At 40.3% G+C, this 71,582-nt stretch overlaps 4 protein-coding genes across 9 annotated transcripts in view; 1 reads left to right on the forward strand and 3 right to left on the reverse strand.

The window, feature by feature from the left end:
- Window positions 1-3,740: 3,740 nt before the first annotated feature.
- xpo1b (exportin 1 (CRM1 homolog, yeast) b) lies at window positions 3,741-32,791 on the forward strand. 3 transcript variants are annotated; one of them, XM_056394869.1, is made up of 25 exons: window positions 3,741-4,118; window positions 5,754-5,885; window positions 6,174-6,275; window positions 10,281-10,353; window positions 11,819-11,880; window positions 13,563-13,607; window positions 16,883-17,064; window positions 18,683-18,731; window positions 18,842-18,961; window positions 19,067-19,195; window positions 19,284-19,442; window positions 19,566-19,763; window positions 20,981-21,119; window positions 21,939-22,120; window positions 22,819-22,975; window positions 23,108-23,271; window positions 23,406-23,540; window positions 24,316-24,508; window positions 26,643-26,749; window positions 27,259-27,453; window positions 29,074-29,242; window positions 29,579-29,713; window positions 29,827-29,986; window positions 30,073-30,169; window positions 31,292-32,791. In XM_056394869.1, exons 2-25 carry the CDS (start codon window positions 5,760-5,762, stop codon window positions 31,436-31,438), a joined length of 3,225 nt encoding a protein of 1,074 aa, XP_056250844.1. In that variant the 5' UTR covers window positions 3,741-4,118; window positions 5,754-5,759; the 3' UTR covers window positions 31,439-32,791. The 3 variants fall into 3 exon arrangements, with proteins under 3 accessions (XP_056250844.1, XP_056250845.1, XP_056250846.1); XM_056394870.1 differs by having other exon boundaries at window positions 24,316-24,499; XM_056394871.1 differs by lacking the exon at window positions 3,741-4,118 and adding an exon at window positions 11,312-11,360 and having other exon boundaries at window positions 5,847-5,885.
- Window positions 32,792-35,033: 2,242 nt separating this feature from the next.
- On the reverse strand, window positions 35,034-46,642 carry sanbr (SANT and BTB domain regulator of CSR). 3 transcript variants are annotated; one of them, XM_056394872.1, is made up of 21 exons: window positions 45,874-46,642; window positions 44,793-44,944; window positions 44,474-44,645; window positions 44,082-44,178; window positions 43,616-43,854; window positions 43,348-43,406; window positions 42,768-42,928; window positions 41,955-42,041; window positions 41,745-41,855; window positions 41,383-41,506; window positions 41,009-41,161; window positions 40,108-40,250; window positions 39,866-39,962; window positions 39,705-39,737; window positions 39,447-39,546; window positions 37,674-37,759; window positions 37,159-37,187; window positions 36,932-37,005; window positions 36,647-36,735; window positions 35,996-36,078; window positions 35,034-35,881 (listed from the first exon to the last, which is right to left on the reverse strand). In XM_056394872.1, exons 2-21 carry the CDS (start codon window positions 44,940-44,942, stop codon window positions 35,845-35,847), a joined length of 2,124 nt encoding a protein of 707 aa, XP_056250847.1. In that variant the 5' UTR covers window positions 44,943-44,944; window positions 45,874-46,642; the 3' UTR covers window positions 35,034-35,844. The 3 variants fall into 3 exon arrangements, with proteins under 3 accessions (XP_056250847.1, XP_056250848.1, XP_056250849.1); XM_056394873.1 differs by lacking the exon at window positions 39,705-39,737; XM_056394874.1 differs by lacking the exon at window positions 45,874-46,642 and having other exon boundaries at window positions 44,777-44,915.
- A 217-nt stretch (window positions 46,643-46,859) lies between these two features.
- On the reverse strand, window positions 46,860-50,840 carry pex13 (peroxisomal biogenesis factor 13). Its single transcript, XM_056394525.1, has 4 exons — window positions 50,668-50,840; window positions 49,078-49,784; window positions 48,466-48,588; window positions 46,860-47,787 (listed from the first exon to the last, which is right to left on the reverse strand). Exons 1-4 carry the CDS (start codon window positions 50,739-50,741, stop codon window positions 47,420-47,422), a joined length of 1,272 nt encoding a protein of 423 aa, XP_056250500.1. The 5' UTR covers window positions 50,742-50,840; the 3' UTR covers window positions 46,860-47,419.
- An 11,969-nt stretch (window positions 50,841-62,809) lies between these two features.
- The window catches only part of rel (v-rel avian reticuloendotheliosis viral oncogene homolog), a 15,610-nt gene continuing 6,837 nt past the window's right edge, over window positions 62,810-71,582 (reverse strand). For both annotated transcript variants that reach the window (XM_056396242.1, XM_056396241.1), the window contains 6 exons: window positions 66,997-67,137; window positions 66,122-66,226; window positions 65,687-65,905; window positions 65,478-65,543; window positions 65,314-65,388; window positions 62,810-65,205 (listed from right to left, as the gene is read on the reverse strand). In XM_056396242.1, coding sequence (XP_056252217.1) covers window positions 64,289-65,205; window positions 65,314-65,388; window positions 65,478-65,543; window positions 65,687-65,905; window positions 66,122-66,226; window positions 66,997-67,137 — 1,523 coding nt within the window. In that variant the 3' untranslated portion in view covers window positions 62,810-64,288. The remainder of the gene's footprint in view (window positions 65,206-65,313; window positions 65,389-65,477; window positions 65,544-65,686; window positions 65,906-66,121; window positions 66,227-66,996; window positions 67,138-71,582) is intronic.

Here is a 71,582-nt window from a genome sequence, read left to right on the forward strand (position 1 = left end):
AAATAAATGACTGACTTTAAAAATTTAAATTTCAATATATCATTTAAACTGAAAACTGTTGGAGTTTAGTAGCCTGTTAGCAGAAGGACTTGGAGTAGCGGTTTGTTCTCCTAAGGGGAAGCTCACTATAGTAACAAACAGGTGACATGGAGCCAGTTGTGGTCCAATCAAAGGAAATATACAATACTTCAGGTAAAACAGGAGCACATATACAAATATGTCCATAATTTTCCAAAAGCTCATTTCTGTTTTTGTTGTTTAATAAACTGAGTGACTTGGGAAGAGGATTCAGCTCTAAGAGGAAAGGTGAAAATTTAGGAGTTTATTTAGCAAATTTTTGTTCGTGAATAAAGAATTTAGCTTAATCAGATATTCAAGAGCGCCATTATATGGATTATCATAGTAAGCCTAACAAGTAATATCTTTAAGGTTAAAGAGTAGGAAGAGTTAGCAGCCTCAAAAAGGTGAGACTCTAGATCTTTCCAAAACTTTTGGGATATTTCACAATAAAGAAAAATAGGTGAGAAACTGTTCCTATATCATGTTAACCATGGTCAAATCTACACACACTCAATAGGTCATTAATAGGTCAGTTTTGTGTGTCTCAGTACAAAAAGTAGTTCAAAGTGAATTCTGTGATATTGTAGATCTGCAGATGTAAAGTCACAAGTATTATGAGTATTATACGAGTTAAAGACAGAAACACGTTTACATTACGAACTCTATCACCTCGCAGATAAGAACTGTAAACTTTGGGTGTCATTCTTGGACATGCAGCGCATATTTCTCATCATTGTTGAGATTGATGATTTTGCTTTGCTTTTACAGCTTTGAAATTTGTTTCATTTACATAAAAACTCAACTATTGTGTTTTACAAGTTAAATTTGTTTAGATTCCATTTTGGCTGGTTTATATCTGAGTTTGTATATTTAAATGTATTATCTTGTAGCTTTCAGAGACATGATGTTCCATTAAATAAATACATGCCTGTCGTTTCCCCAGCAGAGGGCGCCCCATGATCACATATCAGGTGCAGTGATTTCAAACACCCTCTGTTGCAGCAGATGGCGCTGTTATTTGTTTATATAATGTCCTGACAGAAGCATGGACTGGACTGGCAGGATTATCAAAAAGCTGAATTCATTCTGGGTTCATAAATATTATTTCCTGCACTGACTATCTCCACGTTTAAGCACATGAAATGATTTATATTACTTTGAGACATAAATATGATGACAGCTTGACTTTTGCTGTCACATTGTGATTATTGTGTAATATCCCTGAAACCATTCACCAGTTTTCATTTCTCCTTTTCCTGTTATAAGCTTACATGCCAAGGCTAAGCGTTCGGGCAATGGGACAAGAGCAGTGTGAGCCAGCACAACAAATTACAAGTTTTTTTAGTTGATTGCCACATAGAGGTCAGCCCCCTAGTGTGGTGCAATGATAATATATGTAAATGGGCTACCATGCCCCGACCAGACGGAACAAGATTTAACCAGCCTACGCCTGGCTGACTTTGCTTACCTCCAAACTTCACACATGTCTATCAATAAATTCCAGCACTGCACCAGGAGAGACAGAAGCTCAGTTGTGTTGACAGTGCGAGCCTGAAGGCACTTGACTTTTTGTGAGCACAATTACTCTCTGAATGAAATTACAAGACTTTCTACTACAATTTATTTAATGATATCAGACTGGTGTAAACTTTATGGTGTGGCCTATGTTGAGTGAAAGGCATTAGGGAACACTTTTGAAAATATTTTGAAAATCACTTTTCATTAATTGTATGAGTTAAGCCACCTTCTAAATCACTATTACTACAATGCCATTGACTATGCCTGATGCATGTTCAAGTAAATGACTGTGGTCGTGGGTCCACACACACTTACTTGCAGGTTTATGTTTATTTGCACTCATAATATATGGACTAAAAGGGTAGGTACTAAAAATATACTTATCTAGTGGATTACTTATTTTTTTAATTGCATTTTTATTTATCTGCAAATCTTATATCACAGCTGTGAGCACACAGTCCATGGAAATAATAAACCACAACAGTCTAAGTAGCGGTTATGGGACAGAGAGTGTTATATGGACCTATATGAACATTCAATCTAAACAATGTGTGTTTTTGGTTGAACTTCAGACATTGCGTTTTCCAAGACTTACTGTATTCCTAAAAAGTAGGCTGACCTGTTTCGTTTCTTCCTAGGGTGAAGGATTCTAGGAATGTGACAGCATGGAGGGCAAAGCAAATGGCATTCATGAATCAACACATAGATAATGGGCTTTGAAAATCTTGTTTGTTAATAACAAAAGCTCGGACAGAGGCCAACTGTCTGGGGTGTGAGGCTGATCCAAGGACAATGACACCAACAGTGCAAATATACAATAGGTTAGATGACAGATAACTTTCATTTAAGATGGAAAGTCGTATGCTCAAAAAATTATTTTCTATTCAATGAATCTGTTCAAAGTATGATCTTATATTACAATCAGAAATCCACTTACCATGTAATCCATTATGACATGCAAGAACTGACTTATTATAATGCCCCTCTTATAATGACCAATGTACAACTCTGAAATAACACAACTAAGATAATACCAGCTTTTGTTGCTGTTACACGTTTTTAACTGATGCATCTAAAACATGGCATTTGTTTCCCAAACCACAGACAACATGCAATTCAAAAAAAAGAAATGAGATACTGTGCACAAGCAGCTTTTCAGCAGCAAAACTACTTCAAATGACATAAATGACCTGGACATGTTTCTGAGGGTCGCAGGGACATAAAGAAATGAGTGGTAGACAGTGTTGCTGGGTAAGGACTCAAACGCCCTTCGAAAAATCCTCCCTGAATGACTTTACTGGGTTGTGTACTGTCTCCACTACACACCAAATCCAGTATTTTTCCATCAAGTAGCGCGCTGGACCACGTGACCACAGAGAAGAAGAAAAAAACGCTGTCATGTTTGCATCCTCAATTGACAGCAGTGCACACTGTATTTGGCTCTCAATTAGCAAAATGTAGACAGTGACGATACATTTCTTGTCTCTGCTGCTGCTGACACTGTTTATTTAAAACATCCACCGTTCACTTTGATAATGTTGCCCATTCGGGAAACAATTTCTCCTCCAGGTCGTTTTTCTAACCCCGTGCGTTCATGATCATGTAACCACTCCCACTCGTGGCTGGTGGAAAATTACCAGCTTACAAGCAACAGGCAAATGAATGGTACTTGCGGTTTATCACATCATTCTACCTACAAGTGTACCTGCAAGAGACGGCCACTGTCCGTTCAGGATATATAAAACGTTTAAAAGTAGCACAACCTTCACAGGCTCTAAGTGGATAAAATCATTAAAAGGCATTAGTTTTGCACCTCCTGTTCTACGCGCGTGCAGCAGTGCTATATAACATTTGCAAGAATGGCGGTAATGTATAACTTAACCCTCTGGTATAGCAATAAAACAGTGGTCGCTAAGTTATTCGCTAGTCTGATAAGCGGAGTCATGAAGAAGTCCATTCTGCATGGGAGTCTGCCCTCTTTTTCTCTTCGGGCGGAGTAGTCGCGTGGGCGCTTGAGCGAATTGAACTAAACTGACACCTCGATCATCCAATAGGACACCAACTAGGAAGTGTCCGCCAAAGCCGCAGCCAATCACAGCGCCGTGTGGGCGTAACGCCAGTCCAAACTTTACGCGGCGCCATCGGCTGAAAACTAAACCGAGATGGAATCTCCCAGTCTGAACCGGTTTCAACCGGTTGCGAGTTAGTTGCTTGAGAGAGGAGAGGAGGCGCAGGCACACAACCTCCATACCGCCCCGCTGGAAAATTATTAGAGTAACGAATTAATTAGTGAATCAAGGTTTACTTTGTTTCGTAAAATGTATCGGAGTAACATATTGCTGGCTTTGCCGTGATAGTAGTTTTGGAATCCACATCAGTGGTTCTTACCAGCCAGACATCACTCACTACTGGAGCTGGAGATAGTCAACGCTGCAGAAATAGGAAATCTTTTCTAATCAACAGTGATACTGAAGTGCTCACTGTACCTTGTAGTTTCTTTGGCAAACGCCACTCTTTACAGTCAGAGCCTTGGACTTTAGGTAGGTAACTGGGGTGAAGTGCAAACCTGCCATGCTGTGATTAACGTTTCTTGGCTTTACCTGTACAGTGGAAACAAATGCATTGTGGTGTGGATATTAAGTTGTATTAGCATATAGTTTACGTTACCTGTCATAGTGTTCCTGAAAAGACAAGCTAATTCAGAATGCAGTAGCATCAGTGGGATAACCTAATAGCCACCGACTGCCCGCTAGCTAGCATTTATCACTTTATAAGGATTAGCTAACGTTGGCTGTCGGGGAAAGTGCTGTAACTTAACCTAACTAAATGCATAACTAACACAGGCTGCGTCTTGTAAGGTTACGTGTGTCACTGCAGATGAATAAGTAACCAAACGCTGTATGATTAAATCCGTGCCTCTCCCACCACAGCAGCATCACTCGTGTGCGTGATGTGAGCGGATGTCAAGTTGATGTTGCTAGGTGCCTAGCGGTTGCCAGTGTTAACTTTATCTGTGTGCGGTGTAGTGTAAAGCGTCTAAAATGCTATGTTAATCATTTGGACAAACCGTTGCCAGTCTTTCTGGAGAGTAGCCGCAACACAAAGCGCCAACTTCCCTAAACAGTGTTGTTAAATGATACAGTGAGTAAAATTTTAAGCGCCCCTCGTCCCTGGTATCCTTGGTGGGAGTGGTTGTAGTCAGCAGTCAAGGACCACATGTGAACTGTTTGTGCGACACACTGCTAACGGATAGCTAGAAATGTAGCGTAAACGCTAGCTAATGTTAGCATTATGTGTGAAGTACGCTAGTGCCGCATAAACGCTTTTTACATTAGCCTGATCACAGATAATGCTAGTGACTGTCAATATAGCTACAAGCTGCATACATTAGTGAGACTTTTAACCACGGGTGCCTGCTACTTGTGTTGCAGTCACTGTTAGGAGCGTGAACTCCGTCACTTACAGATGTAAACAACGTGACGTCGCTTTGTATATCTGGCACGTGGCTCGGTTAAACTCCTTAATATGGTCGTGGGCAGAAGTGCATGATCAGTAGAACATAGTAGGTATCATGGGCGGCTCGTTTCCAGGTTGATTCTGTTGTTAAGTTGTTTGTTTAACCCAACGACGGGGGATTTAATCGACTTTGGTTTTATGAATGGTGTACTCAACTGTTTACAGATCAATATAAACCTATTTTTTGCAATATAGTGTGGTGTCAGTCTGGTAGAAACCCCCCTATCGCCAAAAAGCTAAGGTTACCTAGGGTTTTGGGAAGTTTTTACAATAAGAGTCTAGTGTTAGAAGTCACTGGGTGAGATTATTAACTTAATTTGTCTTTGCCGCCTGAGCCCCTACTTGCAGATCCTGACTCCTGGGGTAGATCATTGCACTGTGTCAAAAGTTTTCAGCCAAATTGGAGTTCTTCAAAATCAGTCCAACAGAATAATGGAAAAAAAAAAACTTTTCTTTTCTCTGTGTAGTTTCTGAGCAGTGACAGGCTTGTGACACCATGAGTTTAACTTCTTGAAATGATGGCTCACTGGTGGGTCTAGGGGGTGTTTGTTACATGGTCAGCTGTTTGGAATTGTTTCTAAACACACAGTTCACATGACTTTGCCTGTTGAATGTGTTCTGTGCACTCTTGACCCCTCCCTCTGCTGTCCTTGTTGCAGAGCTCTATGCCAGCAGTTATGACAATGTTAGCAGACCATGCAGCACAGCAGCTGCTGGACTTCAACCAGAAACTGGATATCAACCTGCTGGATAATGTGGTGAACTGTCTATATCATGGGGTGGGACCACAGGTATGTTTTAAAGCATAAACAAATGCTTTATAAGCCATTTTTGCCATTAACATTTTTGACAAGGTATGTTTTCCAGTGCTACAAGTTCTCTATAACCCATACCTAACCAAAAATGTAAAAGCTGTAAACCATAAAATGTATCTGTCCAGGATTGACAAATTCACATGGTGGTTATAGCACAGATATGTCTAGAAATTACAGTTACCACAATTTTCTAAAATACAGTTGCACGTTTCTTCATGGCACCTCAGTGTTGAATCTAAATTGTCATTCACAATTCTATTGCAGCAAAGAATGGCGCAAGAAGTGTTGACACACTTAAAAGAGCACCCGGATGCCTGGACAAGAGTGGACACCATCCTTGAGTTCTCCCAGAACATGAACACTAAAGTAAGCTAGCACCAGTCCAGAAAACATCGGTGGAAAGACATGTACTGGTGCTTTGAGGAAGAAGTCTTTGAAAAACAAAACAAAAACAAAACAGACCAAAAAAAACCTTTACAGTAGGTCACAGTGGTTTGCTTACAGCATGCTTTTCATATAAAATATACAATAAGCTGAATCTTTTTTATTGAAAGTAACTTGATGTACTGTAAGTGCACATTGTGGGTGCAGAGGTTGGCTCCCAGCAGAAGTTGGCTATGTAGTCCTGGCAGCATTTGCTCTATGCCCTAACTCTTGAGCTATGCAGGACCTCTGCCCTTCTGATAAAACAAATTCTGTTGGATCTGTACCTACCAGACAAACAATGGACTTTGCCTGTCAACTCCTGGCGGTAATATAATCTAAATACCATATAAGCCCTTTAAGATTCTGCCCTATTGGTTCTGGATGTGAATGAGCTCCTGCTATTTCACTCATCTGTCTCAATCATACTAATCTTATCAGCTGAATTGATGTTAGTACTAGTTTGATGTCTTAGCATGTAGTCAGAACATAAGTACATTTCTGAGTCATAAATAAGATAAAATAATTGTTCAGAATTGTTGCTGCTGCTTCGCTTGTAATTATTCAACAAATGGACAAATACATTTTTTTATGTTTAAACACACACCTGTGCAATGTACATACTTTACTGCACATAAATTAGATTAGACTCAAAGGACTACTCCAACATGTGTTTATATGAATAAACAGGGCTGTAGCTTAAAAACAATGACATCAAGTAGGAACATAAAGTAGGTTACCCAAGTCCCCTAACTATTTAGATATATGGGGGTATTTGCATGGCCTGGTGTCAGTTGCATGTGCAGGCTGGGATTGTAGCTCTTCTTTGATTAAGATTTGGTGCATCAGTTTTGCAAGAGATAGTGAGCTAATAAGCACAATCACAGTAAACAGCTTGCATACAGAGCTGCCTATTGATAAATCATTAACATCCATTGCTCATTCCGTCTGTTATTTGAAGTTGTCAGATTAGGGTCCTGCCCCCTACAGCATGCCCATTGATAACTGTACATTGTGCCCCTCCTGTGCTGTGATACAGCTGATAAAGCAAACTGTGAACCCAGTGGTTCAGTCTTCAGAAGCAACCAGATTCACTATTGCATCAAACAAAATTGACTGTGATATTTAAAGTAATAAGGCCTAATCCATTGTCCATGGAAAATGAATATATGAGTATGAAGTAATTAAAGAGCCACGCAGCCACGACTTCCTCAAAGTAATGGTGATATTTGTCTTTTTCTGTTTTGCTTGCCTGTAAGATTGCTTTTAACACTGACGTTCATTACTAATGTCTCAGTTGATGTATCAACCGTATTTTTTTTCTAGTTTTTAAATTTGTAATTTGCCAAAAAATTGGGGCATTAGAGGAAAAGAGGAAACAAAAGGTAAACACCTCTTGAATTCTGCATTTATCTTGTTTCATTACTTTAAAAAGTGCATAATTTCAAAGCACTTTGAATATTTGGCTTTTTTCTTAGTAACTACAGTAATTATAATATTTGAAAAAAATGTAATGAATTCAAGCTGTGACTATTTGATATTAATCACAATGTTCCATTATGTTTATGGCTTGTAATAGGAAGAAAAGGGGTGTGTCATCCTGTGCATCATGACACAGCTAGGCTTTGACGGCAGGCCTCCACAAGGTCTACCCTTTTTAAATTCCCTTTGACTGAATTCTGTTCATCCGTTTCTATTGCATCTGTTTCATTGGACAGAGGGAGGGTGTAGGCTGCAGTCAGTAGGATCCATTGTAGAGAGAAAATCTATTTGGTGACTTAATTTCACCTGTAGGGATCATGGCTCTGTTCCCGCCCCACCCTCCTCTCCTTTTACAGCGCATCCTCTTCCTCCTCTCCCCTTCGTCTCTCTCAGTTCTTCAGCCAAGACCGTTTTTAATGATGTGCTTTTGCCAGCTAAAAAGTTGCAAAGCATCTAGCAGGTTTCCTGCTGATAATTTCTCCTGCCTTACCTCTTGTGGTGGTTTGTGCAAAGTGTGTGGCAGTTAAAGGTGAAACTAAACATGCCCCCAAATGTGTGCAGCACTCCAAGTGACACCTGTCAGTGGTGTACAGTCAGTGTACCTGTAAGGAGATTGCACCTTTAATCTTCCAGCATCCATTGTCTGTTGCACATTGTTAATCCTGCTTGAATAACATCCTAACTACATGCCATTCATTATTTTTTTAGACTCATTGTACTCTTGAATTGATGATCCCTACAGTTGAAACAGTCAGTTGAAATAACATTAGATCAAAAACTAACTTGTAATTAAAATGTTTTTTTTTAATTGTTTTTCTTCATGCTTCACTATTAAGCAATCAGAGATTAATACAGGGCATAACCTGTGGTTGGTCTTGCTGTTCCTTATGACACACCAGTTAAAGGGATCTGATTTAGACTTACCTTAGACTAATGTGTATATTAATGTTAGGAAAATCGACTCACATGGTTTAGGGTTGGGTAGCAATCCTGGTTTCCCGGTTTCCTGGTTTGGATTCTGGTTGTCGATTCTGGTTTTTGTTACGTGCTCGTTCAGATTCTATGCATGCTATTTGAGTAATCAAAGACACCAAATTATGAAGTCAAAAACCACCTTGATTTTGAGCAGAGCATATTTTGGGCTGCCATAAAAAAGGAAGGAAAAACATGATAAATATTGATATTATGAAAATATGCCCATTTTATAATTGGCTGTATTTAATTTGGACACTAGCATTAGATTCTGGGGCATCACAACTACAACTGGGGATGATGAAAATGCTGTGTTCTTGGTGGGTGTTCAGACCAAAAACAGCACTGTGTTTAAAAAATGCAAAGCTGCATCAATGGTTGAGGGTGTGTTGCTTCAGGTAAAGGTAAAGTACAATCCAGGAAGTCCAGTTTGAGTAATAGATCTGTGAATCTGAAAGCTGCACAGTGCTTCATGATATTTAGAGGGAAGATTTGTCACATTGACAATCATTTTATTTTTCGTAGCCATGATCTTTAGAAACAAAATGTTCATTACGCAGCATAATCTACAAGGAATGTGTATTTGCACATATTTGATTGACCGGATAATGTCAGGTTGCATTGCAGTTAAAGTTGAACCAGGTTCATCTTTTTTGTGGGATGACACTGCACTGGCACCCTAGATGCATCAATAAAATAGTTCCATTCAAATGAATGCATGGGGTGCATTTTTTCACACACCCAACTTTTTGATGTAAAGCCTTCTGAACGCAGCCTTAAAGCCATGCTGAAATACTTTGGCACAATTCACAGATCTTCTACCCTGCATTTACTTATTTGAGTTCTGATTACATTTCACTGTATCACTACTGCCTGTTTTGAAAACTTCAGTCTGTCTGTTTTAAGCACTTTACCTGTGTCTGAGCAACTGGTGAGGTAGATTGAAGTACAGAAGGTTCATACTTTGCTTGCAGGAGTTGTTGAGCAAAATCAGAGAGCAGGTTTCTTAACAAATTCCCAGTTCTTATATACTGGCACCGGTCTCAATTCAAAACCAGTTATTGATGCCCAACCCTACAAAGGTTCTGTAGTCTCTGTAAAAGAACATTTAACTTAGACCTTGTTATGTCTTCAAGACTATTACAGTCAACCTCGGAGCAATCAGAGCCAAAGCTGCTTAATGAATTGTTGTATTTTTCTGCTGTGTTTTGCTGTCTGGTGTGATGCTGGGAGAAACAGCAGGACTTCTGCAGTGTTCCAGCTTAATGCTGCTTGCATAGATATAAAAAAACAAACTACAAGTGAATGTTCTGCACACCACAAAATCTGCATGAAAGATGTGGTTCAGTCCAATCCAATTTTTTAGAAATGCAAGTTATTACAGGCTGGTCCACTTCATACTGTTTTTGGTTTGTATAAAAATTACACAATGTTTGTTATTGACTGTTATCCTAAAGCTTTATGCTAATGCTCCTCCCTCCTTGCGTGTTACAGTACTATGCTCTTCAGATTCTGGAAACGGTTATCAAAACAAGATGGAAGATTCTTCCCAGGAATCAGTGTGAAGGTAAAACTTTACTTTGTGGTATAATACACAGAATAGTTGGATTCTGTCAGTGTTAGTGCCTTTTTAAATGTCGTGACGTGCTGTTGCCAAGTTGAGGAGTATTCCCCGTTAAGCATGCTGGTGTGTTTTCTGCTCGACTGGCTTGCACTGGCCGCTGCAAAATGGTTGGATTCTGCACTGTAGCAGTTGTTTCAGAGAGAGGGGCATATTTAAAGAAGTAGGGAAACTTAAGTTGGAGTTATTAGTCCACTTGCTTACATTGCCTTAAAATATTAAAGCCCCCTTTTGTTGTTTTTTTATGCGACAGTGTCCTTCTGAATAATCTCATGGCATATGTTTTTGTTTGTAATAAAATAAGATATTCCCAGTGTTGCTTTAAGCCCATTAAGCCCCCATATGGCAGAGAGGGATGGGTTACTGGCAGCATTAATGTCTACTGCAATGTTTTTCTTGACACTATCTTTAACAGTCAGAACTTTTCACACTCAACACATGGGACTTTAATTACTTTGTTAGACCAGACCTTCCAGACCTTCGTTAATCATTATATGAACATTATGTAAAGTTGTTTACAATATAAATTCTACTTTTTTTTAGACCTTGGATAATTGGTAAAAGCATCAGGGTGTTGCAGGTGAATTTTCAGACATTGATTGTTGCCTAATTGCCAATTGTACTTCAGCTCATCTCAACATTTTAAAACTAAATTTATTGTCCCTTATTACCACCTACTGCTGAAGGCATTTTTGATTATAGATTTTTTTCTAAATCTGAAAACAGAGTGGGATAAAAAAAAAAATTGTCTAAAAGGATTTTGGTTTGAGCAAAAAAAAATGATTATGAAATAAATTTAACAATCATGTGCAAATCAGTTGATTCTGCCTCCCTCTATTCTTTTATAATTTTGCTCAAAATTCATTTTTCCATTGACCTAAGACTTCCCTACTTCTGACCGTAGATGCCTGAATTTTGTTCAAGTGGCAAACCCAGTGCAGGGCGACCGGCAAGTATGTCTTTTCCCCCCTTGTGCCAGAGTATTGCCTTGTTTTCGGCTCCGCTCACTACACCCCAGCACATCATTTTCAGACTTGAGTTCAGCTACAGTCTAGAAACAAATGCGAGGGAGCTGAAAACACAGTTTTTTAAAAAGATGCTCTGCTCACACTGACGATCTTGACTGTCTGTGAAAACACCTGGTGACATGTAGCTTCCACTGAACTGACCAAAATCTTTGCCCAGTAGAGGTTCAGTGGCAGTTGCAGCCCATATCCATGTATTTACAAACTGGCTTTGCAAGAGTAAGCAAATGGAGGACCACACCTTCAGCTAGTTAAGAGCCAGCAGACAATGTTAGGGTAACAGAGAAACATGCTCCAGGCAGCTCGACATGTCAGGATATGTTTAGATTTACACGTTATCTGTGCATGCTAACTGTGTTCTTCTGATATCTTTGTGTATTTGCCAGGTATAAAAAAGTATGTTGTTGGTCTCATTATCAAGACTTCATCAGATGCATCAAATGTGGAGGTAAGTTAACTTGGAATGTAATTTAAGTTACATTTTGGGGTACTTGAATGGGTGCATTAGTAAAGACTTAAATAATTCTGATGAAACATTGTGTTTCTTTTCTAAAATTGGACCGACAAAAAATAGCATATCTGTTTCAATGTCACTAAAATGAATTGGACCAACTTGTTTCTGTGTTCATGTTACATCAGGTAAACAGTCAGTTCTCCTAGCCTGTGTCAAGATAGCAATTAGTAATGCTGGTAACCACAGTGCTGTGTAATTCAGACAAATGATGGTGACTCCAGCAGCAGTCTCCTCAGCCAACTCGATCACTCAAACAATCAGAGGCTAGAATTGTTAAAAAGATACCCAGAGTCGAATCAGCTCCAGGGAAAATACAAACTGTGGCAGGGTTTAAAATGTAACGAATCACATTTTTTTTGGCGATATGTATCGCTGATGTATTAGCAGCCCACCTGAAAAAATGCATCACTCACAGAAGAGAGGCAGCAAGTAAACAAACACAGGTGTCCAGAGTGATTCAGCACTGAAATTAAATAAATTGAAATTCAGATGTGTTGGTGATCACAGCAGGTGTGTGTGTGTGTGTGTGTGTCTGTGTCTGTCTGTGTGTGTGTGTCTGTGTGTGTGTGTGTGTCTGTGTCTGTCTGTCTGTCTGTGTGTGTGTATGTTAGTTACAATGAAGCTATATTTTCCCTTTAGTACCTAATATTAGCTGAAAGCAAATATAACAACTAAAAGCATTTGTAATTGATTGACAGTAAAAAAAACAAAATAAAAGCAAAACTAAATAACAAAAAATGAATATAATTTCCAGAAATAAAACATAAAATGAAATTTTAAATGTATCATGAAAACTAAAGTACAATTGAAATCAGAAATGAGATACACAGTGGCCTCTGTTTGTTACCAGTTAAATGTCATGAGGCAAACATTTTGGTTAGCTGGGGATAAGAGTCAGATCTGGTGAAGGGAACATTTAAAAATGACAGCGTGCTAGTGCCAGCTAAATGAAAATGCTCTATCTCTACTGATTAACCACCACTTGGCTGTTAGTCTTTAACTTCATGCTGAGAAAGCAGCTTTGCAGACATGTTTCTGGTGTATGCGTCTTTCTCAAGCATGTAACTACACATTAAACCATAACTGCACAGACTTTTCCAGGGTTATTGACTGTAGATTTTTGACAGCTGACCAGGTTCAAGCTGAAATTTAACATTCATGTGCAAAGATTCTATAAATGGTTTGTTATTCAAAAGAGCTTCATCTATTCAGAAATAATGTCATTCAGCTTGAAAAACCATCATTTCCTGCAGCGAGATAGAAAGTATTAGATTAACTTAATCATTTACTTTACTGAAGGCTATAATTTTAGGATAAATTGGATTTATTTTCAAATTTAATTTACCAGTCTTAAAGCTTCTCTTGCAAACACAAAAAGTAACACCATGGATCTGAATATTTAACTTTCAATTAAGTTGAAGTCCTTTTTGATCATACCACCTGTAATTGTCTTAGTGTTTGATTTTTTTTTAACCTGAGTTTGTTATTTATGTTATATTACATGTCAGTATGGTTTGTCGTGTTCCAAATTAATGAGGAAATGACAGGAGACTTGTGTTGTGACACTGTGACGGTGTCACTTACATTCATTTATCTCCTTTATTTCTACTGTTTAGAAAGAAAAGGTCTACATTGGGAAGCTGAACATGATCCTTGTTCAGGTAAGTTGTCAACACAAATGACAAGTCAAAAAATCTCTGAACAAATTAACTGTTTTCAAAACTAGAACCTTATATCAGCTGTTTTTATTGCTCAACCCCCTGTTGCTATTAACCTTTTAGGCTGTGGAAAGTGTAAACTCTGACATCTGAGACTTGAGAATAACAAACTTTTTAAGTCTCGTTATTAGGCAAAGGACTTAATATGTACCACTATAGTTTCAGGCAGGTTTTCAGCTGTATTTCGACTTTTAGAGTGAAGTTCAAAATTAAAGTGTTTTTGCTTTTTGTATGGACACTTCAAATCAGTTTGTTTTATTTTATTTTTAATTTTTTTTAATTGATCAGGAGTGTTTATATGATGCCAAACCATTATTGTGCTCTGTTCAAACACTGCAGTGTTTTTCTAACACCAGAGTGTTGCATGTGAGTGAGTTGTGGAGAGGCACAGAGAAGTGGCAGTGACAGACAGAGAATATGTCGTACAGGGAACTCAGCTACAGCTGCTCATCCTGCTCATGCTACACAATTGACAGCCCCCAACACTGGAAGACTGCTGACCACACTATTTGATAGGGCGCACTGTATACAAGAACAAATTGCATTAAACAAAACACACCTTATGGCCAGGTGGTTCCTGCTAGAAATTCCCATGTCCAGGTGTTTGGCTTTTTTGAAAAACAGTCTCTAAATCTAGCGACAAATGAGCTAAAATGTCAACACTGCAGCTGTAAACGCCTAGATAGATAGAAACAGTTTGTGCCAGTTCATTTGAAAGAGCAACAGCCAATGAGAAAACAACCAATGGTGTAACTTCATGTAACGTCATGTGGCATTCGGGTGACCAATGGTGTAACTGGATCACTCAACTCTATCACTCACCCAGTCAGTCACGGACATTTGAGTTCACAGGACTGGCCCTGCTGCTGAGGTCCAGCCAAACATGAGCTGCCAGAAGGAGGAGGTCAAATAAACTGCCTCCCCGTTGGGAGAGAGAACCACAGGAGATAACAGATCTGAACTTCTCAGAATAAAGACGTAGAACACGTCACGGGTCTCGGTGAAGCCTTAAGCCAGTGAAGCAAAGTTGTGGTGGTTCCCAACTGTTGCAGCTGGAGCGGAGCAACTGCAGTGCCTGACTCTGAAAACAGCAGCCGCCTTGCTCCTGCGAGGTTTTAGTGTCATGTCATGGTGATGTTCTGCAAATTTCTCACCAGTATGCATTGTTTAAAGTCCAGTATGGATTATGTTAAGTCAATGCAGCAGAGCGCTGTATGAGGATGGACTGCGAGAGAGAGGAGGGAGGGAAAAGGTTAAAAAAAATAGAGAGAGGACAAGAAGGGGAAGGTAGGACAGAGGGCAGAGTGATTATGGACGTATTTAGGCTCCAGTTCGGCTTTAAGATCCTCTTTTGAAACATCCACCTTTTTAACTGTATTGTTCCTCAGAAAATAAATCCAGCTATGCAGCCGTTCACCGTTTTATCTTTGTACAGGTGCTTCTCTTTAATACTTTTATCACTACAAATCAGTCCACACAAGCAGCCTGCATTTAATATTCCCTCACTCAAAACAGAGTTAATTGTATATTCTCATACTCTTTCTGTCCAGATCTCTGCCTCTCTCCATTAGTCACTACTACACACAAACAAACACACACACACACACACACACACACACCAACATGCAGATGGCTGGCTAAATACCACATGCCCCTCTGTGAGTGTGTGTCTGCTCAAGTTTTTTTTTTTATTCACATGCCTGTGGCTCATACATTTTAGTTGTATCTATTCAGTAAATACTACTAAACAGCCATTTACTTTGTGAATGATAGTTGATGCTTAAAAGAATAAAGATATTTTTGTTTTCTAAACATTTGACCTTTTTTTCTGTTTTTACCCATTTATTAATGAAAGTGGGAAAGCAATTAAATCAATTAATTATTATAGTAGATGAAGCTCTCTGTCTCAAAATTACAGGTGTAAATGTAAACGAAGAACACCAACACTTATATCTTATATCTTTGTATTAGCAGTTGTGAATGTCATTGTGTTGTGTGGATTATTGACTATAGAAATAGTGAGGAAAGGGGATTAACAGGTAACCACATTCACAACCTCTAAATGTTAGACGGTTAAGCACATCTGAATGTGAAACGCAGCACTAGATTCATATAAAAAGAGAAAGATATGTAAACTGTCGTTATGTAAACAGCGTTTCAGGATAATTGTGTGGCTTCGGGCACCAAGCTGCAGCCTCGTTGCTCCATACAGCTTTTGTAGTGATACTTTTTTACCTGAAGATGTCGCTCTTAATTAGTCTATCTGGCTGTAAAACTGCCAGCGTTTTAAGTTCCTGATTTCTTATTAAAATTGCGTATTCAACCTGTTCCCAGTCAAAGCAGCCAATGTGTAAAAAGTGCGGCTGTTGACTCATGATTGAAAAGAGGATCATCTTGAGGGAGATCAAGCAGCAGGAGAAGCAGCGTATGGAAACACTAGGATATAAGACCTCCAGTCATCACTGATGTAGCAGCAAAGTGGTTATCAACAATGACGCACAATATAAGTACTCAACAACCTATTATATAACAAACAGTGTCAGTGATAATTGTAGCCTTACTCCAGGAAAGTGCTGAATCCTGCTCAGCTGTAGAAATGAGCTGTTCTCTGCCCAGTGCTGTCTGATCAACAAATTCATCCAGACCACTTCAGGACTGTTGTGAGACGTTGAGACACATCGTGTGTGTGTGTGTGTGTGTGTGTGTGTGTGTGTGTGTGTGTGTGTGTGTGTGTGTGTGTGTGTGTGTGTGTGTATTTGTGTATTTGTGTATTTGTGTATTTGTGTGAGGGAGAGAGCTATTGGCTCACAGGTTACACGAGTGTCTTGGCATTAATGTCAGTGAGAGTGAGTCACTGCTTGCGTCAGCTGAGCTAACATTGTTTTGGCCTTGAGGGACCAGAGCTCCAGATTCCACACTCATCCTCAGGAGGCTGTGTTTAAAATGTTTGTGTCTATGTGTATTTGTACTAGTGCGACTTTTGTGCTAGTACTACCACTAATGTCATACACACACTTTGTGCTTCTGTTTATTTACTGCTCTATGCTGGTAGTAAGTTCTTCTACTAAACAGGGGCACACGCTCGACTGGAGATTGACAGAAGTTGTTATTTTTAGTCACAGATTCATCCCCTCAGTTTTTAATTTTCAGAACTCAGCAGAAAAATGTCACTGAACCATGTAACACTGATACATGTGTGTGTTCCCCTGTGTGTGCAGATCCTGAAGCAGGAGTGGCCCAAACACTGGCCCACCTTCATCAGTGACATTGTGGGGGCAAGTCGTACCAGTGAGAGCCTTTGTCAAAACAACATGGTCATTCTGAAGCTGCTCAGTGAGGAGGTCTTTGACTTCTCCAGTGGCCAGATGACCCAAGTCAAAGCCAAGCACCTAAAAGACAGGTCAGCATGCTACGACTTATTGTACTAAAGCCTAGGAAGCAAAGTCACCGTCATTTTAGCAAGGAATTAGTTTTGTTAATTATGTTGGAAAACCTATAAATCGCTTTTATCACTATCCCAATCAACAATGAAAACCTACAGGGTGTGTAATATCTCTTTAAAGTCAGATTTCTAAATATTTTACTTGATTACAGTATTTGTAAAACGTGTCATTGAGACAACAGAGTGTGACCAAATTTAAAGAGTCTACCTTCTTCCAGCTGTTTCAGAGCATCACAAAACTGATCTCTGTGTGTGGCTTTTGTAAATACGAGTTGCCTTTGCCATGCACTGAACATTTGCCTCTTGCAATTGATAGCTTTATGACCACAAAACTACATTTGACAATCAATCAGTATTACTATAAGTAATGTTTAATCAGTTTGCAATTTCAATGTTGCCTTAATTACCAGCATGCAAGCACAGTATAAATGAGTTCTTCAGGTGGTCAGCTGGTCTGCACAGCACAGGAAACTTTGATATTTACAGTTTGAGACAGGATGCCAAAGATGAATAAGCTTTATTTGCTTCATATCCAAGGACAAATGACTCCTGTCACAACTGCACAATTGACTGTTGTTATTTTTCATTACACCATCCTTTTACTCGGGTGTGTCCACAGATTATTTTTGCTCCTTTCTAATTCAGATGTTCCTAGAGATCAGAAGCAGAATCAGGTTTATTCCCAAGTAGGTTTTCACATATGAGCAGTTTGCCTTGTTTTGGTTCATAACAATGGTTAACATAGTAGGAAGAAAAATAGAAAGAAAGATAAAGCAAAAGCCGGGACTGCAGGTCAGGTAGCTTAAATATAAATAGAATTGATTTTTTTCAGTAAAATATTTACAATAGAAATGTGAAAGAATATTTATAAAAATAATACACATACATTATGTACAAGATGTTGATTGGGGTTAAAGTCTTGTGACTGAGGGGAAAAGCTCACAACTTAACTTTAATTGATTTTCAGTGCATGTTTAAGGATATTAATGAGCCGGAAAAGACTCTTCACCTACATTTGATGGCAGATCTCTGCAGACTGTAGTGTAATCTGTCTCTGGTCTCAATGCAGCCATGCACTCCAGCACAAGTGAAACATCCTCACACCTTCAAACCACTAAATTTAACTAAATGTTTTATGCATTGTTGCCTTCAGCTCTTGTGTGTCACAAAAGCTTTCAAGTTAGACCTGCAGTTTTCACTTACCCGTGAAGACTTTCCTCTGTTTTAATATAGAAGTGGCTTCTAACAGGAAATATTATTTATTACACTACTAATAAATAAAACTAAAAGATCAGCGGTAATTCCTCATGTAAACTGTCAGCTAATTAATGAATGATTGTTTAGATGGTAAACCAGTGAGAAAAGTGATCAAAAGAAATGCATCATGATCTGTTGGACTCAGCTCAGCAGATGACAGCCATTCATATTAAATATCAAGATGAAGTTAGTTTAAACCTTTACGTTTTAATGTCAGGAGGATCTATTGACAGAGAGATCGTCTCTTTCAAAGGAAGATTGTCTGTCAGATGTTAATGTTCTTTAGAAGTTGTTTAACATGTTCCTTTGTCTCTCTCAGCATGTGCAATGAATTCTCCCAGATATTCCAGCTGTGCCAGTTTGTTATGGTATGAACCTTCATCTCTTACTTTTTAACATTGTTTTACAATATTTTAATTCCTGCTAAAGTCCAGTGCTTAGTCTTCATCTGTTTTTCATCCCATTGGTTGCACCTTAGGAAAATTCCCAGAATGCTCCCCTGGTCCACGCCACTTTGGAGACCCTCCTACGTTTTCTCAACTGGATTCCTCTGGGCTACATCTTTGAAACCAAACTGATCAGCACATTAGTGTATAAGGTGTGAACACACCGACACACACAATATCATATAGCAATTATTTGCAAAAGAGACACAAATTTTTTAATGGTTTTTAACTTGTTTCAACATTTCAATTGTTTTCAGTTCTTGAACGTGCCCATGTTTCGCAACGTGACACTGAAGTGCTTGACAGAGATTGCCGGTGTCAGCGTCAGTCAGTATGAGGAGCAGTTTGTCACACTCTTCACACTGACCATGTGTCAGCTCAAACAGGTGAGCTAAATAACAGATAAAACGACACTGACATTTCCCTCTGTCTCAGACGCTGAGAAGAGTTTTAATCTGAACCACGTCTGTTTAGATGCTGCCTCTGAACACCAACATCCGGCTGGCGTATGCCAACGGGAAAGATGACGAGCAGAACTTCATCCAGAACCTCAGTCTGTTCCTCTGTACCTTCCTGAAGGAGCACGGGCAGCTAATTGAGAAGCGGCTCAACCTCAGAGAAACGTTAATGGAGGTAAGAGAGAACACTGTCAGCCACAGGAAAAAATGGGAATATAAAACTATAAAAATAATCTATTAAACCAAAACCGTCTCATGTGAACAACAACATTCATGGTCTTATTGTTCCCTCTTTCAGGCCCTCCACTACATGCTGCTGGTGTCGGAGGTGGAGGAGACTGAGATCTTTAAAATTTGTCTGGAGTATTGGAACCACTTGGCTGCTGAGCTCTACAGAGAGAGTCCCTTCTCCACATCCACGTCCCCTCTGCTCTCCGGCAACCAGCACTTTGATGTGCCACCACGCAGACAGCTCTATCTGCCTGTGCTCTCCAAGGTACTGCAGACAGCCACACACACTGCTTTACTAAAGAATTAACTCATATATAGCTTTGATTGTCCTCTTTTTCCACATGGTGGCATTATACACATATGACAAATTAATGTTTTTTTTTTTTTTATTTAGCTCCCCATTAGCTTTTGCAGCAGCTATTCTTTCTGTACAGTTTTGATGACAATACAAACATACATTCACTTCATCACAACACAGTACTCATCTCAACACAACAATACACATAACACAACACATAATAATGCACATGACAATAAAAACTGACTCAATTTAAATAACAAACACAAAGAAAAGGAACAAGCTCCGACTGAATCTATCATTATCTAACAGATAATGATAGATTCATATTCATATCATCATTCATATCATCCTACTAAATTGTATGCTCATGGAACTATAACAAACATATGCTCATTAATTACAAACATTTCTTTTTAGGTAATGTTCCTTTAGTGTTTTTTTTTTTTTTTCAACCATGCATATGATTGTGTTGTATAATATGATTTGGGAGTGAATTCCATTCCTGCGCTGTGCTGTATGTTATTTTTCACCGAATAGATGTGGTTTTAGATTTTGACAAAGTAAATCAACAACAATACAGTAACATGCCTTGTTCAATAATTATGTTTACTTGTACTAAAGGATAGTTTTTCATAAAAAATAAATGGAGTCCTTGTTGTTGTGACATTCCTAATGAAAACCATGAATGAATGCAGCAATTCATGCAGTTTGCTGACATTTATTCTCAAACCACAAGAAAGGAGCTACACTTGCTGTATTTGTTGGGACGTCAGCATCGTGGCCATCGGCTAACAAATTCAGTGGTTCCAGTCTATGGACCCTGCAGAGTCTTGATTATCAGTCATACTAGAATCAGTTGGCGCTGGTCACACAACAGGTGGCTGCTGAACTGCTGCCAAAAGAGTTGCAAGTTACAATGTCGCTGAAAATCAGCAGCCAGTGAAGCTAAATGACAACAGATTTTTTTCCCTCTTTGATAATATTTTACATTGCACAACATAGTGTGTGAATACAGCCCTGAGACAAACACTTGAATGTATATGATCCTTTGACATTCATGCCCACACATACTACACTGCGACATGTTTGAAATGTGTGCGTGCGTGTGCACAAGTGTCAGATAAGTGAGGCAGTTCTTCATCGCGTGTACGTGCTGACATGTTTTTTATCTCTGGTGACAGGTGCGTCTGCTGATGGTAAGTCGGATGGCCAAGCCCGAGGAGGTACTGGTGGTGGAGAATGACCAGGGGGAGGTGGTCAGAGAGTTCATGAAGGACACAGATTCCATCAACCTCTACAAGAACATGAGGGAAACTCTTGGTACGGCTCAGTAATGAGAGCATCAAAGTTCACACTCACTGTCATTATCTTTAATGTACTTTTTCTTGCTTTTAAATATGCAGTATTTAATTGATCATAGCCATATGATTTTTGCACAGCTTTAATTTATGCATCCATCCAATAACTTCCTCTTTGAGATGCAGCTGCATAAATACTCACTGGTCACATCAGCCCTCCAAAAGACAAAGTGAATTTTACCCAGGACTGCTGCAATATTCAAATACTGTAGGATAATCAGCACAGTGGCTCAGTGGTTAGTACTGCCGGCTAGCTGGGACCTTTGGATGTTTTTCCCCATGTCTGGTTTTCTTCCACAGTCCAAAGACGTCCAGGTTAGACTGATTGCAAACTCCTGCTGGGTTAGACTGCGGGAGTTTGCCTTGTTATCCAGAAGACGATAAGCTGTTTTAAAAAAAAAAAAAAAGTATGGGGGTAGGGAAAGTTGTGGCTTTTATACTTGTGCTCTGTCTCCTATTGGCTGCTTGTAACATTGACAAAATGTAAAAATGTAATAGTAGTGATTAGGGCTAAACAATACGCAGTACGACCAAGTGCAATATTCAAATAACAGGAGCTGCTGCTTTTAAAAGTGTGTCACAACAGACCAAAAATTAAGCATTGTGGTGCTACAGAGATGCCCCTGAGCTACAATTCATATTCTCCAGATGTAAAGGAACATGTTTGTTTGGTACATTCCCCAACAAAAATCACATCAGCACAATTTAAGTGCAATTGAAGTTTTTTGTTTCCCAGCCATCGAACACTGACTGATGCTGAAACTGCTCTGTCATCCTGTAGTGTACCTCACTCACTTGGACTACGCAGACACAGAACGCATAATGACAGAGAAGCTTCACAACCAGGTGAACGGTACTGAATGGTCCTGGAAGAACCTCAACACATTGTGCTGGGCCATTGGATCCATCAGCGGAGCAATGCACGAGGAGGACGAGAAGAGGTTCCTGGTCACTGTCATCAAGGTATAAAAAAGCACGGAGCACTTCACTTTTGTTATTATGATTATGGATTTGAGTCTGATGTAGTTTAGTGTGATTCACTGGATGTAGGCTGTAGCTATACACCTGCCACTGGGAGCATATTTCAGGCAGCAAACCCCTCCCTTTCCGCTTCCCATGCCTGTTACCCTTTTTCAAAATCCTCCTCTCTAAGTAAAACAACAACAACCTCCGAGCCAGCAACCTACACGCTGAGAATGACAAGTTTTGATGGTAGATTTGGTTCGCAAAATCACACAGTCGAAATGCGTGTTTCCTGTTTTCTGAGCCATTTTCTTTGCAGGGAATTAGCCTTATACTGACTGTGCACTGGCCTCCCCACATGCAAATGTTCCACCAAAATATGTTCCTCTCCGACACTATTTTACAGGTACACTGTCGCGGCATCCTTTGCTCATCTCCGCCCATACGATTGTGACTGGTTTAAAGAAATGCAAAAAAGGCAAAGTGTTTTGTCTCAAATAGCAGAATGATAATTGTTGTAGCCGGACCATTCTCCCACACTGACATAGCTCTGTGGAAATAGGTCTGGATATGCGAGATATTAAATCCACAACAGTAAAATGTGCAAAAAGTGAATGGGGTCTGAATAATTTCTGAAAACTGAATACTGTGTGTAAGTTGTTTGTTTTTGAAGCTGAATAACCTTCTGACTGTCTCAGGATCTGCTGGGTCTGTGTGAGCAGAAGAGAGGGAAGGACAACAAGGCCATCATAGCCTCCAACATCATGTATATTGTTGGCCAATATCCACGTTTTCTCAGAGCCCACTGGAAGTTCCTCAAAACTGTGGTCAACAAGCTCTTCGAGTTCATGCACGGTGAGAAATTCTTTTCTTTAAACCTCCATGCACAAAACTTAGATGCTGACATGAATCAGTTTGAAATGGCAGAATCTATAAATATGATATTTTGAAACCTTTATATCATCCTCCATGTCTCTTCTCCATCAGAGACCCATGATGGAGTTCAGGATATGGCCTGTGACACATTCATTAAGATCGCCCAGAAGTGCCGGCGCCACTTCATCCAGGTGCAGGTGGGGGAGGTGATGCCCTTCATCGATGAGATCCTCAACAACATTAACACCATCATCTGTGACCTCCAACCACAACAGGTCAGCACAGTGACACACATGGTCATTTTCCTCATGTAGAGTTTATCATGCTTAGTCTGAGCACGAAAAAGAACTTTCTCACACTTGCCTGTTCTTAGGTTTGCAGGCTGACATGTTTTCTTGTTTGTGTCCAGGTGCACACGTTCTATGAGGCAGTAGGTTATATGATTGGAGCCCAGACAGATCAGGCTGTTCAGGAGCACCTCATAGAGAAATACATGCTGCTGCCTAATCAAGTGTGGGACAGCATCATCCAGCAGGCCACCAAGGTAAGAGACAAGTCCACTATTACCAAAAATGTTCTGATACCATACTCTCCTTCACAAAAAAGATTCTGATACCTGACCTTGTGTACCGGCTGATACCGAGTACTGATGATGATGTGATATGATTGTGTGTCATCACTCAGAATTAAAGCCTTGCATACTGCACACGTTCCGTTTTTACTGGTGGGACTTTCATGTTGCCAAATTGTTGACATGTTGCTAACAGCTGTCGATACACTATGTACACGAAATCAATTCTTCTTCGCCAATCTAAAACAGTAGTTACCAGTGGCTGCACAGAGCAACTTCCTGTGTAAGCAACTGTTTTAGAGCAGCGAAGAAGGATTGGTGCCTAGACTTGCATACTCGCTGATACCCGATAATAGGGTTGTGCAGATGGACGAAGATCTCTGTGATCACCAATAGCTCAAGCCTTTGCCAATGTCAAGACAATATTTGGCTTGTTTTCCCATTGATGTATTAACTTACTATCATTGTTTGAAGTATTAAATTAATATTAAAGTTAATAATTTAAAGGTTTAAATGATCAACTATTGGCAATTTCACAGCGTGATGATAGGACAATCTGACTATAGATAAGATCGTTCAACCCGACCCAGCCATATCTTAGGCATTTCTGATACTAGTATCGGTATTGGGACAAGTGTAACTATTAACCAATTACCAGTCTCTATGTCTATGACCGACAAATAAGAACAGTGTGTTAATCTGTAATCTGCTCCATCTCTCCACCTGCTGTTCATCCCTCCACCTTCAGAATGTGGACATCTTGAAGGACCCAGAGACTGTGAAACAGCTGGGCAGCATCCTGAAGACCAATGTGAGAGCCTGTAAGGCTGTGGGACACCCCTTCGTCATCCAGCTTGGAAGGATCTACCTGGACATGCTCAACGTCTACAAGTGCCTCAGTGAGAACATCTCTGCTGCCATTCAGACCAATGGTAAGGGAGGTGTGTGTTTGTGATACATACAGCTGATTTATAACGTGTCTTGATTTCATTGGTATTGACACTGTAATGTCACATGAGGTCATTGAGTTCACAGAAGTCACGTGAGAGTCTTTACAGACATATTATTTAAGGTGTGAATATGTAACCAGCTGGGAGCGGATGTCAGGAGATTGTTGAGGGTCTGTGAGTGTGATATCCTGTCACACACCAGGGCAGGGAGGTGTTAGCAGCTCTGTATCTGCAGACAAATGGAGGCTCAGTCTATATGGTCTATATCTTTAATCCATTTGTTGTGTCTCTGAATAGAATATCAGTGTTTTTGTCCTCAAAACACTAGTTATCGAGTCCTAACCTGACATGTTTGCTCTCCTGTGTTACACTGTGTACTCATGGAGGACTTGCATACATGTACATGTACGGATGTGCAGTGCATAAACTGTCGCTTCATTGTTTTGCTGTGCGGTCCTTCATCTCAGTGTTTTGCCAGGTTGGAAAATTCCCAAATGCTTTCAGTGCCATGTGTTTTCTAGTCTGTGTGGAAAGAGTTCATTTGGAAATGAAAGATCCAAACCATCAATTTGTGCTTTTATTTTGTTTGGACGTACAGTTGCAATAGATTTCTGTTCTATTAGATCTTTTACTTATGTACTTGTGCAGTAGCTTTTTAATATTTTGTCGTTATGGTTTATGGGCTACCCAGACTAACTAGCCTTTTTTTTCTTGCATGTGTTTTTGGTGACTCATCTCAGAGTGGAGAGAGAGGAGTGCAGTATGAGGTGTGTCAGTAATGATCAAATATCAAGGATATTTTCACTTTCTGTTTTAGAGCAGTTGAAGTGAAAAAAATCCTGTTCAAAAGTTTAACCAAACCTTTTTGAGGATTATGTGTTGGTCAGTTTGACTTTGTATCTGTTTGTAAAATAAGACAAAAGAGCACATGACCTTTTAAAAGAAAAGAAATAAGTCGTTTGTGACTGAAACCAGGATCACTGTGCCTAATAAAGCAGCCTTACCCATAGGGATGGAAATGGTGTTGTAATGGTGATTATCTGTCGGGATCATCTGTTGGAAATGTCAATTTTTGGCTGTCCTGTTCATTGAGCTGTAACATTGCTGGCAACAGGGTCAATATTGCAACCAGTGATATGGTATCCTAATAGAAATGGTGGTTTAACAAAGTTTCACAGATATATCATCTCACTGTATATTTTGTTTTGCTGAAACTAGGGATGCCCCGATTGATCGGCTGCCGATCATCATCTGCCGATTTTCATTAAAAATACACGACTGGTAGATCAGAATTAATGCTCCTAGTCACAGATTACCTGTGGTTAATACTCTGGTGTCTGCAGCTGAGAGAAGCGCTGTGTAGTGTAGTCCCGCCAAAACAAAAAATGTCGGCCTGGTGGAACTTTTACGAAGTGTGTGAGACTGATGCAATGTACGCCATCTGCAATGCATGCCAAAAATGATCGGTATTGGCCGTGGATCGGCCTTACTCACTCATAGATTATCGATATCGGGGGGGGGGGGGATTTGCTTGCGGCATCCCTAACCGAAACATAATTTTATTGTGGAGCAGTTTGGTATTCAGAACTATGATGTAAAACAAACCAGAGGGAATACAGAGTCTTTATGTTCTGAACTAATCAACCTTTTATGCACAAGCCCAGAAGTATTGTATCCAAGATCAGAAGGTTACTGTTCCTCAGCTCTTTTGATTACAGCCATAACCCTGGTCTCCTTTGAAAGTTTAGTCTTAAAATTTGACAACCAAAAATGAGTTACAGGCACAAACATGGTGTTAAGTGTTAGTCTTGCTCTTTTTTTGCATAATAAGAGAATGTAAGGCATGTAGAAGGACCTTTTGTTTGGAGCCACAACCACAAGTCTGAACCAACTCTTTTGTCAGCAGCTGTTTCCAGTGATACCAAAATGCTTTGTATAGATAAAACCAGGACACTTAGTAGTAGTAGTAGTATACTTTCACTGCTGATGTGCATATCATGAGAGTATGTAGTCCACCTTTAGTTTTCACACACCTTCATCAAACTCAGTCAGGATTGTTGGACAAAAGTCTGGGTAGATTTTCCTCACACAGTGTGTTTGATACGTGTCTCCCCTTTGTCCACAGGTGAGATGGTGACAAAACAGCCTTTGATCCGGAGTATGAGGACAGTGAAACGAGAGACGCTGAAACTGATCTCGGGCTGGGTCAGCCGATCAAACGACCCACAGATGGTGAGAATTGTGGAAGCACGTCACTACAACCTGATATTTCTGAAGCTGTCATGAGGAACAGATCTGTGGTGATGAACAGTCCACTCTGAATTCACAAAAAAGAAAAAAAAATCATGCATAACAATGTACTTAGTAAAAAATGGATGTGGCAAAAAGCGGTGATATATTTTTACCCCAGTGTGTCCTCAGGTGATACTGCACTGTGACAATCAATGAAACGGCTGACAGTAGAAAAAAAGTAGAGCTAATCCACTTGGTATTTTTAGATCAAGCACAAAAGTTTTCTTGTGTCAGACTCGGCCGTTTCTGCCCTCAGCTGTGTTTTTATCTGCATAACAATTAATGTTCATTTTCAGTGTAATATTCATGGTTTCTCAGTGTACTCCCGGACTGTTAGTCTCATGCACCTTAGTTACGTACCTAGTAGAAGTCTTAAATTCTGCTGCTGCTTATTTTCTTCCACTGCGCTTCGTGTTTTGATCCTTGCTCACCGTTCTCTTTTCTTCCAGGTCGGAGAGAACTTTGTTCCACCGCTGCTGGACGCCGTCCTCATCGACTACCAGCGCAACGTCCCCGCTGCCCGAGAACCCGAGGTCCTCAGCACCATGGCAACCATTGTCAACAAGCTGGGGGGACACATCACCAGTGAGATACCCCAGATCTTTGACGCCGTCTTCGAGTGCACCCTAAACATGATCAACAAGGTGAGACGTAGTGATTGACTGAACACTATATCATTCCACAGTGCTGTACTGGACTGAATTTGGTTGATATTACAGGACAAGAACAGGGCCTTTCATGTTCTAACACATTATATTTTATCAGTGCATATATCCTGTACATATTTAGTCTCATTAGTCTTATTTGTAAAGGTCAAATTAAAGGTCAGTTACTGCATACACTTTATTTCATGGATGACTGCAGCTCAGTCGTCCTCGCTTGGAGGGTTTCCCTGCAGCCTTTTCTAGTTGTGGTGTTCTATAAAGAAACCAGCTGATCAGACCTGATCATAGGATCTCTGATGATTTTATAGCTATTTTTTTTATACATATTTATATCTTGAATTAACTACACATGGGAAAAATAGGTTGTAGGTGAGTTTATTTGCACGGAAGTGTATCAAGTATCTTATTAATGAATGAAAGGTTGGATATCAGCCTATCTCTGGTCGGAGCCTTACTGTGTAGGTTGGGTTTTAGAAGGATTAAGAGTTTTACAACAGCTGTTTTGCAGGCATCCAGGAAGATGCCAGTTTGAAGACATGTATTTATAATATTCAGGACATGACTTGAAACACTGTCAAATACCAGCTGCAGCTACAGGGTCAATGCATGAGGTGGAGGAGTTACACAGTTACAGTCCTGCAAAGCTCAGATATAGTAATACAGGTGAATCTTCCCATGATAACATCATCAGTAATACTGGCTCTGATTGGAGTTCTTCATATTTTGATGCAGAGAAATGCAGGGGGTGGAGGCAGTGTTGCATGGCTGGTCAATAGTAGAGAATAATATTCTATAATTTCTCTCTAATCTTGAAAAATATAAATTTCTTGCTGGACATTCTGCTTTGTTATAAGCAGTCGTGGCTTCTTTCTGTGTATTACAGTGAACTGTGAGTCAAAATTTCTTCTAACCTCATAAACACTGTTACTGTTTAACCACAGGGAGATTCTGTCAGTCGAGCTCATCTTAACCTTTAGTGGAGCAACAGTGACAAGGTTTTGTTGAAATTTTAATCATATTATTTAAAGAGCAGATGATCTCATATTATTAGAGTAGTTCGCTTTAGCCTCGACTTCTAGGAATCACCTTTGAGCTAAAAGGTTTGGTTGGTGTCAAAAAACACAGTGATGGTCAAAAATAGATACTATTCTACTCATCAAACATCACTGTTTAAGCCTGTTGTTATTACCGGGTCTGTGTGTTACCATGATGATGAGAAGCTTCATTTACATGTTGGGTGAGTTCACAGCTGTCCGGTAAATTTAAAAACTCTGTAGCTTTGCAGTCGGTGTTTTTACTCATATGAATATTCAGGTCTTCATTCAGGATCAGATCCAGTGACACCAAGTGAGATCAAGGTCACCTCACGTGGACAGCAACAGTTACCACCTAATATATTACAGATAATAAGTTGTTAGCAAAAACCATTAATCAAAAGTTTCTTATCATCAACCAACAACTCGACAACAATGTCAACAACTCTGCAAGTCCTGAGTTTTTGCCGATTCTCAGATGAATTTGGAAATTGCAAATTTTTCCAATTATTCCGACACCATGTGAATGCAACATTAAACGTCTTCTGTTGTGTGTTTCTACCAGAACTTTGAGGAGTATCCAGAGCACAGGACTCACTTCTTCTACCTGCTCCAAGCTGTAAACTCTCACTGCTTCCCTGCATTCCTTGCCATCCCCCCGGCCCAGTTCAAACTGGTGCTGGACTCCATCATCTGGGCCTTCAAACACACCATGAGGAACGTGGCTGACACTGGTAAGACTGCTGAGACACACACACATACACTTTACTACATTTACTAAATGATGTAAACACCTGGGTGCTGTGTTTATCTTGTCATGAGGACAGAGTGTCACAGGTGAGGATAATCTTCAAACAGAAAAACTGTGGGAGCCAGGTCACGTGTTTGAAAGGCAGAATTGTGACACTGCAGGTGCAAGGTGATACTTCACCTCAGCGATGTTCAGAAGCTCTCGCTCATATTTACGTGTCACATCTGGCCCCACAGTAACATCCAGGTACAATGTTCCTCTGAAAAGGAAATGTGAGGAATGTTGAGCTGAAGTTGTGTCCATGTCTCTGCTCCTCCAGGTCTGCAGATCCTCTACACCATGCTGCAGAACGTGGCCCAGGAAGAAGCAGCCGCTCAAAGTTTCTACCAGACGTATTTCTGTGACATCCTGCAACACATCTTCTCTGTGGTCACGGACACGTCACACACTGCTGGTGAGTTTTACGGAAGACACGTGGGGACCCCCCGGACCACAGATATAAACATGTTAGATGACAGAATGGAAGTTTGTGTAGTAAGTGTGTGTGTGTTGGTGTGTGTCCCGCAGGCCTGACCATGCACGCGTCCATCCTGGCCTACATGTTCAACTTGGTTGAGGAGGGGAAGATCACCACAGGGCTGAACCCTGCCAGCCCCACCAACAACCAGGTGTTCATCCAGGAGTACGTGGCCAACCTGCTCAAGACCGCCTTCCCTCATCTACAAGAGTGAGTGTGAACACACACACATGGTCTCTGCTGTAGTAAAAGACACATTTGTTTACCGTCACTGTGGTTGTGTGTGTCTTATTTAGTGCTCAGGTGAAGGTGTTTGTGACCGGGCTGTTCAGCTTAAACCAGGACATTCCTGCCTTCAAGGAGCACCTTAGGGACTTCCTCGTCCAGATAAAGGTAAGGTCGTTGGAGTACAAGTTGTGCACAATGTTCTATGCATTGCTAAGTCTCTTTGGATAACATCAGCTACTGTAGGAACAGAGGAAACACATTTGGTTTCTTGGCAGCCACTGAGGCGCATAAACACAGCCCAGTAGCTCCTTTCTAGAGTGAATCATACCCAGAAATCAGCTGTTATTCATTAATTTAATGTATTTCAGTTGTCTGTCCATGTCCCTTTGTTTGCTAATAAGCTGGACTACACAGAACAAGGCGCTTCATACCTCTGCTGCAGCCTTTGTCTCTTCTCACAGAGGTTATCAGTGACTACATAGTTGGCTGCTTAGCTGTTGTTTCCAGAAATAACTACTTTTCCTGCATGGCCAGTTTGCCCTTCTAAGTATATGGAAGGTTTGTGGCTACTGTGCCAGTTTATTGTTGGAATAAAACTGAGTATGAGAGTGACACAGAGAGGTGCTATGTCACCGAAGGACATCGTCCACTGATGGGTCCAGTTTTCAGCTGTCAGGCTCAATGGAGGCTTGGTTTTTGTGGTAATTTACCAAACGATAATCTGAAAATAAAAGATCTTTTGAGGTGTAATCAGGATTAGAGCTAAAACACTTCAAAAAATCAACAGATTGTAAACAGATTTGATAATTAGTTAATTGTTCAGCATTTTTCCACAATAAATGACTTCATTTGCTGCTTTTTTTCCCTGTGTTCTAAATCATTTTAAATGTCCCATATAGTCTAAAGGCAGATGTCCATGTGTTGTTTGATTATAGATCAGGTCAAGGTTCTATATTAATACGGTGAAAGTATCAGAGCCTCAGTCCACAGAGAAATGCACACAGCCTGTATTCACAAACTGAGCCTTAAAACCAGCCGTCAGGACTTCTGTAACTTTGTGATGTCACAACAAAGCACCCATGCCCACCTGGACCCACCATCTAACCTAGCTCTGACGTCAACAGATTCAGCTTTGTGGAGTTTATATTTCTGACATGTTTCTTAGACTAAGAGACTAATCAGTTGACTATAAAATTAGTTGACATATGAATTGATAATGGAAACCGTCAGTCGGATAAGTCCCTGCAGCTGACCCTCATGTCTCCTTGTTTTCTGTTGCTCTCTCAGGAGTTTGCAGGTGAGGACACCTCAGACCTGTTCCTGGAGGAGAGGGAGGCGTCGCTCCGTCAGGCCCAGGAGGAGAAACACAAGATCCAGATGTCAGTCCCCGGTATCCTGAACCCTCACGAGATCCCAGAGGAGATGTGTGACTGAGCACGAGCTCAACCAAACTGTACAGTACTGCAGACAGCAAACAAACAAAAAAACAAACAAACAAACAAACCCTAACCACAGCAAACACAACAAAACCCAAGAGAGGCACTTGAGTGCGGTGGGAGGCCGCTCACCCTCGGCAGAGCGGGCCGTCCCACTGGATGTTTGTTGACCAAAACAATGCCAATAATCTGTACATGATTACCGCGTCACCCTGTGGCCCTTTTTACATAATCTGCGTTTTCTATGGGGACTTTTGTGTAATATCTTTCCAGAAGCGTTAATCTAAACTCACGTTTTGTTGGTCTCTGTCCCATCCCAAGACCTGCATGATGAGGTTGTAACGATTAGAACAGGTTAACCATCTTGTTTTTGTTCTGTTCCCTCCACCTCCACGTTCTCTTTTCCCCAGTCCCTCTTTTTTTCCCCCATATATTTGTTTATATATAAATATATTATATTTACAGTCTGAGCAGGGTTTTTGTGACAACAGCATATGTGTCAAGTCGGCATAGAGGCTTCTAGACCTGTGGTGAGACAGACGGAGGTGGTCTTTTAGAGGCGCACGCATCGCTTATTTGGTGCCCCACAGCATTGTGGGAGAATGTGAATCTAACGGATAATGAATGAAGGCTGAGAGATGCTGCTTCATGTATCAGCATCTGTTGCTCATGAGTTCTGCTTCACCTAAAAAAAAAAAAAAAAAAAAATGCCAGCAGGTTTTTTTTAGTTTTTTTTTTTTTTAGGGAAAGCAAAACTGAATATGTGCATATCATCCCAATTGTATAGCATCTTTACTACCATGGGAACATTTTTTTTCCTTTTATTCTATTGTTTCTTTTTGTTGTGGGTGTGTGCGCGTGTGTGCTGTCGCATAGTCGACATCAGCGTTTTGTTTTCCTCTAAGAGGATTGTTGCTCATTTGTGAGCCTTCATTAATGGGATGTTTTAAGGAAGTGGCGGAGGTATTTATGGGCTCTTGGTTGGTTGCATCTTTATAACAACTCCTGTTTAACTCAGATGGCTTTCAAGATTTTGAATTGTACTAATTTAGATTGTTTACCATGCAGTAGTGCTTCAAGTCACTACCTTTAGAGCAAAATGAAAAATAAAACTGGGTTTACATTTAATTTTGTATTTTTACATTTTTCATTTGTACCTGTTTGAGTTCTGTCCAAATAAACAAAAGGCTTTTTGTCCACAGAGCAAATGAATTGCCAACGAGTTTAATTAGGAAAAGAATGTATAAATCCAAATAAGTACCCAATCTCTAATGGCAAATTTCCCTTCTCAAGGTGTTACATTTGTTGTGAACTTTTTGAACTGATTAAAGTTGAGAATTTTATAACCCTGCCTTTGCTCAGTTTTCTTTATTTCACAACAGGGACCCATTTCTATAGATATTTGTCATCACTGATAGAGACATAAAGGCAAATACAAAGGCAAAAGTTAAACAGAAATGGGGGAAAATAATCCTGAATGTTTGGACTTCTTAATTAAGCTGAGACTGCTTCTGCGGTCTCAACAGTTTGGACCAGATGAACATGTTGACAGTTCTTGTCCTGGGATGTGGAAAAATAACTATATTTTCATTATTTATCCACATTGACTGAGAGTAAACCTGTAGGAAAAGCTTCCTCTGATAGACATCAGTAAAATTACCAGTAGTTCTTACCACAGTAAAAAATCAGAAAACTGAATTTAAAGATCTTAGTAACTTTATTGTTCCATCTTCTGTGCAACTCTATAAAGTTTAAAATACTACGGTAGAAGAATTTTGCCTTATCTCAAGCTTAAAAAAATTAACTTCACTAAACCAAGTAAACTAAACTGTTTCTCCACCCGTCTTCTCTTTAGGCAGAGTGGGAAATTAATCCCCTAATAAAAACATGAGCGTGCCTTGTTTTCTTCCTGGAGTAAAGGGTCCAGCAGGCCTGGAGTAGAACCAGGGACCCGCTGCTGCTGTTCAGGGCTCATCATGCTCATATGGTACACGCCCCAACCACTAGGCCATCGGGACGCTCCAGAAGGTGTCTTGTTAAAACAATTTGCCAACTTCAGTTATGAGAAGTTTTTGGTTTTAATCAAGACGTTGGCACATCAGTGTAACGAGAAGTTATCGAGGAAATGTCCCAGTGGCTCAGCTGCTAGACGGTTCGTCCCAACTGCAGCGTCCTGGGTTCAAGTCTGACTCTGCTGCATGTCATCCCCTCTCTCTCCCTGACTTTCCTCTCTCTTCCTCTGGCTATCAAATAAAAGGCAAAAAATACCCCAAAATCTAACTAAAAAAAACTTAAAGCAGTTTAAACCATTACATTTGTAGTAATAACAAAAAGGTTGAAACATGAACAAGGATCTGTACAGTAGTGGCTGCAGAATGACAAATCCAGATCAGACTCACCTGAACTTTTCTGACCTGGGCTCAAACACGCCTCTCTTCCCTCATCCACATAAATCCTAAAAGGAAAGGTAGATGATGATGGCGATGATGACGGATGTCATCTGTCACACGCAGTATTCCTGTGGCATCCGGCCATTGCTGCTCAGACATCTTTGGCCAAGGTTGGTGCTGTGTAAATTGACCCTGCCACTAATCCCTGTTAACTTACTGGTATTACATTAAAGGTTATGATGATGCTTCGCCACTGAAAGTTGAAACACTGATCTGACGCAATCCCAACAACCTGTCAGCTGTGATGCAACCACAGAGGAAACTGGTGCACTTAAACAGCGGCAGATCGTCATGATCAGACTTTAAATTCTACGTTAAACTGTTCATTTTTCTTTACTATGGTTGATTTTGTTTGAAGTCATGAATGTCAGGTGTGGGTTTTCAGTTAGCTCTGGCTCTAGAGGCCTGGTCCTTATGTCCCAGCTCCCCTGCAAAGGAAGGTTTCTGTGGTCATTAGCAATGAAACTACTTTTGACCTGTTCTCTTCTGTGGATTCAGCATCTCTTCCCTCCGGTGTATTACTAGTTTCATATGCTTTGATGCTTTATATCTTGCCATCTTTCTAGGACTATAATTCAGTCCGGCTGTAACTGGACCCCCTCCCTACCTTCCTGACCCAGATCCAGAGATCCTCAGCCATTCTCGGCATTTGCTGTCGAGGAGAAGAGGGAACAGCTGGGGTAGCGCCCGCCTACCCACCAAAAAAAAAAAAAAGAAGAAGAAACGCCTGCTCGCTCTACGCTCTGTGCCCCCTTATGCCCTGCTCTGTGTCTGCACTGTGGGCAGGCAGGTTATTAATACCCCTGTGAGTAAGTTTGACAGGAAGAGCCAGGTTAGCACACCCGCCGATCGGTGCCTCTCAATCGGGGGGGGGGGGGGTGACCCTCCACCCCCTCTGATTGAGAGGCACCAGGACTTAAAAAAAACAACTAAGAGGCTAAAAACTAAAAAGACACAGTTAGCATGAAGGAAAATCACAACTTCTTTTACCCGGAAGAAAGTGACACCACCTGGCTGTCAGCTGGAGCAGAGGTGACAGGTTGTGGTCAAACTGGGGCAAAGTTGACTTGAGAGGGGCAAGGTGTCTCCTCTGAGGTGATGTACTGCCACCCGGTGGACAACAAGCAGAAAGAACGTATCAAATGAAGGTTTGGCCTGAGTTCAGTGTCGTTCATGTTTTATTGGTCCCAGTGTTGTACAGTACACACACACTCCAGTACAGATAGAAATGACTAGAACTATATCTCTACCAGAACTTGGGGTTGGGGGGGGGGGTGTTTGTCTGATCCAGATGGCTGGGCTTCACCACAGAGGACAATGAGAATTAGTACAGACTTTAATGTACTGATGTACTGTGACGATCAGTTTAACTGAAACAAGCTGAGTTGTGTTGATGCAGTAAACATTTCATCTTCCCATCTGGCCTTTAGCAGATGGAGGATCTGGACTTTTACTCACACAAGTGTTTACTGGATCTAAACAATTCAGATCTTAAAGTCAGACAACAGACGGAGAGGACTTCAGCTGCCTCAACTAGAATTTCTCATGTTGTCCTTTGCAGAAACCCCCACATGTCTGGGTCCTGAAGAAACACTGAGATCAGTCAAAGTGCATTTCCTAAGTGCTGAGCCGGATCCAGAGTTCTCCCTGCTTTCCAAGGACTGGTCACAGCTGCACAAATAAACAGCGAGCTGAGTGACAGAGGATGCAGTTAATGGTGATCCATACATAGTCACCTGAGTTAAGCAGAGGGGGGAGGGGAAGGGGGATGACAGGGAGTGAGGTTGAGGACAGGGTCCACAGCTAGGTTATAGGAGGTGGCCGTGCTAGAGGGGCTGTCAGTAGGAAGTTATTTTGCTGTGCTGAGCCCTCGTAGGAGGATGTCGCTCATCCTCTGTGTTCTATTGACTCTTCATCAGTTTGTCTCTTCAGCAGCTTTTTCCCATCAGGTCTTTTATGTTGTCCGGATCTGAGCGTAGCGTATTTTAGGTCTGCAGGGCCAGAGTGAGAATAAGACGGTTCATTATGAAACTGAAGATGAGCAAATATGAATGTGTGTGTGTGTGTGTGTGTGTGTGTGTGTGTGTGTGTGTACAGGACTTTACCTGGGTGTCTTCTCTGAACTCTGTCTGGCTTGAGAGGCACTCTTAAACTGAGACTCCAGTCTGGAGTAAATTCCCCCTGCAGGCTGCAACACAACACAACACACACACACACACACACACACACACACACACACACACACACACACACACAGTCGGGACCAAAAACAATCCAACATCAAGCAGCTGTAAAAACTAGGACAACGGGCTGACAGCTCAACATCGACCGTCACCACATGATGTGAAAAGATCCTGGTCAAACTTTTGCATTTCCAGCATTGTGATACTACACATCATTTAACATCTATCAAGTGACACACAAACACACACACACACACACACACACACACACACACACACACACACACACACACCACACACACACACACACACACACACACACACACACAGTCGGGACCAAAAACAATCCAACATCAAGCAGCTGTAAAAACTAGGACAACGGGCTGACAGCTCAACATCGACCGTCACCACATGATGTGAAAAGATCCTGGTCAAACTTTTGCATTTCCAGCATTGTGATACTACACATCATTTAACATCTATCAAGTGACACACAAACACACACACACACACACACACACACACACACACACACACACACACACACACACACACACACACACACACACACACCTCTTTAGTGTCTTTAGACTTGCTCTGTTCCTGGTCTCCAAATCTCATCTTAGTCAAGTAGCCGATGATCTCCACCATGCGACGCTGGTCTGGTTCATAAAGACAAGGATTCAGCAAAAAGACAACACAACAAGCTGAACTTGCTGTAAACGTATTGAAAACATAATAACAGTGAGAGCAGAAAGACTAAGACTCTGCCTGATTTGATTTGATGGTACATTACCTGATATGCCTAAAAATATAAAAGTATTAATAACATTCACTTCCTGTAGAGTCCTTCTTTACCTTCCTCTCTCTGAGCGTCCTGGTTGTAGCGCATGGAACGAGAGCTGTCCCACTTACTCTTCTGGACGCTCACTCTACAACACACACACACGCCACAGGCACCAGAGTAAACCATAGTTCGGTCAAACAGCATACACACACTACATGATAACTGCAACACATACAGAAACGAGGAAGTGTGTGTGTGTGAGGATATTTTATATGATCGTGTTTGCAGATGAACTCACGTGAAAGGTGTGTTGTCCCTGGTCTGTGACTGAGGGGAAGAGACAGTGCAGGTTATAAAGTGTAAAATACTGTATGTGTTATTAAAACAGAGCATCTCAAATCAAAAAGTGTTTCTGGTTGAATCTGCAGCAGCTAATGGAAGTTCAGGAACCATAAATAACAAGTGTACAAGATGCGTTCAGGGACATGATGTTGAACTGTGTCTGTTTAAGCAGATGTTTTGGAGAAGTCATGCATAAACCTAGAGTCAAATTCTCTGAAGCTAAATTATTTTGCTTGGATTAACAAATTATAAACAACTTCGAGTGTGTCTACCTAACTTCATATAAGATATAAATGTCACTTTATTGTGAAAATTAACTTCTATATCAATAACTAAGACATTTCTATAAGTGACACACCCTGTTACAGAACCACCTTACACCATACTGTTCCTTAAGACCAAAGCAGTGAACAGATGTTTCAGATATTTAGGTTGAATTTGAATTGAATATGAATAAAATCAGTGACTCACTTTCTCCGGTCGGTCTTTGCGTTGGAAGTTTGGAGAGGAAATTTGTTTTTTCAGAGGTCTGTGGGCCTTCTTGGCTTTTTTAGCAGCTGGAGAAAGAGAAAACAAAAAAACCTGTTGAGTTTTCCTTCAGCCTCTGATGCCACCTCCTGGCCAAAGACAGCAACTGTTTTATTTTCCAGTTTTAAAAATGTAGAGCTGGAACAATGAAATGATAAAAATAGACATGATGAAAATGTAAAGTGAGAGTGGGACGGAGGCAAGGTGCTAAAAACAGCAGCATCTCATCACGTGTCCTCACTTCACTTTCATCATTTAAACTTTGACGGCGACTCAGTGTTGACGCTACTGCACTACAAGGGTCACAGGAAGCAAAACTCATTGACACATTACATGCAAACAAACGTGACATTTATTATGAGGACAGAGGTGATTAGTCACACCAATACATAACCTGAAGGCATCACATGTTAGATGGTAAAAGTCAGTCAGAGTGATGCAGCATGTTTACTTCTATCATTTCATTCGAGTGATTTCATCTCCCAGTCCTCAGATAACATGAAAATCAGTGCAGAAACTACATCAGTATAATCATAGTCTGATTGTTGATGATAAGAAAGTAACAGATGAGCAACAGTTACAGAGTGAATATTCTGTTGTCACAATATTCTCAGCATCACGTCCGTCATAACTGTCATGACTTTCAATCACAGCCCACTGATGCAGACACACAATGAACCAAATAAACTGCAATTAAACTGTCATCACGGTACCACACTGTGGATATAATAGTGATGACAAGTACAGTTATCAGCCTGTAATTAAACCTCCCAACAGCATTTTAATCATGAGTGAATCATGAATATTCATCTCCATCTAACCACTGATTAAAAGAAGTGAAGGTCAAACATCTGATTTTTGTTGCTATGGCAAAAAAAATCTTTTGTCTATTCAATCCGTTCACAACTGAAACTCTGCAGCTCTGAAATGACGAGTTTATTACTCAATTAGCTGAACAGAAACTTTAATGTAAGTTGTTTTAGTTATAAATTTGATTATAAATCATTTTAGTCATTTATTAAGTGAAAATACCAAAGCATTAGTTTCTCTTTAGTTCTAATATGAAATAAATACTTGAGTTTAACTGCTGATCAAAATCAATTAATAAGAAGAGTTCAAGTAAAAGTATAACTATATTTTAATTGATATATTAATTAAGCAAATTAGTCAAGAGAAAATGAATATTAATCTCATGTCAGTGTGTGAAGTAGTATGAAGAAGGAGAGCCTAACCCTGGAGTCTTCTTCACACCTGCACTAAAGTGCTGACGGGATCAATTCACTGTTGTTCATCAAAAAATAGTTCCAGCACAAAATTCCCCCATAAAACCACAAATGATCTACTTTACTTTTCTGTTTATATACAAGATAAAACACGTTACTTCATCTTACTCTGTCATCTTTAGATGTGTCAGAGGACAAAGCTCGGCTGTCTTCTTCTGCTTCCAGGCTAAGCTAAGCTAACAAAGTCCTGGCTCCAGCTCTGGCCCACTCACTCATCTCACTCATGGAGAGAAAGTGAATCAGTACGCAAAATGAACTTTTCCTTTAAAATAAGATTTGTTAAAAAAATATCTAATAATCTAAAGTTTGGCTCTGATCAAAGCTGCACGGAAAAAAATGGGAGGCGTTTAACACTACGTCACAGATGTGGTTCCAGCTCCAGAATGAAGATTTAACAACATGACGCAGGTGTGATCTGTGTCATCTACTCCACCTTGTTTCTTGGACAGCTCCTCTTCATCCCCCACCTCATCTTCAGTGACCTCTGACCCCGTGGTGTACTCCTCATCCTCTGACAGGAGAGACTGCTGCCTCTGAGAGGTCACACACATGAACACTCAGCTGCTTTATGACTTCACAGCTAACAAAAGATCTCATCATCAACCATGTTTGTAATTGTGAATAAGAACATGATTAACACCAGAACAGAAGCTGATTCTGTAAAATGAAGGGAATGAGGGAGAAGTCCTACCAGTTGCAGACTCCAGTTTTTCAAGAGGGAAAACTGGTTAAAAAGAGAAAGTAGCTGAGGTCAGAACCAGAAAAAGGACAGAGTCAGAGAAACACACAGGTACAAGAGAGGGAGGGAGAGAGAGAGAGAGAGAGAGAGAGAGAGAAAGAGAGAACACTTACAGTGCTGCCGTCTCCTCTCAGAGGTCCGAGGAGTGTTGGCTCCAGGAGAACATCACAGTCCTGAACCTTTTCTGTACTGGATGGACTCTCCTCAGCCCTGACACAACACACACACACACACACACACACACACACACACACACACACCATCAATAAACAGCATTTCCTTGTACTTCTCACACAAACATGCGCACACTGCCAGAAAAAGAATCATCTTCAAGTGATCATAGACTTGTGCTCACCCATCTGCAGGAGGTGTGTTGGACAAACACACTGCGTCTCTGTGCAGCAGCAGGTCATTAAGGATTCTGGTCTGGGCCGAGGTCACCTCATCACAGTTCTCTTCATCAGGTACGCTCACTATGTGGTCTCGCATCTTACAGCCCTGAACACACACACACACACACACACACACTTAGCTGCATCAAGATTTCCTCCTCTAGCTAGAATCCCAGACAGAAAGGCAGCAGCAGATTGAAGCAGCACTAGAAAAACTTTAACACCCAGGAGGGACTGAACGTCATCTTCTTATCATTGGTGTAGATGTTTGCAATGTGCTGCAAACTGAAGTTTTCATATGTAACTGATCACAGATTGGATTAACTGTGTTGTATTAACACTGCAGAGGTGAATAGTGTGTATTGTTAATGTTCAAATAAAAATCAGTGATGCCTGAAGCTTTCCTTAGCAGTTTGCAACCACAAATATCTGCTGTACAATAAATATCTGGGTCAGTGGAGGGACGTGGTGATGAAGTGAATTAATCCTGTATCATCATTTGTCACACGGTGTCTTTGTGCTGCAGTTTAGCTCATTAACCTCTGTGTCATGAACTGTGAGCTGCATTTATCCATTCTCTATAGCCATGGAGGATAATAGAGGTCAGTGGCCATTCCAGCATGCAGTGGGTGGAGAGCACAGACGCACAAAAGTACAAATAATGGTTCAATTAAACCTTGACAGAGCAGCCATTACTTAGTTACTGTAAAAAACACCATTGTAAAGAGAATGTGAAAACATGCATTGTTTTATTTATATACTAGCTAAATATTCATTAGTTACCCAGTAAATGCTTGTTGTTGCACTACCACACAGCAACAAGCGCGCGCGTGTGTGTGTGTGTGTGTATATGCGTATCCATACCTTGGGCATACCAGTGGGATCAAAGCGGAGAACCCTCTGGTTGCAGCAGGGGTAGATTCCTGCTCCATGTAAGCCTTTCTCTGCACCCAGGCCGGGGTACAGCACACTGTCCGGGTGGTACTTGCAGCAGGTCAGCTCTGCACACACAAACACCTGCACACACACACACACACACACACATACATACACATGAAATACCTGATAGAATCATTCCCTCACACACATTATTGGACAATGTGATGTTTCTCACAATATGAAAATCACACATATTAAATTTTTCCTCATTTGATCACTTCTGCAATACACACATATAGTCTCACACACACACATAAACACACACATACACACACACACACACACACACACACACTAACCTGCTGGCATCGGGAGCAGGTGAGGTAGTTGATGGTACCCCAGATTCTCCAGTAGACCAGGACCCAGGACTTGAGGTCATCATACAGACCAGTGATGTACTCATGCACATCCCAGCTCTTCTGCCTGCATGCACGCACGCACGCACGCACGCACGCACGCACGCACGCACACACACACACACACACACACAAGCATAAGCAGGAAGAGGCAGGATATGAAGAAGTGAAAGTTGTTATAATAATAACAATATTTCTCTCTGTTTATAACTGAGAGTAAAATAAATACAGGAACTGTGATTATATGAATCTGGCTTTTGTTCATTACTTTAAAACAGAATCACAGTCAACAGCTGCTGTAATACCTGGTGTGTGTATAGATGATCTCTCCATGAGCGTCAATGTTGATTTTCCCTGGAACACAAGAAATCTTCCTCTCTGTGTCTTTGGTCAGCAGCTTAAGGCACAGACCACATCTGCCAAACAGAAAAATGCAGATACTCTTCATGAACTCTCTCATGTGAGAAACTAATAACCTGTTTGAAGGAAACAAAGAAGCGACTGTTCCCACTCACCTGTAAAGAGTCAAGGCGTTCCCCGGTGAATCTCTGCTCTGATAGACGGGGTCAAAGAGACGCTCAATTTTCTTCTGGAACAATTTGCTTTAAAGGTGAAAGGAAATAAAGTAAGGGAAAAAATCAAATATTGTTTGAAGAAGAATTCAATCCTTGAATATGTAAAGATGACTTGTCATCTGAGGCCTGACTGCCCCCCACCGCTGTTATATCAGTAACCTGCTGACACTAAGATTCACCGTCTGCAACATGACACTCAAGCCAGCGCCAAACTGAAATAATAATTCATCCCTGGAATCTAACATCAACCCAGACCAGTGTCCAAACACTCCCAACACACCACTTATACAGTACTTCATCCATTGTGTTCACACTTCACTGTTTATACCAGAAACAAATCTTTCTGTTTTATTACTACACACAAAAACTGCTTAAAAAACTTCACAATAGCTTTAAAATAGTTTATTCAGTTTCAAGAGTGAATCAATGGTACTTCTTTAATTAAGGTTACAGGAATAAATATTCATATATTTATATATGTATATATATTATATTTATATATATATGTAAATGTTTATCAAAATAACCACTGCACACTGAAATGAGTCCACTGTGACTTTTTTAAATTAAATTAAATGTTGATGGTATTTCTGCGTTTTTTCAAAAAATACAATCAACTCAGGAAGGATAGTTGTGATATTATGATGTGCTCTGGGGAAGCCCTGTTAATGTGTAGTTTCTCCTCACTGCTCAGCCACACACACCCCACACACTGACTGAACGTTGTGTTGATTGTTTACACTCTGATCTCACCTCTTGAACTTGTCTTTTTTGTCCCTGATGTCGTCGGCCTCGTTGTGGTTGAAGAGCTCAGCGATGCGTGTTGCTAGGTTGCTGTTGATGCAGTTCATGTTGCAGGGCGTGGCCACGATGGCACTCATGTGTTTGTGGCAGTACTGGATACATTCCTCCACCTGAACATGAACAAAGATGTACTGCTTTTATAAGAGCCTTTTGCAAGGACTTTAACTTAAATTTCTATAATCCTACTGTCACAAATACTGATAAAACACCACTGCTATAATGTTACAGAGCCTAAAGAAGTACAGCAGTTACCTAACTAAATAACATCTTCACTATTAACATCCATGCAACATCAATTTAACAAAGCTCTATCTATGGGCCTCTTGTTTTCCCTGAATAAAAAATGATCAGTTGTAAAACAGAAAACTATTTATATCATAAATGTAAATATAGGAGAAAGCTTGCAAGAACATTTCCACCATTCAATTTCAACCTTCTAAACAGCAACGTAAGTTCCCTGAGTTACATCTGAAAAACAAGGGGCCCGAAGCACGTCACCACATCTAGCATCACACGTCACAACACTTACTAACGTATCCATCTTCAAGAACTCGGAGGAGATCAGGATTGAGATCACATTGCTGGGCTCTGTAACCGACAAACACCACATGACCAACCAACCAAGCAAACCCCACAACCAACAAACAACACAGAACACACAGCCGGTGACCCACCAAACACACACCACGTTTAGTGACCAATAAATCAAGCACCGTCTAACAGGTGCCAGAAGTGACAGCTCAGGCATTCCCATGTGGAATAATGTTGTATCTGTTATTGTTTTACAGGGATTTTACCAAGCCGGGGTTTGTCCTTGTTTCCCTCGCCTGCAGAGTTCCTCCTGACGTAGTTCATGAGCCAGTCAAAGATCTGCACGTCACAGTGCACAGAGATGTCCACCTCCTCCCATCTCTGGGGGTCCACAGACAAGTACTCAGCGAAGTAACGCATCTCTTTAACCAGAAGATCTCGGGGACATGTGAAGTCCTGCTTCAGGTTCTTGGTCTCATCACACACATGGATGACCATGTTGGGACTGTAGGAAAAAGTTTATATCCATTATTTGCAAAAATATACCGGTCAGTAAAAGTTTCCACTAAAGAAAACTACAAAACTTTTTACAGTTGCCTTTCCAGTCTACAAGGGTTGAGTATCATGTTAACATAGAGCAGATCTGTATGTATCTTTTATCTATGTTAGCTGGCTTTACTGCTATAGGAAACAGCACTTTGTAAAGACTGAGCATGAGTTACTACAACTTACTCTCGTGGCTTCTGAGGTTTGTCATCCTCCTCTACTGGGACTCTTTTCTCTTTCTTCTCCACAGCACCAACTCTGCCTGAGAGCGTCGATTTGGAGCCTTGTTACACAGCAGACAAAAATGTAGATACACTCTGAACCCAGTTATAAAAAAAATACTGTAGCTTCACATCTCTGGGCACTGCCATACATTTCATAAGTATTGTACTGCTCTAAAATATCAGAATGTCCCAGTAGTCTGTGTTTTCTATTGGCCTGAGAACCTTCTAGTAAAAGTGATCTCAGCCTGGTTTTAACAACAAAAAAAGTATTAATTCAATTAAACTTCAATAGCAGCAAATAAAATAACAATGTCAAGAAGAGGTTTTTTATCTGCTCGGGTGGCACTGACTAACCTGTAACTTTGCTGGTGCTCTGGCTACTACCTGTCTCCACCATCTCCCCAGTGTCCATCAGCGTGGACAGGCCGTCTGAAGGGCAGGTGTTTCCTTCGGTCAGGGTATTACACTGGTTGTCCACATGAGGAAAACCCCCACTGTTCTTCAGCTCCTCGAATCGACGGGCACACTGCAAGGTCACATCAGCCATGATATCATTTCTTATCAACAAGTCAGGCTTTATGGTGCTAAATCATGTAATGACTGGTAGAAGGGGCTGGATGGATGGAAGGGTGGATGGATGGAAACATTCATAGTTACCCAACATCCCAGTTACCTCCTTGGGAGTGAAGCCTGGAACCAGCTTGGCTACATTGTCCCAGTTTATGGGCTGGGGTACTCCCCACAGAGAGCCCAGCACCATGTCCAAAACTAGGACGTTGTTGTCATAGGGAAAGTTGTTGTTGTCTGAGCAGAAGCGGCTCATCTCTAAAAAAACAGAGAAATAAATAACAAGTGGCAGTGAGTCAACACTGAATCCCTCTGTTTCATCATCATATCCAAATTAGAGCTGAAATTATTTGCTGATCGATGGAAAATTAGTTGGTAACTATCTTGATAATCATTTAAGTCATTTTTCAAGCATGAATGCTGCAGTAAATTGAATGTTTTTGGTTTTTGGACTGTTGGTTGGGCAAAACAAAGGGGTTAAGGAAATTTTGATGGACCTTTTTTCTATTTTGAGAAAGAAACTGTAAAATTTAAAACATAATCACCATTTAATCGATAATAAAAATAATAGTTAGTTGAAGCTCTTATCCAAATTATTCATGATTCCCCTACCTCTAGTGAAATGTGATATGTGAGCAATAAGTGATACACATATTATTAAACTATCATTTGTGAGGTAGTGTGTTAATACTGGTTCACGAGTAGCAACTTCAGCCATCTTCCATAAAGTTTAGACGTATTTCTGTACTAACTTTAACCTTCAAATGGTAAATTCACACAATTTACATAAACGTTACATGAAGTAGTCTCAAATTCATCTAATTGACTAATGGTTGTGTAATACGTCATTCACTATAAATCAAAAGTTATTGTGATTTTCAATCATTAAATAAACCACCAAGGGCTATGCGTAGCTTCACTTTGAGATACTGTTAGCAGCCAAAGATGAGGTAGAGTATTTGTGCATTTTTTTCCAAATGACTGTATACAGTCAATGAGGATTTAAATACAATTGCTGCTACAGGTAAATGACATGAATTCATCTGTAGGGTCAACAGGGTAGTGATGCTAGCGCAGGCCGAGTCCGTCTGTCCTCCTCCTGCTCTGATGCTTTTAGATCAAACTAACTCAACCGGTTCGCTACTCACAATTAAAACAACAAAAAGGAGAAAATATTGTTGACATACTTATCTGGTGTGAGAGATTTTCCTCCCCGTCGTCTCAAATAGTACACTAAGCCGGTGTCTGTTTTATGTCATTGTGTACGGATGATGCTGATGCTGCGGTCTTCTCCTACCGGCTAACTGCATCCTCCGGTACTGCTAGCTAACTTTGCTGGACAGGATCTGCTGCCTTCAGGTACTCCTCGTAAAGTCCTAATCACCAACAAAAAGCGTCACGACCGCCAATGATGCGATCAGTCGCATGATATTGCTCAGTTGTTGTGTGCTGTTTTTTGTCTCCAAATTATTCTTGTTACTTGCTATGTAGTGACGTCAAGATGAATTGTAAGATATACACCCCATTAACAATTTGCTCCCTTTTATCTAAGTGGACAAATCTTGCACAAGTTTCATGAGTAAAGTACTTATGCAATCAATACTGTAAGATATTTGAGAAAGAGTGGATCCAGACTTAGGAGTCTTTTGTCAAACAACTATTTACCAGGTCAAGAATGAACCTTAAAGCTCAATTCTATCCATAACACCAGTAATTCCGATAGTCCTTCAAGGCAGCCTTAGCTTCAATCAGCTAGCATATCAGCTAGCTAGTAAGTACGTACTTATACTTAGGTGTTTGTATATTTTTAAACCCAGTAGCACGGGAAACCTGTTAGCGACAGGCTACACTGACACAATACAAACGTAGCGGTCAAGTCATAAGATAATTTAGACGAATAAACAGTTTGGATGGTTCCGTCGCTAGCTACAGCAGTGACTCGTCCTCGTTGACGCAGTGCAGCAGGTTATGCGTTCTGTTGCCAAGAGACAAGGATCGTAAATCCAGTGTTTCTGCCATAAATCATCCAGACTTTTGACAAAACTAAATTCAGTAATATAAAAGATAAATTGATATTATCATTCTTCTTATTATTATCATCATCATCAATATCAATTAAATGTGTGTGTGTTTGTGTGTGTGTGTGTGTGATAATGATACATATTGGACAAAATGATTTTGAAAAATATTTATTTTCAAAATAATTATATTAAATATTTACAAAATTATTTCCTGCTAACGGTTGAAAATGTGCAAAATTAGCCCCTCCTCAACCTGAATGAATCCACTCCCATTCGTTTCACAAAGAGGACAATACAGAGAACTAAGCAGCCTACAAGTGAGGGCCGAGACCGAACACAAGGTTACATTATTACAGCACCAAACAAGAACACATTGGTGTTGTTCTTACACAGTCATACAGGTGATATATCAATACTAAAGAAATGTAAAGATAACCTCTTAATATGAAACACACGGGCTCTAACCAGAACAGTGCAACCATTTATAACCAGTAACCTTATCAGAAGGTCCAGATTGTGTTAAATGATTTGAATCATTATAGATGACTCACTACTTGAGCAATTCTTCCATAAGTCCATGGTTTTTCCCCAAATATCTATTATGAGCTGATTATTAGTCAAGTTAAACATTACAAGCACGTACTGACTCAGCCAACCAATGTTATGAGCACACGCAGACCTGCATGCAGAGATATGTACATGCACACCAACATCACAGGTCAGTCTTCTCAGGGATGTTCAACACTGTGCTGGAGGGCATGCTGGAGTTGGATGTTCCCAGACTGAAGGACGCTGGTGTTTCTGTGTACACTGACTCTAGCAGCTCCTCTGAGGATGCTGAGGTGGAGGCTGAGCCGAGGCCGGGGGTAAAGACTTGGGCAGGATTTGGTTGTGGGTGTGCAGCCTTGGCTGTCTGGGAGGCCTGCGTGTTCCCCTGCTGGACCTGAGAAAGATTCTCCATCTCTGGGTGCCTACGGCCTCTCCTCTTACCAAGGACCTTGACATAGTTGGCTGGGACAAGCCCTGTGGTCTGACCGTCCACACTGGCCAGCAGCCAGCCGCGCACCCTGGGCTGTTGCTCTACACACAGGAAAGAATAAAAAGTCTGAGCTCATCAACTTCAAGGAACGTTTGGTCACCAAGTTAATCAGAGGGACTCTCAACTTTCTTTTCGCTTAATCACAGGTCTGTTGTTGCATGGCAGCATTGCCTTCCTCCTCCATTACTGACAGTTTAATGCTTGCCTCTACAATACTACATGTACAGGAAAACACACTTGTAATATTTATGAGGCTTATGTGTTACCATGGCACCAAATACTCTTTCTAGGGACCACATTAAAAATATTGAAGTTGTCTATAATATTGTGTGATTATATAAGTTTTTTTAAATATAGGAAATGTCACCATTTACCGTATTGAATGTTACCTATTGTAAAACAGAGTAGCAAATAATCTACCACAATATCCCAGACAATATCCCAATATCCCCAAAAAGTTTTTTCATGATTTATATATATATATACACACATACATACATATACACACAATATCTTCCATGATAATGTTTAGGAAAATCAAACTTTTAATGGATAAAAAAAACCAGATGAGAGACATGATGCAAAAATCATACTAAAATCCAATATTGCCATATATGTGTTCATGGATTTGCAACATTGAAAATAAAGGCCTGGTGCACCCAGAAATGGGAAACGTAAAGGTAGGAAATAATGGCCAGCAGTCATTAAAGAGTTCTCACCTTTAGGGGCGAGATTGAGCATGTCTCCCGCCCGCAAAGAAATCTCCTCCTCAGATGCTGCTGAGAAGTTGTACTCTGCTCTAGCCACTACATGGTCATCCTCCCCGCTGGCCCAGTCAGTGGCTAAAATAGAAACACAAAACTTTTTTACATGTTATCGCTGGTAGTAAAAGATTGGCTACATATACCAATATGACAATCACTTTCTCTGGCATCGAATATAAAAAAACATCTGCCAGTATTTGTTGCCTTGGGTACAACTGATGGAAATCTTTAATGTTTTCCAACTTCTTTCCCAAAGATCAGTGAAGGTTGTATGACATACTATCTAGAGAAGTGCTTCTCAACTGTCTCCACTGAGCCACAAGACAGTGGTGGTAACTTGTAAATCTAGCATTCACTGAGATTGGCTGGAAAAACACCTGTAAAGTCTTGGGCTATGATGTGTCATGGTGAGAGCTGCTGATCTAAAGTACAAAGAAAGTCCCAAAAAGGCTGCTACTGAGTTTGTGAAGAGGGGACCACTCTTGAGCTTAAATAGTTATTTCTATAAAAATGTGGAAACACATCTCATCTACAAGTAAATAATCTCGAATGTGCTGTATGTCTCACCATTTTCTTCAGAGCGAGGGCTGGAGCTTAGAAGTTTCCAGATAAGGTAGGGTCCACCCAAGACTACAGCAAAAAACAGAAAGATTGGCCAGGATTTGACAGTCTGATCCTCCATCCCCGGTCCATATCCTCCAGATGCACTAGTAGCTAGGGCATCAGTAGCACTGTCTGCCCATAAGTCCTCAGCCTCAGCATCTGACCTCCGCCCCAGCAGCCTCTGTAACCGTCGGTAGAGGTATCGCAAGGTGCGTACCAGGGCAAAGGCTGACAAGACTCGGGTGAGGTGTGCACGCAGCCGCGTTAGGTGGTTGGCTACGTCCAGCACGGCACGAAAACTGTTATACACAGCTGAGAAGGTGGCGTCCAGCATCATGCTGACTGAGGCAAAGGCCTGGACGATGCTCTCAATGGACTGGAAGGCACCGCGGCTGCTCTCCTCTGCCTGCTGCACAAACCTACTGGGGGCAACGTCTTCCGTGTGGGAAAGGCGGCTGTACCCTCCCATGCCATAGCCCCCACCATAGCTGTAAGGGCTGTAGCCACCATAGATAGAGCTCCCATAGGGACTGTAAGAAGAAGTGAAGGAGCTGTAGGATGGACGGTAGGACTGCTGGACGGGACGAGGGGGCACTGGGGGCACCATCCTGGTCAGGACAGGAGGGCCGGCAGAAGTGGGGGGTCCTACAGCTGGTACAAAATCTGCAGTTCTATTTGATGAAAAGGCCAAGACAGGATAAAGGATTAACATAATTACATTACATTTATAATAGTATGAGATACTTATTATGTTAAATAATATTCAAAACAACCCTTTGGGTTTACAGAACAACCTTACAAATTGAAAATAAGATTCCTCAAACCCTCAAAACGTTACTGGTATGAAACTGCTTCCAGTTACAGACAGTAAGGTAACTTGGTGCCTCATGATAATTAATAATAATTAACAAGAAGGGCACCCAGACGGGCCAATGTCAAACTACATAAACCAGACTTCAGAGGAAAAAATGGATAGTAAGTAATCTGGATCTGCACCAATATTTACTGGGTTCTTCCCTGACCCCTGACCCCTGACCAATCCCTTCACCGGGTTCAGTAAGAATCGGATCGAATTTGCGTAATTCATCACAAAACACAACCTCCTTGAAGGTACTTTTACTAGGTTTCGTTTAATGCACTATGTGGTGTTTCCATTCATAAATAAGGACCGTAAAAGAAGTATCGGAGGAATCATTTATGAAGTCTGGCGAGAAACTCAGTTACATGCACCAGTAAAGGGCACATGACAGGGCCTTGTTGGGCCTAGCTCATAGGTTAGCTATTAGCACAGCAGTTTCGTTGCTCGATTAAATTATTTAGGTAGCTAACTCACAAACGGGAATACGATTGGTATATTAGCAATTTACCTATCTAGTCAACTGTTAAATGATAGCTCCGAAGCTCTGCCATATTGCCGTTTTCTTTAGTTTTGGGTTTCTCATCCCACAACTTTTATATTAGCTAGGTATCAACAACAGCGACCCAATTGTAGCTAGTAAACAAAAAAGTGATTTTACGTTAGCGAGCTAGCTAACGTGGCGAAAGAGCGTTTACCTGTAATTTACAGGTGCAGCCATTGCCCCTGGAATGCGTCTTTCCCATGGCTTTGGCGGAGGCTGTGAATCCATCACGATAAATGTATGTATATATCCACAAAGTATAGAAATACTGCGGAACCTGTCCCCCTAACTGTTTCTCCTGTTGCCTTCCTGTGCTCCTCGTAATTTCTACTTTGTAATATTGAAGCTCATGGGTATCACACCTAAAGGGACTATAAATGGCGTCAAACGATATTGAATTTATTTGGTACATGTCATTTAGTCTATTAGATGCTGGCACGGATTCCAAGATTTTAATCTCCAGAAAGATATAATGGAATTTCCAGTGATCCAAGGAATTTCCCTGACAGCTCCTGAAGGCACCATCCGTGACTGGCGGAAGTGTTGTGGTCAAACCGGTATAACTGACAGAAGTTGGCGTTACCTCATGAAACTTGGTATTTGTAAACCTAAATATATGTCAGTGGCCAGGGGTAAATTATTGTTCATGTTTTTATAATTTGTCACTGCTTACTTTCCCCACTTTTTCTCCACTCGATTAGTATGACCTGCATTTTTCACCTCTGTCCAGCAGAGGGCAATGTAACTTATGAGAAAAGAAAATCCTGCACGTTTTCAGGCAACAATAATAAATATAAAAAGGGAGTTTCCCTCCTCAGTAATACAATGTAGTTAAACAAAGATAGCAGATTTTAATTTGTATCTCACCAACTAATGTCAAGTCACATTGACAGCAGTGATTTTAAATTCAAATTGTGATTTTTCCATATAAAGAAACATTAACTCTTTCCTGAGGTTCGTATTATATAACTGCCCAACCTGCAATGGGAAGTTCTTACATGAAATGTAAACTGAATGAACAGATAAGTATGTATTGTTATTTGTCTTTGTTTGACTAGCTTACTTGTAGCTTGTTGTGTTGTTCTTGCCTCTTTTTAGACTATTCTCATGTATGTTTTAGCTCATTGTAGAGTATTATCCATTGTGTTGTTTGTTTTGTGTTGTTTTTGCTATTGATTGTTTCATTACACATGTAAAAACCCAACTAGGGACAGGAGTCGAGAATTAGCAATAGCTATAAACTCTTTGTGAAACACATTAGTTTCACCCTGTTGTGAAACTATGTTAAATTGCATTGTCCTTATCAAATAAATAATAAATAAATAAACTTTAAAAAAAAAAGTACACATGATACACAAAGTGTACTGTCCTCAGATTGATTCTGCTTCATGAGAAGATAGCTTTCACATGATTCACATGATTTCCTCTATTAACACTTTACTGTAGGTGCTAAGATCCGCCAAGAGATACTTCTACTTCTGAAAATCCATTCTAAGAAAGACATTACTTTTAATTCACACTTATCTGAAATAGTTCAGTCATTTCACATAAACCATTGTTCTTGCTAAGCAGAATGCATGTACGCCTAAATCTAAAAAAATATACTGATATTATCTTGTCACATTGAGCACAGTTTCCTACATCAGTCTCCTTTTATTGCTGATATAGCAGCTCTGAGATTTGACTTACAATGACTTGGGATGGATTCCCCTCTGGGCTTTCACTAGCTCTCAGCGTCAAGCCCAGTGTTTGTCAGCTAACCCTATAGTAAGCTTTTGAGGGGGCGACTTGTGACTGTGCTGCCGTGAGGGTGAGGAGAGCTCCTCTTGCGCACAAACAGTGAATGCAGAGGTGTCTTGTGTGGTTTTAGGAGGGAGTCCTGTGATGTCAAGTGTTGTGTGTGTGTGTATGTGTGTGTGTTTGTGTGTGTGTGTGGGGGGGTGTCTGCAGAGCTGTCACATTAGATTCTCTTAGGGTATGACAACAGTATGCTTGCGTGAAGCTGCAATGTAGGTGTGTATGTGTGTGTGTGAGGCTGCCATTTGTGACATAATGGAGTCAGAATCCTGGGTGAAAGGTGGGAATCCAAAGTGTTGGCCTGTTATGTCGCTGTGTGTGGGAAGATGCTTGAGCTGATGATGGCCCTGGTATTTGGGGTTTGTGCATCTGTGACCTTTTGCACTGTGATGATATAGGAAAGCCAAAGAATATAAAGGATCATTACATATATGCAAAAAAATAAACGTGTAAAAATGACCTTTAGAAATACATTGAATGGTCAAACGTATGTGGACACCCAAACCCCCATATGTCACTATATGTAAATAATCTGCAGCCTCTACTCTTCTTGGAAGTTTTCCACCAGATGTTGGCACCTGGCTGCAGGTCTTTATTTTCATTCAGACACAAGAGCATTTATGAGGTCTAACAGTTATTTTGGGTGATTAAGGCATTCGGTGTTCTAGTTCATCCCAAAGGTCAGGCGTCTGTGCAGGCCAGTCAGTTTATTCTAAACCAAACTTGACAAAAACATTCCTTTATTGACCTGGCAACATATAGGAAAATAGCCTTCCCCAAACTGTTGTAACAAGTTGGAAGAACACTGCTGTCTAAAGCAGTGGTTCAAGTGCCCTCAGGGGGTTAAAAAAATCCAAGAGGTCAAAACATGATTCACAAGATAGAAAAGCAGATGAAGACACAAAACTGTGTTTATTTTTTTAAGACTTTTCTCAAATCTTTGCAACATTATGACTGTAGAAACTATTCAAATGAAATCTGAGCAGGGAACAAACCTTTTAGGTGAACTGCTCACATTCAGCCAGGAAACAGGTTAGCGTAGCTTCGTATGAAGAAAGGTGGAGACAGCGAGCCTCACTGTCCAAAGGTAAAAAGATCTACCTACCAGCACCTCTAAAGCTCAATAATTAACACATTATATTGTGTTTGTTTAATCCACACAAAAATTGAAGTGGTGTCTAAAGTGTGTTGGACATATCGTGTGTTATTGATTTTAATTAAGACAAGATAATGCATGGAAATTTAAGAATTTAGCAGTATAAGCTCCACAGACAGAATTTTTCAATGTTTGTGATTTCTAAGAAAAATAAATTGATCCGCGAAAAATCATTAAAATTAAGATGCAGCAAAAGAAACACACCTGCAGTCCAACTTGGGACCATTGCAATATCCTCTCTAGGAGCATGTCTATTATTACCAACAAATTTCACAAAGTTTGAAAAGAAAATTTGCTGGGGCAGCCACAAACTTACCCTGTCTGTTCCCGTGTTTATACAACAACAAGAGATGACAGTCATGAAAGACTGTTTGACACTCAAAGAATCCCTAAGCTTCCCCTGATAACCTAAATCGGTCAAATCTCTTTCTGTTCCTGAGTTCAGATTTAGTAAAGTGGTCCAACCAGAACTATGACTTCACTCTGACACAGCATTCCTTCATTGCCTCTGAAATTCCAGTGTTTGTAACTGGTTATCTGGTGTATTTTTGCTGGGCAGCACGCTGGATTGGCCTGAAAGTGATGTGTGTACTTTTCACAAGCACTGGTTCCCCCTTGCTCTGTGTGTGTGTGTGTGTGTGTGTGTGTGTGTGTGTGTGTGTGTGTGTGTGTGTGTGTGTGTGTGTGTGTGTGTGTGTGTGTGTGTGTTAGTGTGTGTGCGTGTTTTGTGCAGCGTACGCGGGTATTGCACAAAATATGGATGGCGGAGGGGAAGATGGAGGCCTGTACAAAAGTGGAACTATCAAGAGAAAATATTGGTGGAACATACAGAGCTCTATTAGAGTGAGGTGTTGAAATTGTTGTGTGGCTGCTTGTCAAAAAAGGAAACGCAATGAGTTTCTGCAACGTCAAACTAGACAACACCGTAGTGGACTCACAGGCAGTATATAACATTACCAAGTCCTGTTCTCTCAGTTGTAAGTGTAAAAAGGAGAGTGCAAGGCAACTTAGACGATAGAAGTGTCTAACAGATAAATAAGATGTGAATACTTAATACCTTTCGAGGATGATTATATGAGGATGAAATCAAATACTGTACTCTATTGGACAATCTATTATGCTGTGCGAGTTACCTTTTTGCATGATCTGTTTTACTTTATTCTCCCATATGATTTCATTTAGCTACTGTCTTGTGTATATAGTGTTACAAACTCAAATGCTAAGACCTTGGCGCAACAAAACAGATTTTTCAGTTGTAGGACATATATAAATTAGCTTTAGCTAAGGCTCGCTGTTTGGTTTTTACCTCTCTGTTTTGATTTTTGTTTGTGCAATTTTCTTCCCCAAAAAAATAATATACATTTCTATGGCATAATAGTATTATATGTAAAAAAAAAAAATTCATTCATTCAAAAAATTAAAGCAGAAATCTAGAATAAACAAAAACAAAAAAATGCCAGAATTTGAAAATACAGCCACCATATGCACACGTTTCACACACGTACACAACACAAGTAACACAGCTGCAGCCTGGCTACGATAAGCAGAAAGCTAAATTCTTAGTAACATTCAACATAGTAAGTTCATTTCCTGTTTTCATGGTAAATCTACCTACACAACCAACCAACCGCTACAACACGTTTATATATTAATGGAAAATGAAGTAAGCAGCCTGTTACCTGTCCAGGAGAAGTACAACAAGTTCTCTCCATCTTTGAAACGCTTCACAGATATCGACTCATGTCCAAGGGACGTGCACACACATCTGCATTTGTAGAAAAGCCAATACCACTGTCTCTTAAATTACAATATGCTTTAAGGTGATTATGGAACTTTTGCCCATTGATGCCAAGAAATTGACTCCCTGTTTAACAAAGTGTTGACTATATCTGTAGTGGCAGTCTTGTGGCTTTGTTCACTGTTTATCAGTGTTGAATTAATTACAGGAGCAGTTATTCCACTAATTTCTTTCCACAATGGCATACATAAGCAGGAAGTACGGTGACTCATATGACTTACAATACTCACCTATAGAATAATATATCTAAAAACAATATTGCTATATATACTGAACACTGTGTATGCATGCATGTATACACTGTTCTGGTCAAACATTCACAGTAAGAACTTGGTGGGATTTTCCCTACTCAGAAACATGAGTTAGGTCTTGCATGAGGAGCCTTTCTAGCTATACATGAGGTACACTACCTATAATTAAAATGTGCCGCAGGAAGTTTGCAAATTGTAGGATCAGGGAAATTGCACTCAGAGAATGGAAGTAATAACTGTTCTCCACTGAGGTGTTGGCTCAGTGATCATATAGGCAGTAAAGATGACTTGCATGTGCTTATGACATTGTTTGTACATCATTGCATGAACTGACAGACATAGACAAATACTTAAATTATAATAATAATGTAAATATTTTACAAAATGAATGGAGCTTTTGGGGGCTAAAGGTGAATAACTGCATGCAGAGTGACGTATGATAAAGTTTGAACATTCAGTTCATTCATTCAGTTTAAACTAATAACTATAATAGTAATAACATCAATGGGAGAGAAGCAAGAAATTTGCAAACAACAAGACAAATAAAGTATATTTATATTCATATTTATGGTTGTATGTTGTAATATAAAATTCCAGATGTCTGATTTGTTTTTAATTTGTTTCAATTTAATGTCAATATACATACAATGGATACCAAACTCATAACAGTATATGTGTGATGACATGAGATAAGATCTCCAGTAATGGTGTGTAAATAAATGCAAAGTGGAAGTGGATGAATACCATTAAAATCTAACTTTCTATGATCAGTATTGCAAGCTGTGATACCCCTGTGAGTGCAGTGTTGCTTGAATACATTGATGACGAGTCTGCTCCGCATTAACCCCAGTCTAATTTAGTGATATAATAGAATGCTCATTCAGGTGGAGTGTGAACGGATGCCACTGTTGTCAGCAACCACTTGCAGTGAGAGAGGGTTTGCAAGTTTCAAAGGAAGGGGAGAGGGGGGGGGGGGCTGAGAGAAGGGGGGAGGAGACAGAGCAGCAGAGGAGGGGCATTACTGGAAATAGGTGGCTAAACAGGTCTAGCATGTATTTTCCAGGACATGGTTAGGAAATATTGAAAGAGACACACTGCACCAAGTGTCTATGACAAACTTATTACGTGTGCGTAGAGAAACAAACATGTGAGCACACACAGACCAAACACACTGTACATGCATGGGCATCAACACACTCATGCAGTGTTGTGTCGTGAGAATTTTCTGCCAGGCCCAAATACTAATACGAATAAAGCTCCATGCAGAAGTGAAACATCCTGACTGTCAAATAATTACTACATCAATAGGTCTGTGTGAGGACATTTGGTGCTTTTAATGTTTACCAATAAACTCAATTTGATGTTGTAATACCATGTTTCATTGCACAGCGCAGTGCTATCTTAAACTCTTTTAACACGTGTATTTATTAACTCAGTTTAAGATCCTCAGAATGATGTCTTATAAATAAATCTATAATATATAATGGAACATAAACCTGAAAATAATCATACAGTGTTTAGTTAGTCCTAGACTGAAGTCTGAAAAAGAATAATAAACCATTAAGGCCATTAAAATCATTAAAGGCCAAGTGGCTGCTAGACCACAAGAGGCCAACATGTGTTTAATCGCGCTCCCTTTCTTTCTTCATTGTTATCAAACAAGCTTGGTATTGTCATTATCAGTCTTCAAGTGTGACAAGTTGAACAAGCTGACTTGTCATTTAATAAATGTGCAATAATTATACAGTATCAAATGTTGTACTTAGGCCTTTGGACTGATGCTCTCAGACAAAAAAAAAAGGTTAAATGTAAATGTCAGTCCATGGGTAGTTTTCCTCTGTTTGAAAGTTGAAATCTTGCCCAACATCAAAAAAGAAATTACACCAGCCCAAGTCTGATGCCAAAGTATCACTGTTCTGTCAAAAGGTCAATGTAGTAATCCATGTTACAGGAACAAACTCATTAGGTTCATCTCCAGCATTGCAACTGTTTACTGTTACTGTTTTTGTCCAAAATTCATGCAACTTAATTTGAAAAGAACAAAACCTTTCATCCATGTCAAAATAAAATAAATAAAGCTACACTAACCAATATTTTGATATGAACTATTATATCATAAAAATTTGTGTTATATCGAAGAGGTCACTTGTAGATACATACCTGACTATGCTGCTCCCATTAGCTCCAGGGTGCGTTTTAGCATCTTTCAGCTCTTTGTTTTTGGTTTACAGCTGCAACTCTATGGTCTTTACTCATCCCTCAATCTATCAATCCTGTTTCTAAGTGCAGCAAACACGCTCTGATAAACCTGCTTGTTAGTATCTTCCCAATTAAAAACAGCTGACGAACAAAATCAGTGATAAGATGGTGAACATAGTGGAGTATTTAGCAACTAGCATCTAGCAGACTAGGTCAGGTGGCAAAAACACTACTTTAAATTAATGCTAAGGTTGCCGCTTGTCTCCTGGATATGGTAATAGTTTGCTAGTATATGAGTCATATCAACATGTTTTAATATTACAACCATTTGGGGCTAATGTCATTTAAAGGGGCTATTTGTAAGTTTTCTCTTTCGCCAAACGTTGTTTCTTGCCAGGAGCGGGTGGTGGCGATTGTCACTTGACAATAACATCAGTTGTGTTACAAGAAAAGAGGTTTTAATACGTCCTCTGAGCAGCACTACGTCTTCAGGGCAGATTGGAGGCTACAGTGAGTCGCTATTGAAAAGTGCCAAAATAGCTAGATGGTTAGCATGCTAACTTCAGTAGCAGAAAAGACGTGATAGCGACAAGAGTTAACATTAGTGTTTCTTTCCACCTCTGGACACAGCTCTGAGTGAGTAAAAGAATAAAGTTTGATGCTGAACTCATCACGTTTCTTCTAGACTGGTAAGTAAACAGCTGTTAATGCTAATGTTAGCTATGTAGCAAAAGCAAAAGTTAAAAATAGCTACTTTAGGCCTCAGTTCAATAGCCTGACTGAATCAAACTAACAAATACTGTGGACAACAAATAACAAATGCAGTCTGCAAAGGAGCTGGGACCATGCAATCAAAACTAAAACTGTGACAGGATTGTTGACAGTATCCTGTGCACTGAGGTTAAATCAAGGGTTCACTGTGGTTCCTTACAACGAGACAGGAAGGAAGCTACATAGAGCATTTCACCTCAGTCTCCCAATACAAGAGAAAACCAAAGTCGCCAGTGTAGCACATCCTGGGTTCCTTGGTAATGACGCTTCAGGACACTGCTTGTAAATTACCTGTTGTGAATGTTGCATTTTACAAGAAACAAGATTAGAATCAATATATTTATTTGTCACTTCAACATTCATCACTTAATTGTGATTGAAAATGTGAACAACACTGATGTAAAAATGAACACAACATATCAAATTAACATCATCACTGTCATTACAAAAATGTGTTTTGATGTTTTCCTCACATCTATAGCACTGTCTATGTGAGTCAAAGCTAAACAAGTATGTCAATGCTGTGATTAATGATTTACTAATATTTTGACACATGGGTCAAGGGTTAAAATGGAGAAAAACGGTCTAGTCTGCTTTGTAAAATGCAATACATCTAAATATATCTTATCAGAAGTACTTATAGTAAATAAAATATGCGACCAAGTTTAGAGAGTCTGCTTTTCAATCTGTTGATGATCAATATCAAAATGAAAATATACTTTATTGTTCATTGGGAAAATCGGTCTTGATCAGAGTTACAGTACTGCCGCACAGAATCTTAATGGCCAGACATACATTTACATTTACATTAACTCATTTGGCACACGTTTATCCCTAGTGACTTAGGAGAGGAGGCGCTCTTGGAAGAGATGATTCTTCAAGTGATTCTTGAAAACAGAGAAGAACATCCCTGCTCTGATAGCATTTGGTAGCTGGTCCCGGCATTGGGGAGAATGTCTTGTGTGCAGGGGTGGTGATGCCAGGCGACATTCTTTGGAGGAACACAGTGGAAGAGAAGGAGCATAAGGCTGAGTTCAAGTAGATGGTGCAGACTCGAAAGTCACTCTGAAGGCAAGAATTAGTAACTTGAATTTGATTCAGGCGGTCATGGGTAGCCAGTGTAGGTTGAATAGAAAGTGACATGTGAACATTTGGGCTGATTGAAGACTAGACGAGCTGCTTCATTCTGGACCATCCTTGAAGGTTTCACTGTGGGTGAAAGGAAACCTGCCAGAAGGCGTCAGTAGTCGAGGCGAGAGATATCAGCAGCTTTATGACAACTGATGCATTAAAGTGGCAAAGTTCACAAAGTGCTCTTACCTTCAACAAATCAGTTTGAAACAGGCAAATGTAAAATACTATTACATGACTGTCAGTCCCTGATGTCATGTTGGAACAAAAGATTAACAATAGATCAATAAAAAAGTAAAACTTAAGTTTAATTGGAAGCAATTAAGATGAATAAAAACCAGTATAACCAGATTTGAGTATATATTTCTGTACAAACAAATGTCAATAGAAGCATTTAGTTGCAGCTTCAGATACACGATTTTGCCCATGATGGAAAGCATTTGCCCTGTTGAAGTGCCACTGAGCAAGACACTGCATATCCGTGAGCTCCAGTGGCTGGCACTGAAGGTATCAGATAAATATTCAGTTTACACATTCTTACCACCAGATCATGGAAATCTTGAGGTAATGATGTAATGACCAGTTTCACATATGTCAGAATTGCACGTCATTTCATGTAAAATCATGTTTATTCATATTAATGACCAGTGTTCTACACAAATAAGAGGAGATGACACAGGGACTTTGCAGTCCTAAAGATTTTATCTGATACTCATGTAAGTCATAAGAAAAGGCATCAAACAGATTCTGCCTGTTTTTGGTTTTAGAAGGTGAGTCGATAGATATCAAGTAAGTTGCATTATGGTGCTACACAAGGTGAAAGGGGGCATCTCTAGAAAGCTGGTAGTACTGATTGTAATTATAGTCAATTTTTCTTCATTGTGAAACAGATTACTTCTAAATTTGACCATATTCTTTATAGAAACCTGTCAGGCTCAGGACACAAAGGTTGAACCCAAAAGCACGACCAGAGAGGCAGTTAACAATAAGGCAGTTTATTGATCTAAATCAATGAATCCTGACAACAGCATTCCAGAAAAACTGGCAAGCCCAAAGGAAGCAGGCGAGGAATCCAATGGGGGGAAAAACTGAGAGACGCGTCAGGCGGGCAGGGTTGAAACACAGACAGGCAGAAGAAGGCAACGGTACCGACAGGGAACAGGCAGATCTCAGGAAACGGGTAACAGAAACAGTCTCTCTCCGAATGGCAGTCAGGAAAACGCTGGTAAGTAACTCACTGGGGAAGAAAACAAACTGGCAAAGTGCAAAGGGACACACAGGGCGTAAATACTGTTGGGAATAATGAGACACAGGTGAAACACTTTAGGAAGAAGGCAGGTAATCACACGGGAGGAAGTAAAGACACAAGAGGGAAACTACCAAAATAAAACAGGAAATGACAGGACAGACATGAAACACTAAGGATTGGGGACCGCTGTGACAGAAACCTGAGGATTTAAAGTGTTGAAGGAAGTGTGTTTCTCAGACACAATTTTATTGAAGTTCAGTGCGCTATATGTTCATTAAACATCATAAACACATATGTATTTTTGTTAAAAAGGAATTGAAACAGTTACTGTATATAGTGAGTGCTTAGGATTTACTGAACAAGTTTTAATATGAAGGAATATTGTACTTTAAAGCACTCGTTTGACATTTTGGCAAAGAGCATATTTGCTTTCTTGCAAAGATAAGAAGATTGATACTACTGTCATGTCTGTACACCTAGGATTTGGTTAGTTCAGCTTGGAAACAGTTAACTCCGTCTGAAGGTAACAAAATCTAGAACCAAAGCTCACTCATTAACACGTTATATCTTGTTTATTTTATCCATACAGAGAGTGTACGACGAGTCAGATTTTGTTAGCTTCAGACATGTTAGGTGTCACCCCGGCTTCCAGTCTTTGTGCTAAACTAAGCTGATGGTCTCCTGGCTGTTGCTTCATGGCTGACTGCCAAATATGAGCGTGTGTCAGTAGTATTACTGACCTAGTCTATATTACATTATATTTGTGCCTGGACATGAAAGCAACAGGTTTCGATCAGGCCACTGAAGCCAGGTTTCACTGCTCACACTGCTCACTTTCATTTCATTTTTGCTGTTGTTTTGTGTGACTCGACTCAGAGAGGGAATCAAATGTTTCGGCCTTGACAAAAATCATGATGAAAAGTAATGCAAATTCTCAGTGTATCTCAAACTGAAAGTGCAGAGTCATGGGGCTCAGTCTACTCATCACTTTGTTGTTGAGACATGTCAGAAGGACTTGCGCAATGTCAGGTTGTCAACACCTTGTTATCTCTACCAGAGGAAATATTTTATCACACCTAATGGCCAGGACTGTCTGCCATACAGCACTACACTCTATAAACTCTTTTCTTTAGTTGACAATCTGGGAATTTAGCTTCAGCTCATTTATACATAGTGATCTATCCATTTATCTGTCCATCCCCTCAAATGGACATGTTCATCATATGAGATACGACTGACATTAGTCACGGCTTAATGAAGTCCAATGATGCCCTCTTGTAAATGAGAGAAACTTAAAGAGATACACACCACTGGGGGCTTTAACAAAGTTGGGGATTATACCTTTACAAATTTTAAATATTTCTACCATCAACATAGAAAATACTTGCTTCTGATTTGTTGGCAGGTGTCGGTTTAACCACCTCTATCAGGTTCTTCCAAACAGCAGGTATCAATGGCAATGTCACCAATTCTTTACAATACATTACTACAGGCCAAACTAGTTAGAGGGTGCCATAACAACCAGATAATTATTTAAATAAATGACATAATAAATAAATACAATAAATTATTCAAAATCAAAGTGAGTCACACTTTTTGTTGTTTTGCTTTAACCAGATTCTATTATTTTCCAAAAATTAAAGTTTTCAGGTATTTATGATGTAGTTGATTTTTTGTGCTGTTAACCATGACATCTTGATATCATAATTTGACTCAATATTATTATATGGATAATAATTTATATGGAGAACGGATAAATCAATTTGCTTTTTTTTAATGTGGAATAAAGTACTGTGAGGTGTCCCAGTAAGGAAAATAATGTGCTTGGCCTAGATACCTTGTTGTGCATTATCACTTACATAAATGTATTGTTGCATGTGCTGGTCATTTACAAAGTTTTTTTTCACAAAATACAATGTGAACATGATATTATATGACAAGAGATTTGGAAAAGGACATTCTTTATTGATGATCCCGTAGAAAAAAAACAACAAAAGCAAAAATAGCAAGACTTACAAAGTTGTCATCAAAATATTAACTTTTTATTTAAGACCAAAAAACACCTGCTTATATACAAGTCAAGAAAACATATTAGGCTGAGCTACGCTAGTGGTGACAAGTGTTTGTCCATCACCAGCCATGTGTCCCATCAAACTGATCTTGACCAAAGCGTTTTCTGTAACTGTCCCTCAGAGCATCAGCTGAACAAATAAAACAATAACACACAAAATTTTAATCTGTATCTATAAAACATCTGGTAGAAATGCTCTGAGAACTCTGGATAACACATGTGATCACTGGTATGACATAGTCATTACAAAGGAAAGACACCCTTGAATGTGCTTCCTCCCACTTCCTCATTGGAAATTTCAGTACCTTGCCAGTTCTTGAGTGTTTCAGCATAAATATGCTTTCACTCTCAACTATGGCTAACATGTATGTACAGAGTGCACTTAACACCAAAAGTATTTTTAAAAAATCAATTAAACAGTGAAATACCTTAACTGATACGTATAATATGTATGAATCTCTTAAAAAGCAATAACAAGTAAATCCATCATAATAAGCAATTTTTTATGCTGTACTTTCAAAATCCCTAAAATCCATTTACCCCTGTTTTTTTTTCTTTTTCTTTTTCAACATCAAACACCCAACAAAACATTCATTACTATACAGTATGTTGACAGTGAATCCAACGTCACCTGAGATAGGCAAAGAAAGAAAGCAGTACATTCACCTCTTATGAAACGTTGGCTGGGAACCCATCAGTGTCATCATCAATACAACCTAAGGCGGGGTTCATCCACGTACAGGTTTTAGCCTTGCAGAAACCAGTTGAATTAATGTGAGCTGACTTTTATTGACAAGTCTTTAGAAATAATTAAGGGGAGTGATTGGAGTGATGATGCAACTTGGCACCTCTTAAAACACGCCAACACTTCAGAGGTTAATGGTTGGGGTGTAACATGTAACATGTAACATTACACCAATCATGAAACAAGGTGTCCTTGATGTAAAATGAGGCAATGCTCTGGAACTGCAGGGCCTATTTCTTTGCCAAGATGCCAAATTTAGCAGTTTTGGAAGGAAGGTGTCTTTAAAGAATAATAATTGGAATGACAACCTACCAGATGCCACGTTTGAGCAATCAGATGTAGGAGTATTCCTGGTGATGTCTTTGCCAAAGAGGGTACTAGATAGTAATCATGTGTACCAACTAGAAACACTGCATTTGTTTGGTTATGGATCCAATTGGCTGCCAATAACTTTGGTCTTATGCCCACAGATGTAATAACCCAAGCAAATGCCCACTGAGCCTTACCAGGTCTGAAAGGGAGAAGTAACATTTCTGGATGCACAAGGCTAAACAAGGCAGGTGTACTCCATGGAGCTGCTTCTGTTTATTTCTTGATACCAAAAATGTCACTCCTTGTAGTCGCTTGGGCGAGTTGCTTTGATCCAGTCAACCAAAGTTGGAAAGTGTTCCTCTGTGGTCATGCTGTTGTTTGAGTAAAGATTCTGCGGATTTTTAAGAGCCTGGGTGTTGCCACTACCAACTTGCCTCATTGGATCCACGTTTGCGCCATTGCTCATTGGACGAGGAAGCAAGTTGGTATAAGTATTTCCTTGGCTTTCCTTTGGGGATTGCATAAGAGAAGCGTGTGTCTCTTTTCCCATTATGATCTGGGGCTCCTGCTTCAGCTGGAAGCCAGTCTGAGAACCTCCTCCCACTAGGCCTTTCAGAAAATCTTCCCCATCCATTCCCTCTAGATAGGGGAAAGAGCTCAGCACCTGTGAGCCACCTACTCCTCCAGGTACTGATCCATTAAAGGCATTCTGGACTTGACTGAAGTTCGGCCACCCAGTCTGGAGACCCTGGTTTTGGTTGCTTAGATGGTTTTGGGCCCGGGTTTCAGAGACCAGCTCATCCCTTTGGTGCTGCAGGTGGAAGAGTGGCTGGGACTCTGTCTGGCTCATTACAGGTGCCTGGCCGACTGAATCCAGGCACTGCAAGTCCCTCATGGAGAGCTGAGGGAGGGCATTATTCTCACAGCTGTTGTGCTCCGCTCTTTGTGGGTAACCAGATACACGGTTTGGCTGCTGTTGTCTGCTGTTGTTAAGACGTTGCAGATTGCTCATGGCACCAGAGGGGTTGATGGTGACTGTATCCATTGAGAGTGCTGTGTTGGGATTTGCCCACGAATGGCTGATTTGTAAATTAGGAGCCTGTGATGTCATCATCATATTCTGAGGCCCGGGTTGGTAGGGCTGGTTGAACATAGTCGGTTGCTGCTGCATCGTAGGTGGAGGCGGTTGTCTCAGGTACATGTTGCTGAGGTCTGTAAAACATATAGTGACTTTTAGTGTGATAGCAGGGCAGTATTATCCTAATCTGGATGGAAATGTTGTATCTGGCAATTTGAGGGAAATCAAGTTAAACCAGTTACCTTTCCGCATGTGACTCATGGTACTCTGTGGCACTGCCTTTGGCCTGTTCATCGCTAGACCAGCAAAAGGACCACCTAAAGGAAGACACAAAACTTTGTTACAATACATACACTCATATCAAACGTGTGGAGTCATATCAAATGGGTTGTACAATATCTCTTACCTTGCAATCCTGATATCTTCATCAAGTGCTCTCTTCTGCGCTTTTTCTCGTTGTAGCCGTAAGGATCTACAGCAAACACAAAATGCTCACATATATCACCTGAAAACAACTGAGAACTGGGTCCCGTTTCCAGGACACTACCATTGGTCACAAAAGAATGGTGATGGTTTGAATTTACCAGTCACAGAAAGAAGGTATTCATTGCTCACCCTTGTCGTCGGGCAGATATCTGAAATCCATTGGCTCGCTGACTTCCTGATCGGAAGGCCGCCGCAGCTGCATCTGCACTGTGACTGACTCTGTTATGGAGGTGTTGTAGTAGGACGGAGTCTTGAAGACAATGGCCACTTGGCGATGTACATCAGCCTGGGAGAAGGAGCCTTTGGCCTCCCAGCCGTCAGAGGAGAAGAACCGCACTTCAATGTCATCTGGAGGTAAGGATGACAGGAATGGAAAACTGAATGAACATGCAAAGAAAACTAAGGCTATGAAAAGCAAAAGGGATTCATGGATAAATTGAATGAATGAAGATGAATGAAGAGAAAACAGATGCAAACTGTATGAAAAACACTGTAAAAAGGTGTAAAATAATAAAATGCTGACTGATTCATTGCAAACATATGCAGAGCACTGATAGTATGTACCTTTCTGTACTTTGTCACACAGTAAGAAGATCTCGTCCCCGCCTTTAACACTGCCACTGTTCCTGTTGACCCGACAGATCCTCAGCTCTGCTGTGTTTGGTGCCCCTGAAGAGGTGGAAACAAGTTACACACATGTAACCCAACAGATATGCAACAAATCTAACAATAAGAGTGCATACTACACACAAGACAGCATTTATTTTGCTCTGATCTATTGTTGTACTGTTGTGACCAGTTTAAGTGACTCATTGTGGCTGCTTCAATATCTGCCTCTAAAGAAAAAAAAACACATTGAGTTTACTGTTGAAGCCTCACCACGTTGAGTCACATGTCACATGCCTGTTGTCAGAAGAGGAAGTGCTCCATGGTAACAAGTGTTGTTTTAGGGTTAGTGTATATGAAGAACTTCCCCTTTCTCAATGCATGTGAGGAACACTGAACTAGTTCACCAAGTGCAACACTTGAAACAGTGTTGAGAAAATGTCTATCGGACACACGTACACAGATCTTGCAACAAACACTGCAGCTGCAGGTACATACTCTGTATGTCCAAACACACCTACTTACATAACTCCTCAATTACTGCATAATATTTTTATTATTACTTTGTTTCAATTTGAAGGACATAAATTAAATTCAAGGTAAGCGTTAGAAATGACATTAACATTAGCACAAAATATCTGCATCTTTACTTAAAGTTATATCATCATCAGCTATTGGAATCCACCATTACCTGAACCCTTAGGTGCACACACCTACCCTCAGGCAGCCGGATTTCCCGTGTGTGCAATTATATGGCAGTTTCATAATGTTGTAATTGCCTAACATGACGCCAGCATGAACACGGTAGATACAGTCAGAGCTCAGACACTCACTGTTGTCGTAGATGGGGTTGGTGACAATGGGGTTGAGTGAGCGGGTGTAGTGGCCGTTCTCATCCGGCAGCAGAACCTGAATGCAGAGGCGAACCACGTTCAAGTCGTACTCCTCTGTCTGCAGCAGCTGTTCGCGTGGCACTGAGGTCACAAACACACACACACACACACACACATATACACACATGAGTGTCAACATCACAGGCACAGTGGATGATATAAAACAAACTGATGCTTATCAAAGGCATTATACCTGACATACTATAAGCAGCCATGTAATGGAAGGATCACTTACATCAGATTTTACTTTATATTTAAAGGCCCAGTTCACCCAAATAATGACAAGTTGCAAAGTTTTTTTTTAAAAAGTACTAATACTGCACTATGAAAATACTTGATTACAAGTAAAAGTCCTACACTGAAAATCTTACTTAAGTAAAAGTATGTAAGTATTATTAGCAAGATGTTCTTCATGTATCAAAATTAAAAGTACTTAGACTGCAAATACACTCCCCTCTTATACCATTACATATCATATTATTGGATTCTGATTATTGTTATTATTGATGCATTCATATACTTCTATAAGTAGTATTTCACAGTTGTTGGTCGAAATGGAGCTAATTTTAACAATTTAATATACAATTCATATCTCAACATATGTTTTGTAATTAAAATCTTAATTTGTAAAATAACTAGTAACTACAGCTGTTAAATAAATGAAAAATATTTCCCTCTGGACCACAGTGGAGTAGATGTTTACAATAAAGTGTTTCAACTTAGCGCTTAAGTGCAGTTATTGAGTCAATGTACTGTATCCAAGGGGTAGTGGTAGGTAGACAGGGTTAAAGATTTCTGCAGCCACAACCCTTAAATAATGAAAAAGGTAATGGACTTTTATTTGTGGTAATCAAAACATTGGGAAATAACAACAACAACTTTGGGAACAGATCTGTCATTGGAACTAACTTCTACTGACAATAAAAGTCCCTATGAAAACTGTTAATTGCACAATCTGTGAATTATGGAGTAACCACCACATTGTTTATGAAAATGCACTTTCCTGTTGAATTTTTCCACTGTAGGTTTTCATTGCTTCGGCCACCACAAACAAATGTCACAAATGTGACAGAAAAAATTCAAATGTCAGTGCAACAAAACATTTGCATGCCCAGACATTACTATAGGTAAGTGGGAAAGACGTCTATTTTTTAATTTGGGTGAGCTGGGAGTCAAATCTGTTGCACACTGGTCGTTAAACCTGGTTTATGTATATGGATATACTAAACCAATGTGTCAAATATATAGTGCATTGAAAAAGTATAAATGTGAGATTATTAAAGCAAAGATAGATAGATAGTGTAGATACATTCTCTAGAATGTTCTCATGCCTCTGTCAAATCTGTAGGTTGTCCCCAAAACCTCAACTCTGGATCAAAATGAACACGTCACAGATAATCTAAGTGTCCCCAGCCTACAGTCTCATCTGCACACATACATGCAAGCGTCACACATCCCGCCCTCAGAGGCAACACACAAACACACACCTCGCGGGGAGATCTTTTACTGAGAGACACCCACACGCGCGCACACACACACACACACACACACACACACGCACCAGGCTTTCACATCTGCCTACTTTCTCTTCCTCCGTCTCTCAATTTCTATCTGTCGAGGCCATCCCCGCCCACAACTTGGTACTTGACGCTCAGCGACGTCACCTCAGGGTGGAAAGAGTGTGAGTGTCTGCACAACACACAGGCAAGAGATGAGACTCCTCTATGAGTGACCATGGTGGCTCCTGACGTGTGTGAAAGTGGTGGGACATGAGTGAGTGTCAAGTCTTAAATTTTGTCTTTTGAGTTTCTCACCAAATTTAATGTCATTTTCAACAGTGTGATACCAGAGTTTGGTTTGGACAGAAACACTACAATATACAAAAAAAAAAAAAAAAAAAGAAAAAGTCTGCTGTGCAGTTATGTAGGGAAACTCCTCATCCTCTGTGAATGTGACCTGTTGAGCACAGACAGCTAACGAGGTATTTTTCCTGCTCTGTCTCTACATGCACTGCTGGCACGAGCCATTATTCTCTCAAGGCTCATTTCCAACTGAAGTCACAGGTCACAAGTGCAGTAACAACTCTGTTTGCATTTTGCTTAGTCAGAAGTCATCGAATGTGTGACTTGAGTCCACAGTTGTGGCATTAATCAGCTTCTCTCCACGTCTCCCTGAACATGTTCAGTGAGAAATGAGACAAAACACAAAACAAAAGTCGTCTGATGTTGACATGAACATTTGTTCACAAGCTCTGATATTAAATATCAGATTCAACCAAAACATGTCCGTCTGGCTCTGACTGTTATTACAGTGTTATAGCAGTCAGACTGTTTGACCCGCTTTATACCAGCTGCAGTTTTTCTGTTTGTTTGTTCAACATTTTGGGTTTATTTGTTTTCTCTCTGAGAGTCAGGCGAGAGGATCGATGCCACCCTCACATCAGTCTGTTAAACACGAAGCTACAGAAAGGATTTTTTTTAGATTGACATTTAAAACCATTATATTTGATGCATTATTTCAGTGGTTCTCAACGCGGGGGGTTAGACCCTCCTGGGGGGTCGCAGGACATTTTTCCAAATAAATATATAAAAAATAAAGAAATGCATAAATATTTTTGAGACTGTTTGCCCATTTAATCTCCCATAATTCCAGTCTGCCAGCTCCAGATGAGACCCAGAGGAGATATGTGAAGGTGGGCCAACTGAAAGTAATGTTACACTATCAAGTGTAACTGAAAAATGTGAACACCCATCTATAGTTTGTGAGGGGGTCGCAGCACAAAAAGGTTGAGAAGCACTGCATTTATTACAAAAATGAGGAAATCGGAAAATATCATCCAGTGACATGTAACTAGCTTCATTTGGTCATTATTGTAAGATGAATTTCAAGGTGTTTAGAAGGTGTTATTTATTTCAGTATACTCTTTTTCACATTTTGAAAGTTGACATTTTCTGTTTTTTGTTTTTATTATTATTTATTTTCTTAGAGATTGAAATAAAGATCAGTCAGTCACCTCGCCATCACTTAGTTCTTATGAGTCACTGTCCATAATTCAACATAAATAATATGGCACTTTCGTCTGGAGTGCTGCCACATCATTTTATAAATATGACAAATCACTATGGCAGGACATAACAGGTGCTCCCTTTCTTAGAAAATGTCATTTTGATGTAGGAAAGGAGTCTATCAACAACGACAACAGAAACGACATTGTGAAAATATAAACTTAAACATAAACTTCTGGAAGTTGAATGGTCTCTGCACAAAGTGTTGCAGCTGCGTGCAGCTCTGCTCTGTTTCAGCTTTGTGTTTGGTCATCAGGTTTGTCTTCTGTAGGAGGCAGAGACAGAGACACAGTGGAGAAACTGAGGGAGGGAGAGATGCAGACTTGTCTGTGTATGAAAGCGGAACTGTCAGAGCAAATAGTGATGGAACATACTAAGTTGGTCTCTGTGCGTGGTGTACCTACTGTATGTGTGAGTGTTCGTGGAGTGTGCTATTGAGCGATGCAGGTGGCGGACAGGTGCAGTAAAGTGGGTTGTAGGTGAAATTAGCGATGACTGAATTTGTGTGATGGAAACAAACAGGGCCCAGAGTCACTGGGCATCCTGGCTGCATGAAGCAGCAGCGACAAGGGTACACAGGTCATTGGCTGTGGTGACGGTGATGAGGCTAGTGACGGTGGAGGGGGTGGGGGAGGCGGGGGGGGTGGGTGCGTGGTAAGTGGTTAGTATGAATGTGGGAGCATGCTGTGAGAGTGAGAAAGAAGGGGAGGCAGGTGCCAAGCCTCACCTCAAACTGTGTCTCCACTGCATGACTCACAATTACACCGGGACTCATCACACACAACGTTCAGTTTGTGACTACAAAATGATACACTACAGTTAGATCATATAGAAATTTATATTTGCTTTAAAATGCTACATGATGTTTGGATACAAACAGCATAAGTATTCTGGCAATGGCAAATAACAGAGAGCGTAAAAGGCAGATGGAAGAAACACCTCCAGCTCAGTAAAGACAAACAGGGGAAGGATAAGTGCTGTAAAAATAAAATTGCAATAATGCTTCATGATAATATTCTTCAAAGCACTGACCAACCAGCATCCAGCACTCACTTTAAGGGGAAGCGCAACTTCGAAATAGAAGTAAAATGTTTCGTATGGGCTCAAATAAGATATCAGGAAGCCTTTGAGATGACATTATTTCCTGTGAGAAAAGTGGTAGCAAAAAAAAGAGAAACCTGCTCTACGACACACTCCATAATGATATAAAGTATGGCTGTGAGGGGTTAATCACATGCTTCTATATCACTGAGCAGCAGACAGAGGCAAAACGATGGGCTTGAATAAAGATTAGTAAGATTTTCAGCTTGTGAAATGAAGTTCGGAAACAGTTTCCCTTTGAGAGCCTGAGAAAACTGTGAAATTCAACACCTGTTGTTGCAGAAATGAAAAAAATAAAATTATATCAACAATAAGTCTTCTTGTGAAGGTCGGAATAGAGATTTAAAGCTTAAATATGAT

Source organism: Seriola aureovittata, chromosome 14 (assembly GCF_021018895.1).
Source record: "Seriola aureovittata isolate HTS-2021-v1 ecotype China chromosome 14, ASM2101889v1, whole genome shotgun sequence".
Lineage (NCBI taxonomy): Eukaryota > Metazoa > Chordata > Actinopteri > Carangiformes > Carangidae > Seriola > Seriola aureovittata.

Excerpts from the sequence above, each read along its gene's own strand:
- pex13 (XM_056394525.1), bottom strand. The coding sequence starts at position 50,741 with ATGGATTCACAGCCTCCGCCAAAGCCATGGGAAAGACGCATTCCAGGG. Across the intron at positions 49,785-50,667 it reads GCTGCACCTGTAAATTACAG|AACTGCAGATTTTGTACCAG; the intron begins GTAAACGCTCTT and ends TTCATCAAATAG. Across the intron at positions 47,788-48,465 it reads GCTCAATCTCGCCCCTAAAG|AGCAACAGCCCAGGGTGCGC; the intron begins GTGAGAACTCTT and ends TCCTGTGTGTAG.
- xpo1b (XM_056394869.1), top strand. The coding sequence starts at position 5,760 with ATGCCAGCAGTTATGACAATGTTAGCAGACCATGCAGCACAGCAGCTG. Across the intron at positions 5,886-6,173 it reads ATCATGGGGTGGGACCACAG|CAAAGAATGGCGCAAGAAGT; the intron begins GTATGTTTTAAA and ends ATTCTATTGCAG. Across the intron at positions 6,276-10,280 it reads CCCAGAACATGAACACTAAA|TACTATGCTCTTCAGATTCT; the intron begins GTAAGCTAGCAC and ends TGCGTGTTACAG.
- sanbr (XM_056394872.1), bottom strand. The coding sequence starts at position 44,942 with ATGAGCCGCTTCTGCTCAGACAACAACAACTTTCCCTATGACAACAAC. Across the intron at positions 44,646-44,792 it reads CAGGCTTCACTCCCAAGGAG|TGTGCCCGTCGATTCGAGGA; the intron begins GTAACTGGGATG and ends GTGACCTTGCAG. Across the intron at positions 42,042-42,767 it reads AAAAAAGACAAGTTCAAGAG|CAAATTGTTCCAGAAGAAAA; the intron begins GTGAGATCAGAG and ends TCACCTTTAAAG.